The sequence below is a fragment of the Octopus sinensis genome, linkage group LG16, assembly GCF_006345805.1.
Source record: "Octopus sinensis linkage group LG16, ASM634580v1, whole genome shotgun sequence".
In the NCBI taxonomy this organism is placed as follows: Eukaryota; Metazoa; Mollusca; class Cephalopoda; order Octopoda; family Octopodidae; genus Octopus; species Octopus sinensis.
Genome location: NC_043012.1, coordinates 56,587,866 through 56,650,365, shown reverse-complemented (window position 1 = coordinate 56,650,365; position 62,500 = coordinate 56,587,866). Strand labels below are relative to the sequence as shown.

General features: G+C 37.9%; 3 protein-coding genes across 3 annotated transcripts in view; 2 read left to right on the top strand and 1 right to left on the bottom strand.

Moving 5' to 3' along the window:
* Positions 1-19,884, top strand: part of LOC115220528 (store-operated calcium entry regulator STIMATE) — a 107,257-nt gene extending 87,373 nt beyond the window's left edge. Inside the window, exons 5-7 of the mRNA XM_029790671.2 lie at positions 3,328-3,440; positions 10,461-10,544; positions 19,634-19,884. Of these exons, the coding sequence (XP_029646531.1) occupies positions 3,328-3,440; positions 10,461-10,544; positions 19,634-19,879 (443 nt within the window). The 3' untranslated portion in view covers positions 19,880-19,884. The remainder of the gene's footprint in view (positions 1-3,327; positions 3,441-10,460; positions 10,545-19,633) is intronic.
* An 8,626-nt stretch (positions 19,885-28,510) lies between these two features.
* LOC115220429 (KICSTOR complex protein kaptin) lies at positions 28,511-34,185 on the bottom strand. Its single transcript, XM_029790557.2, has 2 exons — positions 33,627-34,185; positions 28,511-29,620 (listed from the first exon to the last, which is right to left on the bottom strand). Exons 1-2 carry the CDS (start codon positions 34,146-34,148, stop codon positions 28,586-28,588), a joined length of 1,557 nt encoding a protein of 518 aa, XP_029646417.1. The 5' UTR covers positions 34,149-34,185; the 3' UTR covers positions 28,511-28,585.
* Positions 34,186-34,225: 40 nt separating this feature from the next.
* Positions 34,226-44,047, top strand: LOC115220431 (60S ribosomal protein L12). The gene is made up of 6 exons (XM_029790558.2): positions 34,226-34,368; positions 38,343-38,416; positions 39,776-39,956; positions 40,729-40,836; positions 42,890-42,981; positions 44,015-44,047. Exons 1-6 carry the CDS (start codon positions 34,332-34,334, stop codon positions 44,018-44,020), a joined length of 498 nt encoding a protein of 165 aa, XP_029646418.1. The 5' UTR covers positions 34,226-34,331; the 3' UTR covers positions 44,021-44,047.
* The last annotated feature ends 18,453 nt before the right edge of the window (positions 44,048-62,500 follow it).

Here is a 62,500-nt window from a genome sequence, read left to right as displayed (position 1 = left end):
ATGTATGTATGTAAGTATGTACATGTGTGTGTGTGTGTGTGTATGTATGTATTTGTGTCTGTGTTTTCCCCCCCAGCCTTTGCTTCACAACTGCCATTGGTGTGTTTACAACTCCCATAACTTAGTGGTTTGGCAAAAGAGACTGATAGTGTTTCAGCATTGTTGTTGCCTCCTCAGTAGTAAACCTCACTTAGTGTCTACTATAGGTCAGGCGTCAAGCAGTACATATACATGTACTTCACAATACACACCTCAATTCATCTAAATACAAGGTATTTCTGACTAAAAGCACTTAAAATGAAATTCAAAATAAAATGGAAGAGAGGAATCTTAGACATATCTTACAAAATATGAATGTATATATTATCCAAGCTCACAAGCATATACACTTTTGTAAGTATATATATATATATTTAAACACATATACACATACATCATTATTCTTTTACTGATCTCCATCATTAGATTACAGCCATGCTGAGGCGCCACATTCAAGAATGAATTTTCATTTACATTACTTCACCTGCCAAAGGATACTCAGTCACAAACAAAAGCATTTGTGTGTGTGTGTGTATGTATTATGTTGGTAGGGTAAAATCTAAGCTGTGGCCTCTTGAAGCACATTTGCTTATTTCCAGTATTACAGTTCAGTAAGTAGTTGTATTAAAGTGTGTGTGTGTGTGTGTGTGTGTATAAGCCTGAAAAAAAAAATCAAAGTGAAACACAAACTGATAATTGCTAATTAACCTAAACTGCAAAGTCACTATCTACGCTTCTCTTGTAAAAATTAATAAACATGTACTCTGCCAAAAAGGCATTGAGTGATCCTTCATTTAATGTTAAACTGTTTTTAAATAAAACCTCGCATAAACATAAACCTTCATACACATATATGTTTGTATGTGTATTCATACATTTTATATATATGTATATATATATATATACTCATACATACACATACATGTATTTTGTATGTACACTCACGCACAGTTGTAACTAGATATTCTTTGTCATAGGAATATCTAAAATATGTAAGTGGTATATATATATATATGTATATAATGAAAGCCACCAACCTCAGTCCTCTTAGCTTTACTGTTTCATTTGACATCTGACCTTTTTGTTTCGAATCTTTAAGTTGGTACAATTAAGTTAAGTGGAACTAATTAGAGCAAGGAAACAGATTTTGTTATGATGAAAGTTTAAATACATATCTTCCCTAAATTCAGTATGTGAATATTTGTTGTTTGAAATTGTCATGAGATGCTTCCTTCTTGTATGTTTGAAATCATCATTTAACCTCTGTCTTCCATGCTGGTATGGGTTGACAGGAGCTGACAAAGCCTGGAGGGCCACACCAGGATTCATTTTCTGTTCTGGCGTGGTTTCTACAGCTGGATATCCTTCCTATCACCAGCCACTTCACAGAGTGTATTGGGTGCTTTTTATGTGGAACCATCACCAGTGATTTTTTATGTGACACCAGCACCAGTATCAATTTTGCTGTGGTGGATAGGCCTTCATGAATTCAGCAAGGTGCCAAATGTTTCAGTCTTTTATCATCTTTTTCATAAGGCTCACTGTCTTGAGATCAGCTTTCACCTCATGTCTTCCTGGGTCTCCCTTTTCCATGAGTACTATCTATTCTAAATAATCAATCAGCACTTCTGTCTACATTCATACACATCACATGACCAAACCAACACAGTTTTCTCTCTTACACACGACATCTAATTCCTTTTAATTCCTCTCAATACAGTAGCACTCCATCACGCATATACAGACATTGCACACCCAGCAGAGCATTCTAGTTTCATTTTTTTCTAGTCTTTGCATATCCTCAGCTTTCAGGGTCCATGTCTCACTACCACGTAGCATTGCTGTTTATATACATGTGTCATACAATCTTACTTTCACTCAGAGAGTGAGAGACCTTTGGTTGCCAACAATGGTAGACTCTCTCTGAATTTCCTCCTCCTATTCTTATTCTAACATTTGCACTTTCCATGCATCCTCCCCCTCTACTAATTAGGTCCTCTAGGTAGTAGAAATTATCCACAACCTCTAAAGAGCCTCCAAGGCATTTGAGAAAACCAGTTTCTCAAGTTTAAAATATTGATGAGAACAATAAGAATGGCAGGGTTGAATGGATATCCTCTCACCCTTGTTGCCATTTAATGTCCACTTTTCAGACAGAATTTACTAGAAGCAAATTTCTAGTGGCCAGATGCCATTCCTGTCACCAATCCTTCACCTGTTTTCAAACAAGGTAATATTTTCTCATGGCCAAACATGTTTTCATAGAAGAGTGGAAACAAATGACAGCACTTGTCATGATACTAATAATAATGGTTTCAAATTTCGGTGCCAGGCCAGCAGTTATAACGGAGGGGGATAGTTGCTTACATTAATGTCAGTACTGAACTGCTACTTATTTTATTGACTCCAAAAGGATAAAAGGCAAAGTCAACCTTCAGGAATTTGAACTCAGAACATAAGGATCCATAAGAAATGCAGCTAAGCACTTTGTCTGACATACTAATAAAAGCAAGGAGAAAGTTGAAAAATGTTATACAAAATATAACTGAAATGCAATTGGATAAATTAAAAATGTACAAACAGTACACAAATATTTACATAGAATAAGTGCAAAAAAAAAGAAATTTAATGAAACAATAATTAAAACAGGGTATACTCTTTTACTTGTTTCAGTCATTTGACTGCGGCCATGCTGGAGCACCGCCTTTAGTCGAGCAAATCGACCCCGGGACTTATTCTTTGTAAGCCCAGGACCTATTCTATCAGTCTCTTTTGCCGAACTGCTAAGTGACGGGGGACGTAAACACACCAGCATCGGTTGTCAAGCAATGCTAGGGGGACAAACACAGACACACAAACATATACACACATACTTATATATATATACATATATACGACAGGCTTCTTTCAGTTTCTGTCTACCAAATCCACTCACAAGGCATTGGTCGGCCCGAGGCTATAGCAGAAGACACTTGCCCAAGATGCCACGCAGTGGGACTGAACCCGGAACCATGTGGTTGGTAAACAAGCTACTTACCACACAGCCACTCCTGCGCCTATATCTATATAAAATTTAAACATCCATTTGTAATTAAGACACTGTTTTTTCCTTTCATAATAAATGTGTTCTTTTGTATATTAACATCAATGTAATGGAAGAAGCTAAGAAATTTTATGTTAACCTGTCGTCTAACCTACCTATCATTTTGTTAATGTACATTTGATAGAAAAACATACTATTTTCCATATCTCTTTTTTCTTATCTCTCTATTTTTCTTTCTCTTGCAGGAAGACCACCGCAATGCAATGCTTGGATAGGTCAGTGTGGTCTCTACATTCTAGTTATGATCATTGAGAAAATACTAATGACATTACTAGTACTATGCCATTTTTGGGTAAAGGTTTGTATTTCAAATTAACTCCATTCAAACATTTTGAAGCTTTTTTGTTTGTTTGTTTGTGTTTCTACTTTAATTCTTTTGTCTCATTATGTTGATATTATGTCTCTGTAATTCAACTGGACCTTGATAGTGTTTAGCTCTTTGTTGTTAGTATAGGTAGATTTGATCATCATCATCATCATTATTTTCTCCTCCTCCTCCTTCCTTCTCTTCTTTCTCTTTTTCCTCCTCCCCTCCTCCTCAGCTTAGTTATCAAAGGTACTTCACTCCTTGGTATCTTATTTTTATTCAAGCATAAGTATAGCCCATGGCTACATTATCCAGTTTGTACTTCCTTTCTATTCTTTTTTTTTTTTTTTAGAGGATCTTAGGGTGTGTATGACCCGAGGAAGATTTGCTTGTTGTTTCTAATACATCAAGTGACTATATAGAGGCTCATTAGTTCTTTAAGAGAATCAATAGTGCTAGTGATTTCCTATTCCAGGAAGACATACATCTCTCTTCCACCTTATGCTAGTAAAAGGGTGTGGCAGTAACCCTCACCAATAACATCAATACCATGTTTGAGACCTTGGTAGTCCTCAAAGAAGTAAGCCATTAATAAGAATTTTTAAAGCCATGCGGTGCAGGCATGGCTGTTTGGTTGAGAAGTTTGCTTCCCAACCACGTGGTGTTGGGTTCAGCCCCACTGCATGGCACCTTGAACAAGTGTTTCCAACTATAGCCCTAGGTTGACCAAGTGACCAAGGCAGTGAGCTGGCAGAAACGTTAGCATACTGGACGAAATGTATAGCAATATTTCGTCTGCCGTTATGTTCTGAGTTCAAATTCTGCCATGGTCGACTTTGCATTTCATCCTTTCAGGGTTGATTAAATAAGTACCAGTTATGCACTGGGTCAATATAATCGACTTAATCCCTTTGTCTGTCCTTGTTTGTCCTCTCTGCATGTAGCCCCTTGTGGGCAGTAAAGAAATAAGAAATAAGTGACCAATGCCTTGTGAGTAGATTTGGTAGGTAAGACGCTAAAAAAGAAAGCTTGATATATGTGTGTGTGTGTGTGTGTATTTGTGCTTGCCCACCCACCACTGCTTAACAGTTGGTATTGGTTTGCTTATGGCCTTGTGACATAGCAGTTCAGCAAAAGAGACTGATTGAATAAGTACCAAGCTTTTACAAATTTAAGTACTGGAGTTGATTCATTCAACTAAAACCCTTCAAGGCAGTGCCCCAGCATGGCCACAGTTTGATGACTGAAACAAATCACATGCATGCACACACACATAGAGTGATGTGTGTGTGTATGTGTTATTGCACTTCTTCATCTTGATATCACATGGTTGTTGTAGATGAGTATCATCATCATACAGGTTGTGTTGTTTCCAGTCTTCCATGAAAACATGTCCTGTCATGAGAAAATGTTACCTTACTTGGAAACAAATGAGGGTTGGCAACAGAAAGAGCATCCAGCTGTAGAAAATCTACCACAACATATTCTGTCTGACCCATGTAAGCATGGAAAAGTCATCATCATCATCGTTGTCGTTTAACATCCACTTTCTTTGCTGGCATGGGTTGGACAGTTTGACTGAGGGCTTGTGAGCCAGAAGGCTGCACCAGGCTCCAATCTGATCTGGCAAAGTTTCTACAGCTGGATGCTCTTCCTAATGCCAACCACTCCGAGAGTGTATTGGGTGCTTTAACGTGCCACCGGAACAAGGGCCAGTCAGGCGGTACTGGCATTGACCACACTGAAATGGTGATTTTTACGTGCCACCTGTACAGGAGCCAATCAGGCAATGCTGGCAATGACCACACTCGAATGGTGCTTTTTACGTGCCACCAACACAGGAGACAGTCAGGCAGCACTGACAATGATCATGCTCAAATGGTGCTTTTAATGTTCCACTGGCACATGTGCCAGTCAAGCAGTACTGTCATTGGCCATGACAATTATTTCACTTGCCTCAACAGGTCTTCACAAGCAGAGATTATTGCCCAATATTTGAAGAGTACTCTGAAATGGGCTGGTCATGAAGCACTGGCATAAGCTACAGTGATGGTCTCACTTGGCTTTCTGGGTCTTCTCAAGTACTGCATATCTCCAAAGGTCTCAGTCACTTGTCATTGCCTCGGAGAGGCGCAATGTTTGAAGGTCATGCTTCATCACCTCGTCCCAGGTTTTCCTGGGTCTACCTCTTCCACAGGTTCCAAAACTGCTAGGGTGTGACACTTTTTCACACAGATGTTCTCATCCATTTGCAACATATGACCATACCTGCACAGTCGTCTCTCTTGCACACCACATCTGATGCTTCTCGTGTCCAACTTTTCTCTCAGGGCACTTACACTCTGTCATGTATACATGCTGACATTACACATCCAGCGGAAAAAGTGAACATTAAAAATAATGATTATGATGATAATGATGTGTTTGTCCAAAAAACCTAGTATTTGTGCATTAGATAAGAGTCCTACTTTTTTTTTCCTTCTCGCTCTCTTTTAATCTAGTACTTAAAACTCTCAGTGTAAGCCTTTGAGACTGAATAAACTCCTTCTGCTGATAAAATTGTTATAATAAAAACTAATATTTGAATGTGTTTGGAATAGATAAGAAGTAAGAGACATGCTGTTGCAGTTGGTATAGATGATATTCAGTGTAGCTATGGGTCAAGGGAAAAGTAAAACTACATTAACTATTAGTTCTGTCTAAGGTTATGAGGATTCAGTGCAAACTGAAATTTAAAGGCAGTGCTCCAGCATGGCCACAGTTCAATTACTGAATCCAGACAAAAAAAGAATAACCTTCATAGCTGTGTGGTAAGAAGCTTGCTTTCCAACCACATGGTTCCATGTTCATTCCCACTATGTGACACCTTGAGCAAGTGTCTTCTATTATAGCTTTGGGCCAACCAAAGCCTTGTGAGTGAAACAAGCCCATTGTGCACACACACACACACACATATATATATATGTGTGTGTGTATGTATGTATTTATGTGTGTGTCTGTTTCTTCCTCCATCCCACCATTGCTTGACAATCAATGCTGATGTGTTTATGTCCCCATAACTTAGTGGTTTGGCAAAAAAGACCAATAGAATAAGTACTAGGCTTACAAAGAATAAGTCCTGGGCTCGATTTCTTCAACTAAAACCCTTTGATGCAGTGCTCCAGCATGGCCACAATCAAATGATTGAAACAAGTAAAAGAATAAAAGAATATGCTATATTTAAAAAAAAAACACACAAAAACAGAAAATAAATTAAAATTACTCGTAAAAGCAATTACTGCTGAATGGAAAGGCTAAAAATTATTATGAATTTGTATCCCATTGCTAAAGTATGCAAAAGTATTTAGAAAATCTGTAAATGATATTTTTAGCAGACACAGTAGCTATGCTTGTTTTGCAAATATTTGACAATCCTCCACTAAACACACATTCATTCTCAAGTTTCAGATCAATGGCATTGCTTATGTTGTTTCTCTATATAGACGCTGAAGATTTTTTTCACTTATTTTCACTTTAGTAGAAATATTAGTTTTGACAAAACTTGTAGTGCACCTGAACACTGTACGGAATAATTTCATTATTATTATCGAGTGAGATATTTCATTATTATTATTGAGCAGCGCATGCCAACAAAGTGACACTGGAGTAAAATATACGAAGCCCAATATAACCATCATAGCTACCCATCTGATAAGAGTACACCAGGCACCATGCATCACAACCACATGTGCGCGACATAGTGATCTCATATCAAGATAAAGAGCGCTTAACCTTGCAGGTGGGGCCCAGTTAGAATTTTCTTCAGGTTGAGTCACCCATCCCACTCAAAAGGTCCCTGAATAAGGCTTGTTTAAGGATGTTGAGTGAAACACACGTCTCCAGAGGTGAATTATTCAAGCCCTAAAGAACTCCTCTCAACACATGGCTATGATGCTCCCCATCTACTTGAGCTTGTGCTCAACTGCTTAAAGTCAAACAACTGACAAGCAAATCTGTGGTACTGAGCAGAATATTTGTTGTAGCCCATCTTGTATACCAAGACAAAACATGTACCTGATAACACTTCCAATCAGTTAAGATCAGAAACCATGTGAGCCAGTGCCTGGTACTGCATCAGGGCATATTATTATTATCATTAATCACATGGTTTACATTCATAGAGTTTAAATCCTGTTAAGAGTTGTTTCTCCTGTTCCACCACTGTGATGGCAGGGTCTTAAAGAAATACATACCAGTAATATACTGGAATTGAATAGCTTGCTCAGACATTTTTGACCCTCACATGCCATCCATCTCGGTCCTGCATTAGTTGAGGGAAGTCTTTGAAGAGGTATCCATTGACTCTGATGAGTTGATCTACATACGTTGTTTTCAGATGTCCTGCTCCAGTATGGCCTTACTTTGGCATCCACAGCAACAGGTCACTTGCAAGTCCTTGTTTAACTTTCCAGGAATGTCCTGAAAACACAAGCACCATTCCCTTATAATGATGAAAACTGGCAGGAAATCTCCATGCTGCTGTTTCTTGGTGGGATGAATTCTCCATTATATGTTTACTTTGATTAATTTTACAAATGATGCAGAATTTAGTGAAGTAACTTTCTCATTATCAACCCTTTCGTTACCAACCCGGCTGAAACCGGCCCTGGTTCTGAGTACAAATGTCTTGTTTTCATAAGTTTTGAATTAAAATTGTCCACCAAACCTTAGTCACAATTTATGTTCCTAACACTAGCTTAATGATAGCTAAGTTATTTTACTAAATTCTTTGGTATATTTAAAGTTATTGAAAGAATCACAGAACATCTCAAAATAAATACAGTAAGGAAAGGGTTAAGCTGGTACTTTGCAACATAAATTAACATTAAATTACAACAGGGAGCTTTTAATTTAAAAATCACTTTAAAACGAAGCATTTATATCACAAGACCAAGAGTAGTCTCAGATAGGTTGGTATTCTTTTACAAATATTTTCCTTGTGACTAATCAAAAGATACGACTATGTATGTATCTTTGTGTGTATGTTTAATGAACTTGTATATTATTGGTATATTTATAAAAAGGTGACTTGGTATATTTATAAAAGTGTGTCTACCTGAAAACTTATGACTGAAGCATACATTTAGATTCCAAATTTAAAAAAAAATTATGAACTTGGTATGAAATATAAGTAATGTTATTTTACATTAAAATTTATTTATATTGTATTTATTCATCTTTTTTTTTTCTGTTTGCTTGTGTAAATTTTAAGAACTGTAGTTAATCTTAATCTTCCTTGATTTAACTTGTCTGGTATAAAAAAAATACTCTGCTATGTTTTTGCAATCTGTTAATAGCTCTTATACTAACATACCATAAATCCCGGAGTATAGTCTGCCCTTGAGTATAATACGCAGGGGATTTTTAGGGGGCTGTATCTCTGAAAAACTTAAACCTTGTGTATAATACGCACCCCTTCTCTAACTTGAGTCAAGGAGCGCTATAAAACATCCTTAGTTTGTAAAAATGTATATGGTAATGGACTTTATTATTATTGTATATATAACATAATGCAAACGTGTAGCTTTTTTGTGCATTTTCTTTGCAGAAAATAAAGAAATAACAGTAATAACATTTACTAAATGTTGCTTATTGCAAGTTATGGATGATTCTTTTATGACTTCATTGCTTTCAGGCTTAGCTTAAGGTAATTTCGCACCCGATATCACAAAATGCGTCTGAATAAACATTGCTGGACAGCAAATAGAGATTCGGACATTGCTTAGAAAATATTTTTCATTTTTAACCTCGTATATAGTACGCACTAGGGATTTTGACTTTTAAATTTTGGGGGGAAAATGCGGATTATACTCGAGGATTTATGGTAGTTAAAATAATGGATGGTCTGATAGTAGGTGTTTCTGTGTAGTCTTAGGATGGGCAGCAACACTATAAAGTTGATCAAATACTACAGTTCAAACCGTTTTGAAACAGCTGAATATATTAGATCCTTGTATCTAGAGGACTTAACTTTGTTGTTTACCATCCAAATATTTGGTTTCACAGCTGTCTCCATAACATAGATATGCTGCTCCAGCAGAGCCAATAATAAATATTCAGTAGAAATAATAACAACAACAGCAGCAGCAGACCCTTTATTCAGGCACAACACAAGGGTAGAATTACTTTCATTCTAGGTCAGTGGTTCTCAACCAGGTTCTACTTGACCCTTGGGTGGGGTCCAGCAGAGCCAATAATAAATATTCAGTAGAAATAATAACAACAGCAACACACCCTTTATTCAGGCACAATACATGGGTAGAATTACTTTCGTTCTAGGTCAGTGGTTCTCAACCAGGTTCTACTTGACCCTTGGGTGGGGTCCTGTCAGGATTTTATTATTAATGTTTACTTGCAATAAATTGCTTATACTCATCATCATCATCATCATCATCATAGTCTGCTTTCCATGCTGGCATGGGTTAGACAGTTTGACTGGAGCTGGTAAGCGTCAGAGCTGCACTGGGTTCCTACGGCTGGATGCCCTTCTGAACATAACCACTCCAAGAGTATAATGGGTACTTTTTACATGCCACTGGCACAGGTGCCATTTACATGACACCAGCAACAGCCATGACCACAATTCCACAGGGGCCATTTACATGACACCAGCAACAGCCACCACTATGATTTTACTTGGCTTAACGAGTTTTAAGAATTTTTTTTACACGATTCTAATAATATTAAATTATAGAAATATAACAGGATTTCTTAAACATTGAATGGCTATAAGGGTCTAACTAAATAAAATAGGAATCAAAAGCGTTCATAAGAAAAAATGGTTAAGAACTACTGGACTGGGTTCTAACAAAGTTTTTCTAGATTGTTACAATGATGTCACAAAACAAAAAAAAGAAAAATCTCTGTTTTTCTTCTTACTTCGTAATTATTTCTAATTTTGGCATGTGTGCATGTGATAAAGATGAATTAACAGAATCATATAAAATGTTCTAACTTGGTTTATATTTTCAGGTGCGAAAATTTATTTTAGCCCCAGTGAAGAATGCTAACTTGGAGATTGTGATAGTAATGTTTATGGTTCCCTTATTTGTGAATGTAAGTTCTTTGGACAAGTTCCATATTTTTATCCCTTTTTGGTTTATGATTTCAGTTCCATTGTACCCCCTCCCATCTATCTTTCTCTCTTTTGTGCAGGTCTGTACTTCAGGATAATTGCTTAGAAGATTTTCTGATTGACTGGCATTTCAGAGACAGTTTATCACCAGTCGTCAGTTTAAATTATGGAAATTATCAACCGGTTAACTCAAAGTGTGCTCAATTATAAACTATTACACTCACCTATAACCCTACTTATATTCTTAAATCATGGCCTTTCTCAGATTTATATATAGAGAGGCACAGGCATGGCTGTGTGGTAAGAATTTTGCTTCTTAACCACATGGTTCCAGATTCAGTCCCACTGCGTAGCACCTTGGGTTGGTGTCTTCTACTATAGCCTTGGGATGACCAAAGCCTTGTGAGTGGATCTGGTAGACAGAAACTGAAAGAAGTACCTTGTGTGTGTGTGTGTGTGTGTTTATGTATGTGTATCTTCTAATTTGTGTTTGCCCCACCACCACCACCACTGCTTGACAACCGGTGTTGGTTTGTTTATGTCTTCATAACTTAGCAGTTCAGCAAGAGAGAAAGATATAAGCACCAGGCTTAAGAAAAATAAATACTGGGGAAGATCGGGGCGGTGGGGGGGTTATTCAACTAAACTCTTCAAGATGGTGCTCCAGCTTGACCACAGTCCATTACTGAAACAAGTAAAAGATAAGGCGGGGAGCTGGCAGAAACGTTAGCACGCAGGGTGAAATGCTTTACGGTATTTCGTCTGCCGTTACGTTCTCAGTTCAAATTCCACCGAGGTCGACTTTGCCTTTCATCCTTTTGGGGTCAATTAAATAAGTACCAGTTATATAATCGACTTAATCTGTTTGTCTGTCCTTGTTTGTCCCCTCTGTGTGTAACCCCTTGTGGGTAGTAAAGAAATATGAAACAAATAGGCGCAGGAGTGGCTGTGTGGTAAGTAGCTTGCTAACCAGCCACATGGTTCTGGGTTCAGTCCCACTGCGTGACATCTTGGGCAAGTGTCTTCTGCTATAGCCCCGGGCCGACCAATGCCTTGTGAGTGGATTTGGTAGACGGAAACTGAAAGAAGCCTGTCATATATATGTATATATAGATAAGTATGTGTGTATATGTTTGTGTGTCTGTGTTTGTCCCCCTAGCATTGCTTGACAACCGATGCTGGTGTGTTTACGTCCCCGTCACTTAGCGGTTCGGCAAAAGAGACCGACAGAATAAGTACTGGGCTTACAAAGAATAAGTCCTGGGGTCGATTTGCTCGACTAAAGGCGGTGCTCCAGCATGGCCGCAGTCAAATGACTGAAACAAGTAAAAGAGTAAAAGAGTAAATAGAAGATAAGATATATATACTTTGTCTACAATTGCTGTAAGAGAGGGGTTAGCTTTGGAACCAAGTTTGAAGCAACTTTTGATATCCAATTGTAATTCTGTTTTCCTGTTTTGCTCCACTTACACATCAAGTACCTTTGCTGAATGCAATAGTTGTCATGAAATATAGAGGGAGCATTTGTGCAGTCACTCAACCTGCTAGAAATAACAGTTAAACCTCATTCATAGCACCCCATCATCTTAAATTGAAAGGGTACACTTGGATAATGTTTTTTTTATCTTTTTGTGTTTTGTCTTCTCTTCCCTACGGGGTGGTGCACAAGGGATGTTGTACCCTCAACACTAGCTGATCCACTTTCACCATTGATTTTCCCATTATCCATAGTAAGACCATCAGATTCATCAAATCTAATACTTTTAGGTGACACACATTGGGTTTTAAAAGAAGATCTTGCTATATCATGTTATAAGAAGCTTATCTAAAAAAAACACGTGCTAACATATGACACTGGAATAATAGGATTATTAACCCTTTTGTTACCATATTTCTGTTGAGATGCTCTGTGTTTCTTTCAATTAATTTTTAGATATAACAAGGAATTTAGTAAAATAACTTATTATTAAGCCAGTGTTAGAAGTGTAAATTGTGACTAAGATTTGGTGGAAGATTTTAATTCAGAACTTTTGAAAACAAGACATTTGTACTATATATAGGACCAGAGGCAGTTTCAGCCGGGTTGGTATTCAAAGGGTTAAAGGAGTTAAAATTTCAACATGTTGGGCAAATGTAAGCGAATTTACATGTACATGCATACACACACACACACACATATATGTGACAGTTTCAATTTCCATTTACCAAATCCACTCATTAGGTTTTGATCAACCTAGGGCTAAAATCAAAGACACTTGCTCAAAGTGCTACTCAGTGGGATTGAACCTGAAACTGCATGGTTGAAAAGTAAACTTCTTAACCACCCAGCCATGCTTTCATCATGTGTGTGGAGGAAGGGATGGATGGATCATTCATAGCAACTGCATCTATAGATTAAGAAAATGACTAAATGGGGGAACTCTTATGCAGTTCCTAGATTTGCTAGAAATAATAGGTGTATTTTCTTCAAATCAACTTGGCTGATAGATTTAATTCACCTCTTGGTTTAACATCACTCCCAAGCCCTTGTGTACCTTTTGTGGGGTCCAGTTTATTGCAAACATTCAGGTGAAGTCTCCAGTTTGTTCTACTGGGTCTTGGAAATCCTGTGAAAAAAGAGGGCATTGAACCTTCCTTCTTTGATTAATTCATAAAAATAATTATAAAATTACATAAAAAATACTGTCTTGAAAGTGGGGAAGGTCTCATTACATAATGTAGTCCTGGATACACTTTATTTTTCATAATGGTTTCAAATTTTGGCACAAGGCCAGCAACTCTGAGGGAGTGGGGAATAAGTTGATTATGTTAACCCGTGTTCAAGTGGTACTTATTTTATCAACTCCTGAGAGGGATGAAAAGCAAAGTTCACCCTGGCAGAATTTGAACTCAGAATGTGCAGACAGATGAAATGCTGCTAAATATTTTGGTCAGCATGCTAACGATTCTGCCAGCTCACTGCCTTCACTGTGTTTTTGATGAAAAAAAAAGGACAGGATGGTTACAAGAGATCGCAAGTCTCATCAGTACTGATTTGTGGCTAAACAACACCACCACCGTCGCCATCATCATTTAATGTACATTTTTCAAAAAAATTTTCTTCACCATTCTACAACCATTTGATCTCAAGCCAGTGCAGGTATTGCTAAATAGTTGCTTTATAAGCTAGAAATAGTAGCTCAATGTACCTGATTGCACACACACTCTACCATGGAGGCGCAATGGCCCAGTGATTAGGGCAGTGGACTCGCAGTCGGAGGATCACCGTTTCGATTCCCAGACAGGGTGTTGTGTGTGTTTATTGAGCGAAAACACCTAAAAGATCCACGAGGCTCCGGCAGAGGGTGGTGGTGACCCCTGTTGGACTCTTTCACCCCAACTTTCTCTCACTCTCTCTTCCTGTTTTTTGAGTAACGCTGCGATGGACCGGCATCCCGGCCAGCTGGGGGGGAAAACACGCCACAGAAACCGGGAAACCGGGGGCCCATGAGCCTGGCTATTCTTGTAAAGGGCATATAAACATAAACTACCATGAAAAAAAAAACATATTAGCTAACACAGACATGGGTTCCCTGCATATAAAGAAAAGACCAAAAGACCATCTAGATAGTCATGGCTGGAATGCCCATTCCTCATAGGTTTATTCATTCAGGGTTGACTTAAGGGTAAACAATATCAACAATGACAACTGCCACCATTTGACCTTTGTGATATAGGTTAGTCCAACAAATTCCTCTCAGTATAATTTGTAATTCTATCTTCTACATAGCAGAACAAAAGCTAGTTCACTTTCAGTCGCTCGTTTTAATCATTCTAATTACTTGCACTGACCTGTTGTAATCATTCGTGCTGGTGAAGGCCAAAGTCAGAGAGCCAGCATCTTTATGTTGTTACTATGCAAATCTTGAACAATAAAACTGATAAAGGAATCTCTGCATCAGGTGTAAAGAAACCCCTTACCTGTAGGTGAAATTTTCACCCACACTCAAAACAGGAATGGCTTATTATATATGAGTGTATAATATATATATATATATATTATATATATATATATATATCATCATCATTTAGCGTCCGCTTTCCATGCTAGCATGGGTTGGACGGTCCAACTGGGGTCTGTGAAGCCAGAAGGCTGCATCAGGCCCAGTCTGATCTGGCAGTGTTTCTACGGCTGGATGCCCTTCCTAACGCCAACCACTCCGTGAGTGTAGTGGGTGCTTTTTACGTACCACCCGCACAGGTGCCAGACGGAGCTGGCAAACGGCCACGGACGGATGGTGCTTTTTACGTGCCACTGGCATGGGGCCCAGGCGAGGCTGGCAACGGCCACAATCGGATGGTGATATGCATGCATATATATATTCTTTTACTTGTTTCAGTAATCTGACTGCAGCCAGGGTTTTTTTTAGTTGAAGAAACCAAGCCCAAGACATATTCTTTGTAAGCCGAGTACTTATTCTATCAGTCTCTTTTGCCAAACTGCTAAGTTACAGGGATGTAAACTCACCAACATCAGTTGTCAATTGATGGTTGGGGTGGGGGGGACAGACACAAAGACGCACACACACATGAATACATACATACATATAATTGTATCAAGGACCTATAATCCTTTAAGGGATGCGAGCATCGTAGTTCTCCAGTTTATACCAGTGTTTAGTGAAAACTAAATATATCGGTTTTGCATTGATATATATTTACAAATTCTACAAATATCCCTACATATCTCACATCTATTTCCTTTCCTCCACCTCACTCTCTATTTTGTATCCTATCTAAATTAATTATTACTTAACCATCCTCTCACACCGTCTCTGATGAAGGGATATAATTAATAAATATCCTGGAAACAGCTGTAAGACCTTCTATCTATAAATGTTCTAATATCTACACAGCCTTGGTTTTTTTATCTCATTACGCAAAAAGTTCTGATATATAAATATCTATATATATATGTATGTATATATATATATATATATATATATATATATATATATATATATATATATATATATATATATATAAATATATGTATGTATGTATATATAAATATATGTATGTATATATAAATATATGTATGTATGTATATATATATATATATATATATATTATATATATATATATATATTAGAAGAAATGAGGTAATCAGAAGATCGGATGGTTTATATTTACAGATATTTATTTATATATTAGATTTTTTACATATATATCATATCATTTAGATCATTAGCGCTTTCTCCCATTCTAGTGGGGTTTTCAAATCAAAATAATTCCTTTGTGGGGAATTTTAATCATTTTATAGAGTTTCGTAGTGGTGGGGAGGAACAAGCGCTAATGATCTAAATGATATGATATATATGTAAAAAATGTAATATATAAATAAATATCTGTAAATATAAACCATCCCATCTTCTGATTACCTCATTTCTTCTAATATATAATACCTGTACATCATCTCCAGACCTTCCAACATATATATATATATATAGGCATTTAAAATATTTATGAATGAGAAAAAGAAGAAAATGGAGAAATTGACATGCGGACATCAGTTTATTTAAAGATAGCCAAATCCATATAATGAAATTCCAGTCCTACAGCCGTTTCATGTCAATTTCTCTATTTTCTTCCTTTTCTCATTCACACACACACACATACTCAGACAATGGCTTTCTTTAAGCTTTTGGCTATCAAATCCACTCACAAGGCTTTGGTCAGCCCAAGGCTATCATAGAAGATACTTGCCCAAGATGTCATCCAGTGGAACTGCAACCAGAAGACTTATGGAGAATATAGAAGCAAATCATCTGATCACACACACACACACGTTGATGTAATCAGATATTTATTACTGTATTCAATGTACTTTGATCACATACAAACACTGATAGTTATTGTCTACTCTAGTGATTGTTAAACCCTTTTTAGTCCAGTGTGTCACAATTTTAATTTCTTTAATAATCCTTTGATCAGTGTATCACTTGCATTTACAAACGTATTTTGGTTTTAGTTAAATGTCGATTAGTTCATCATCATCGTTTAACATCCGCTTTCCATGCTAGCATGGGTTGGATGGTTCAACTGGGGTCTGGGAAGCCAGGAGGCTGCACCAGGCCCAGTCTGATCTGGCAGTGTTTCTACAGCTGGATGCCCTTCCTAATGCCAACCACTCCGTGAGTGTAGTGGGTACTTTTTACATGCCACCGGCACAGGGGCCAGATGAGGCTGGCAACAGCCGCGATCGGATGGTGCTTTTTACGTGCCATCGGCATGGAGGCCAGTCGGGGCGGTGCCTGCAACGGCCACGTTCAGATGGTTCTCTTATGTGCCACCGGCACTGGTATCACAACTACAATTTCCATTGATTTTGATTGATTTCTTTATAATTTGATACTGCAGGGAAATTTTATATTTTTCTTTCAAAGTTTATCACATCACCCAAAACCATGTATGTCACTGCCTATTGACATGATCTTTCATAAGTTCGCTTTCACTGGCCTGCACACTGTCTGTTTCTACACCTTACTAGGAAGTATGCTATAAAGTGAACAACGCAGGAGTGGCTGTGTGGTAAGTAGCTTGCTTACCAACCATATGGTTCCGGGTTCAGTCCCACTGCGTGGTACATTGGGTAAGTGTCTCCTACTATAGCCCCAGGCCAACCAAAGCCTTGTGAGTGGATTTGGTAGACGGAAATTGAAAGAAGCCCATCGTGTATATATATATATATATATATTACTTGTTTCAGTCATTTGACTGTGACCATGATGGGGCACCACCTTGAAGGGTTTTAGTCAAACAAATTGACCCTCAAGACTTAATTTTTCTTTATGCTTAGTACTTATTCAGTCAGTCTCTTTTGCTGAACTGCTAATTTACAGTGACATAAACACACCAACACTGGTTGCCAAGCAGTGGGTGGGAGAGATAGACAAAGACATACACACACACACATTTATCTACGACAAGCTTCTTTGAGTTTTTATCTACCAAATCCACTTGCCCAAGGTGCCACACGGCGGGACTGAACCCGGAACCATTTGGTTAGGAAGCCAGCTCCTTACCACACACCCACGCCTACGATTTTTCTTCTATTTATTATTTCACATGCAACACTTATATCTCAGTGTTTTGTCAGATAAACACGGGTAGGGTCAAGAAAGAACCATTACCGAGCTGTGCTTAAGGCATTATTAGTTTGCCTTAAGCTGACTCTGTCTCTATAACACATATACACACACACACACACACACACACACACACTCTCTCTCTCCTTGCACTCCACATAGAGTCTTCTAATTATTTAATTGTTTCTACTATAATTACCATACTTAGAAAATGGCATCTCAACTTCCTTCAGTTATCATCACTCATTAAATTCTGTTCTAGCACTTAATCTATTTGACCACGTCTTTCCTGTAATTAAGACTCCTAATGTTTTATTCAAGTATTTTTTTTTCTGACATACATGTTTCTACACCACTGATGGTGTTGCTGCTACCGCTGCTGCTGCTGCTGTTGATGATGATGTTGCTTTCATGAGGCGCAGAGAAAGGAATTCAAGATCTACTGACACTTCATCAACCATTTTCTTTTGCATTCCAACCCTGCCCCACACATGATTTTGTGCTTAGATTTTTTTTTTTATTGTGGTTGTTGTTGTTGTTTATGTCAAGATCAACCTTAATTGAGGAAACCTATAATCACAGACATTACAATATGACCATCCTGTCCTTCTCTTGAGCATTATGTATCTGGGACTACGCTGTCCAATGTACCCCTCCCTTTTGAAAAGAGTAAGGTGTAAGCTAAGGGATGTTTAGCTGCTCTCTCTAGCAGGCCATGCCACTGTGAACCAAGCCCCTTTATTCGCCATTGTTATTTGGTGGTTTAAAATTAGTTGACACCTTTCATTCGTGCTGTCTTCTTCACATTCCATGATGACTTATCTGAGGGAAATTAAAGGCCCTCATTGCCAGGAATGTGTCACAATTGAAGGTTAAAGTTCAAGTGTTCTATCATGCCATGAAGGTGGCGGTGGTGGTGGTGGTGATGTTAATGACAATGTAATCATCCAACACTTTGCGTGTTCTGTAATGTAATATAATAGCAATGGTGACAGCAATGACAAAGAAGATACCATAGGCGTAGGAGTGGCTGTGTGGTAAGTAGCTTGCTTACCAACCACATGGTTCCGGGTTCAGTCCCACTATATGGCACCTTGGGCAAGTGTTTTCTTCTATAGCTTCGGCAGACCAAGGCCTTGTGAGTGGATTTGGTAGATGGAAACTGAAAAGAAGCCTGTCGCATATATGTGTGTATATATATATATATATATATATATATATATATATATCAACATCAATGGAAATTGCAGCTGTGATACCAGTGCTGGTGGTACGTAAGAGAACCATCCGAACGTGGCCGTTGCCAGCGCGACCCCAAATGGCCTCGTGCTGGTGGCATGTAAAAAGCACCATCCGATCATGGCCGTTGCCAGCCTCGCCTGGCCCCCGTGCTGGTGGCATGTAAAAAGCACCATCCGATCGTGGCCGTTTGCCAGCCTTGTCTGGCACGTAAAAAGCACCTACTACACTCACGGAGTGGCTGGCGTTAGGAAGGGCATCCAGCTGTAGAAACATTGCCAGATCAGACTGGGCCTGGTGCAGCCTTCTGGCTTCCCAGACCCCAGTTGAACCGTCCAACGCTAAACGACAACCATGATGATGATGATATATATATATATGTATATATATATATATATATATATATATATATATATATATGTGTGTGTGTGTGTGTGTGTTTGTATGTTTATGTGTCTGTGTTTGTCCCCTCAACATCGCTTGACCGATGGTGGTGTGTTTACGTCCCCGTCACGTAGCGGTTCGGCAAAAGAGACCGATAGAATAAGTACTAGGCTTACAAAGAATAAGTCCTGGGGTCAGTTTGCTCGACTAAAGGCAGTGCTCCAGCATGGCCACAGTCAAATGACTGAAACAAGTAAAAGAGTAAATTGTCTATTTCTGATTTTGATTTTAATTCTTTCTTTTTTTTTCTCTTCTTTCAGGCTCTTATATTTTGGGTGGTAGATAATTTTTTAAAACGCCAAATCCGAGAAACGAAAACCCTTTCAATAAACAGCAACGATGTATCAGTGAAGTATTTCCGAAACAACGACCGCTTGAAGTATTACAACCATTTAGAAAAGCCAGAAGACTTTGAAGCTAACATGTTACTAATGGAGGATGAAGAGATCAACACATCAGCTGTTGGGATTGGTAACAACAATACAACTAATCTTTTACTGGACTGACAAAACAGAATCCACAACCCATATCTATCTATATATATATAAATATAAATATAAATATTAACCAGCAAAAGGCTGATTGAAGAACTGTTCATGACTGTTGGATTAAAAAGACACTCTCATTGTGTCACATTTATTTATCATTGTTCTGCATTTGTATTTCTCATTTCTCTTCATTATTGAAAAAAAACCAAATTCCATTTCATCATTCAAATGAAAGTTCATACATTGAAGTATAGAATTTTCAAGAAAATAAAATTAATTTTTTTGAATTTCTATTTGTTTTGTTGCTGTTATTGTTTTATGTCACTTTATGCGTTGTCAAAAGTGTCACAATAAAAATGAATTCAAGGGTGATGTCTGTCGCAAGATCCTTGAAGCTACCCAGTTAGTTTACTGCCTAAAAGGAAGTTCAGTTTAATTTTTTTCTCCCCATATTTAACTACTGATTTTCATATAAATGATGTCACTGATTGATTAAGTTGGTTTTGTTAGCCAGGTATCTCCTTTGTCGTGAGACAGCTATCCCTGTCCCTCTGTCATACTCCAACCTATCACCTGGCACACAGCCACTTGTTTCCTTTCTCTCTCTCTAAGCTGAGAGGTCTTGTAAAATATTTGGCAACCTTGTGGGTACTGGCACCACATAAAAACCACCCAGTACACTCTGTAAAGTCATTGACATTAAGAAAGACATCCAATTGTAGAAATGAAGCCGAAACAGATAATTGAAGCTTGGTGCAGCCCTCCTACTTGCCAGCTCCTGTCTAACCATCCGACTCATGGCAACATAGAAACAGACCTTGATGGTGGTGGTGGTGGTGGTGATGGTGATGAAGACAATGACAACCACCACCACCATGTACATGCTTCAGAGGCATCTCCCACCCTCTCTTTTCTCTTTAGAATAGTTCAATTGTTGCTTTTTTTCCAGTCATAATAATGATTCCAGCAATTTCTTTTTCTGGACTGCTTCATCCAATATGTCCTTCCATTTTTAAAAGAGTAGGATGGGATTTGAAGAATTCATTGTTTATTTCTAGCTGGTTGAATGACATGCATTAGCTCATGAATAGTAATGAAAATGGTTGTATGTACTTTCTGGTTTTCAGAAGAAAAGGCATTAAAACAAAAGAGAGAGAGAGACATAGAGATTAATACTAGTTAACTAGAATGAGAGGAATAAGACAAAGACTCTCTTTTACTCTTTTACATGTTTCAATCATCTGATTGTGGCCATGCTGGAGCACCACCTTTAGTCAAGCAAGTCGACCCCAGGACTTATTCTTTGTAAGCCTCGCTAAGTTATTCGGACGTAAACACACCAGCATCGGTTGTCAAGTGATGTTGGGGGGACAAACACAGACACACACACACACACATATATATATATATATATGGGCAAGTGTCTTCTACTATAGCCTCGGGCTGACCAAAGCCTTGTGAGTGGATTTGGTTGAAAGAAGCTTGTCGTATATATGTATGTATATATATCATCATCATTTAATGTCTGTTTTAAATGATGATATATATATATATACATATATACGACGGGCTTCTTTCAGTTTCCGTCTACCAAATCCACTCACAAGGCTTTGGTCAGCCTGAGGCTATAGTAGAAGACACTTGCCCAAGGTGCCACGCAGTGGGACTGAACCCGGAACCATGTGATTGGTAAGCAAGCTACTTACCACACAGCCACTCTTACGCCTATCATTTGAATTTATTAATCCATTTCTTCTTATGTATCACCTGTAATTGTATATTGTCATTTATCAACTGAAAAAGCATAGATCGCCAGAATCATTAAAGCATCAGGTACCAATGCTTTACAGTATATGTTTCACACTTGTTTCTGCCTTCATTCCTGATCTTTCTCTCTCCAGTCGGGTAACCTTGTACTTTCTCTACAGCAGGAGTTTTCAACAATTTTTCATTTATGGACCCCTTTGATTACTATTTTATTCTGGTGGACTCCCATAGCCATTCAATGTTTAAAAATCTAGTTTTATTGAAACTTCTTACAAAATTCCTATTCTGTTTTACACACATTGACTTGTTTAGCTTGAACTATGTAAAATGTTAGAGAGAAAAAACCTAGCAGTTTCTTGCAATACATACATCTAAAACAAAATTTTTTCAGAGGCCCTTAAAATACTAGTGTGGATCCCCAATTTATTGTTTCATTACATGGACCCACAAAAATCTTATAGGGACCCTGGTTGAAAACCACTGCTCTACAGCAAGACACCTGTATCCATCTCACTGTAACCTTTTTCATCATCATCTCCTCCAATGCCTCCTCCCCTCTGAAAAGTTTTTGTCTTGCAAGTATTTGGTGACCCTGTCAGTGCAGGTGCCACTTACAAGCATCCAGTCCACACTAAAGTGGTTGGTGTTCAGAAGGGCATCCAGCTGTAAAATCCTTGCCAAAACTGATCTTGCCTGTGCTTGTGCCACGTAAAAAGCACTACCCACCTTGCCTGTGCTTGTGCCACATAAAAATCTCTAAGTCCACTCTGCTGTGTGGTTGGTGTTAGGAAGGACGTCCAGCTGTAAAAATCCTGCCAAAACAGTCACAGAAGTCTGTTGCAGGCTTCAGCCTGGCTGGCTCTTGTGGTACCATCCCACCTATGCTAGCATGGAACACTGACATTAAATGATGATATCTTGAGTTCAAATTCCATTGATATTAACATTACTTTTCCACCTTCTGCACATACTTAAATAAATAAGCTCCACTTGAACAGTGGAGTTGAACTAAGTAACTAAACCCACCAACCAAAATTTCTAACCTTTGTGTGTTAGAGTTTATTATTTATATATTGAAAATAATTATTTTTTATGCATGTACTAGTATAATATAAAATGTCAGAAAGTGGAATTGTGTCAGTGACCTGGTAATTACATGAAGGATGACGCTCTAACCCTTTTCGTACTCACCCACCTCAAACCGCCTCTAGTTCTACAATACAAACTTCTTGTTTTAACCCTTTAATATTCTGATTACTGTGTCAAATGCAAAGCTTATTTATTCATATTGTTTTGAATTAATAATGCATAATCTCATAGCTTTAGGATTTCAATGATGTGATTGTTTATTTTTTAGAATGACAATGCAAGGTAGATGTGAGAAGCTGGACATGGCCAGTTTGAACATAAAGCAGGTAGAATGGCAAGTAGGCGCAGGAGTGGCTGTGTGGTAAGTAGCTTGCTAACCAACCACATGGTTCTGGGTTCAGTCCCACTTCGTGGCATCTTGAGCAAGTGTCTTCTGCTATAGCCCCGGGCTGACCAATGCCTTGTGAGTGGATTTGGTAGACGGAAACTGAAAGAAGCCTGTCGTATATATGTGTATGTGATTGTCCCCCTAGCATTGCTTGACAACCGATGCTGGTGTGTTTACGTCCCCGTAAATATTTAGACCTGGATACGGTTATAGTGATCAACATTAAAACCTGCCATCAAAATTTCATAAAAATTTATCTTCCAAACTCCAGCTTAATAAAGATAACGTTATTTTTTAAGTTAATTGAAATAAAAGCTGTGTATTTCAACAGAAATATAGCAACAAAGACGTTTAGATTTTATGGTTTATTTATTAATCTATCTTTGGCCTGGTTAGGAAAACAGGACTCTCCCTACAGCCTGTATATAAATATCATTAACGTTTGTCTTAAGCAGTTGCGAGTCAATAACTGCAGGAAAAAACGTGTAGAGAATGAATCCCTAAGGTCTGAGGTTCTGGAGAAGAGCAACTGGGTACTATTGGTTTGTGCAGTACAATAACTACAGGAAAAAACGTGTAGAGAATGAATCCCTAAGGCCTGAGGTTCTGGAGAAGAGCAACTGGGTACTATTGGTTTGTGCAGTACAATAGGGCTGACGAAAGAAAGAAAAAATGAATGAGTCAGAAGAATCTTATTTCTTTACTGCCCACAAGGGGTTAAACATAGAGGGGACAAACAACGACAGGCAAAGGGATTAAGTTGATTACGTTGACCCCAGTGCATAACTGGTACTTAATTTATCGACCCCAAAAGGATGACAGGCAAAGTCGACCTTGGCGGAATTTGAACTCCGAACGTAACGGCAGATGACATACGGCAGCACATTTCGCCCGGTGTGCTAACGTTTCTGCCAGCTCACCGCCTTTACCTATTTCTTTACTACCCACAAGGGGCTAAACACAGAAGGGACAAACAAACGGATTAAGTCGATTACATCGACCCCAGTGCGTAACTGGTACTTATTTAATCGACCCCGAAAGGATGACAGACAAAGTCGACCACAGCGGAATTTGAACTCAGAACGTAGCGGCAGACGAAATACTGCAAAGCATTTCGCCAGCTCGCCGCAAGACAAGGAAGTTTTGAGAAGCAGCAGCCCCTGCAGTAACATTAGGAAAGACAAAGAAAAAATAGCACATTTGTGGGCTAAAGCTTTGTATTTGATGGTAAGTGCTTTCATGCCTATCAGTTGGAGGTCTTTTTTGTATGTGTAACAACAGTAGCACCAAGCTACGGAAGCAATACAGCATTCCATGTCTTGCTTGAATTTCGTAGAGAATTAATTTTATTTGGAACTGATGAAGAAAGACTGACTCTACAAACGATATGATCCAGTTTTAGTTATGTTGAGGATGTGTTCACAAGAAGAGAACTTCAGTGATGTCCCACAGTTCTGGTAACCAGTACTGTCTTAAAGCATGGACGCACTGGGCAGTTATCCAGGGGCTTCACGGGTCTAGGGCCCCGAGGCCTAGTCCCAGGGACCTACAGTGCTGCCAAGACAGCCTTGGCAGTGATCTGAATATATATCAGTATTCGTATATGTTAAACGTCTATCGTAACTCTTCTGCAATGTTATTGTTTCACTTCCAATATACAGATGAAGTCAAGTCATTTTGCCAAACGTGTTACAACTCTGAAAAGGACGCTAACTAATACTATTACTGTAGCCATAGTGTCGTGCTGTTAACCAAGGTACATAACTCTGCTCACCTCGAGCTAAAAGATCTGCTTTCTGTCAACTTCTTAGAATCAGCTAACAAATCTCAATCCTCTCTCTCTCTCTCACTCAGTCTATTTGTATGTATGTATGTATACACACACACACACATTTCTGTCGGCGAAATGCTTAGCGATATTTCGTCTGTCTTTACGTTCCGAGTTCAAATTCCACCAAGGTCAACTTTGCCCTTCATCATTTCAGGGTCGATAAATTAAGCACCAGTTGCGTACTGGGATCAATCTAATCGACTGGCCCCCTCTCCCAAAATTTCATAGTCTTAGATACACCATATGAATAAAAAAAATTTTTTTTAAGGATAGGATCAAAGATCACAGCAGGACAGCCTTTGATCATAAGTCTGACCTGATGCTGAATAACAACTCCTAAATATTGGGTGGTCGGTTGGCTGAGAGTAGGAAAAGTATCTAGCCATTGTCAACTGTTGTGCCAACATCTCACTGCAATCATCATCATCATCATAATACAGTTCTATATTTTAAAAAATGAGGAATCATGCACATTATTTACATTTGACGGATATTTGTCCTCATCTTGCTTGTTGTTAACATTTCGGCTGATACACCCTCCAGCCTTCATCAGGTTGTCTTGGGGAAAATTTTGAACCTGGGTTCTCATTCCTACGGTATTTTTTGATGTTATTATTATTATTATTATTATTATTCAGGTCACTGCCTGGAATCAAACTCAGAATCTTGGGGTTAGTAGCCCGCTCTCTTAACCACTACGCCATATGCCCATGGGCATATGGCATAAAGGTTAAGACCTGAATAATAATAATAATAATAACATCGAAAAATACCTTAGGAATAAGAACCCAGGTTCAAAATTTCCCCAAGACACCTGATGAAGGCTGGAGAGTATATCAGCCAAAACGTGTTAACTAAAAACAAGATGAGCACAAATATCCATTAAATGTAAATGATAATCATCATCATAATTTTAACATTCACTTTTCTATGCTTGCATGGGTCAGACGGAGTTTATTCAGGCAGATTTCCGATGGCTGGATGCTAACCCTCACCTGTTTCCAAGTAATTTCCCCAAAGCAAGGTTCATATTTGCAGAAAAAGGGAAATGAATGGCACTGCTCATATGTCAGCGACGATCATTTTACAACTACCACGTGATGTGAAGACAAGGAGAAACAAACATACACATCTACACACACACACATAGATATTTATCTATCTACCAATAACAAAAGGTCAGTTGTGGGCTCCAAACTTGGGATAGGATCAAGTGTGCAATATTAACTAAATAATAGAAAATAATTAGCAGAATATCACACCTGGTTTCTGCTTACTTTTTCTATTACATATTTGTGTGTGTGAGCTTCTTTTTATCTACAAAGTCAACTTACAAAAGAATCAACCCCCAATACATTTTTTTTTTAAAGCTTGGTACTTATTCTATCAGTCCCTTTTTTTGAACTGCTAAGTTACGGAGACATAAAACACCAGTTGTCTAGTGGTAGTCAGGGGGACAAACACAGACACACAAATAGATACTATATCTACTCACAAGGCTTTGGTCAGCCCAAGACTATAGTAGAAGACACTTGAAGGTGTCACACAGTAGGACTGATCCCAGAACCATGCAGCTCAGAAGCAAGGTTCTTGCCCTTACCACACAGCCATGTATATTGTTAGCAATCTATAGGGAACTGAGAATGATTGACCATCATATTCAAATTCTGTGAATCTGCATGCAGTGAAGTGGGCCAATGTGAGATTCATAATCTTGGAAATGCCAGCACGTAGTTTTTGTTTAGTGTGAAGTGGGGAATTACATGTCAATTTCTTTACAATATGGACAGTAAAACTACATTGGTTGACCATTAAAGAGTCAAAGTAGATTGGACATTCATCATCGTTTAACTTCCGCTTTCCATGCTAGCATGGGTTGGACGATTTGACCGAAGTCTGGCAAACCAGACTCCAATCTGATCTGGCAGAGTTTCTACAGCTGGATACCCTTCCTAACTCCAACCAGTCTAACAGTGTAGTGGGTGCTTTTATGTGCCACCAACATGAGGGCCAGTCAGGTGGTACTGGCAACAGCCACGCTCAAATGGTGCTTTTTATGTGCCACCTGCACAGGAGCCAGTTCAGCAGCACTGGCAATGACTTCGCTCAAATGTTTTTTCACGTGCCACCAGCACAAGTGCCAGTAAGGTGATGCAGGTAACGATCACACTCGAATGGTGCTTTTTACGTGTCACCAGCATGGAAGCCAGTTTGTTGCTCTGGCAACGATCACGCTCAGATGGTGCTCTTAGCACTCCACTAGTCATCGAATTTGATTTTGATTTCGATTTATGCTCATTATTTGCAGTCATCACCTTTGAAAGTGTGTGAGTCACCTGTACCTGTTCTGCAGGACTTCAAATTTCACCAGAATCTGATTTATGTTGTTAGCAATTGCATTATGTGTACCTGGGAATACATAAGTTAAAATTTTTCCACGCATTAAATATGTACACACACAGAAAACAATATACTTCCACACATATATGTATATAAAACATTATTAACCATCATCATCACTGTCTTCTTAACATCTACTTTTCCATATTCACATGGGCTAGACAGAATTCAAAGAGGCAGATTTCTACAGTGGAATGCACTTTCATGTTACCAACTCTCTAAGCAAAATAATGCTTTCCTGTGGCTAAACATGTTTTTACAGAAGATTGGAAATGAAGGACTCTACTTGTATGATGGTGATACTTGTTTACAACTAAAGTATGATGTAAAGAAACAAAGACAAGCACACACATATACACAACAGCTTGTCATATATATGTGTGTGTGTGCGTATATATATATATATATATATATATATATATATATATATATATATATATATATATAAACGCACCTCATGAAACACATGCAAAAGAGAAATTTGGAACTGATAGAGTAAGTATTAAAATAAAATTCTATGATATGGTGTGATGTATATTAGGATTTGATGAATTGCATGGGGACTGCTATCTCTAAATAACATATTTTCTTATCAAGAATAATTCAATTTATTTGAATCCCTGTGACGCCGGAATTCCCTAATTATTCCCAAATTAATATATATATAAATGTATGTATATATATATATATAATGTGTATATAGGAGGAGACCCTCTTCACTCATGAATGACCATGGGATTGCACCTAGAAAGTTACCTCTGAGGCACAAGTCCAAGCAAGGTTGTTTATGGAAGGCCAGCAATCGCTCATGCATACCAGCTTCCCCGCTCCAAGCAACTGATGTTATCCAAGGGAAAGGCAAAGGCCGATACAGCTTGGCACCTGTGACATCACAACTCATTTCTACAGATGAGTGAACTGGAGCAACGTGAAATAAAGTGTCTTGCTCAAGAACACAACATGCAGCCCGATCCGGGAATCGAACTCACAACCTCACAATCATAAGCTCAATGCTCTAACCACTGAGCCATGTGCTTCACGCATGTATATAATTTCTGTCCACCAAATCCACGCAGAAGGATTTGGTCATCCCAGGACCACAATAGAGGAACACTTACCCAAAATGCTATCAAATATATTTTTCCAATATTACAAAGAGAAAGAAAGAAAAAAGTTTGGTAATTATCGTAATAATTTAATTTTCTTCAATAAAAATTATACACATGATGGAGAGGAAAGATGAAATGTCTTAAGTAGCTTCTCTCTTTTCATTTTCATCGTTTGACATGGAAGAATTCAACAATGCATTTAATTTATTAAAGCATATTTCAGCGACGTTAGTTAAATTTGGCTGTAGTATATGTAGCCCTTTAAGGGTAAGAACAATTAGATCATCCATACCATCACCCATCACATCAGCATGTTCGACAGCAACAACTGGAGAAGCGAAACTACGGTGCCACAACAACTGGTAACCAGCTTGAGGCTGACCTTTGGAGAACGAAGGTCGAGTGTTAAACATATCTGATATGATATCAACCTCAGGTGAATAGCTGTTAATATTCCAGTTATCAGGCATGCTAGAATCATCTTTATAGACTGTCTTTGGAGTCGATGTTAAATCTCCAGTCGTGTATTTGTACATTTTCTTACTGCTGACAGAAAAAGAGTAAGCTTTTCTCCTGGAATTCATTGTTTGAAGTTCGTCAAAATTATCAATCGGGCTTGCAGGTTCTTGAGGTGCTATTGTCTGAAACTTGTAAGCTAAAAGTTCTTGCCCGTATGTACCCAACAGCAGTTCGTTTTGGCCATCAAAGTCAATATCTACTGCACAAGCACACATAACACAGTCAGATTTATTACTATCAGGAAGTAGAAGTTGGTCAGAGAACTCCTTGTTTAGCACATTCTTATAGACAACAGAATGTTCAACTGCACTCACAACAAGCAGGTGATAGTCAGACACATCACACTCGGTATTACTCTCAAGGCCAAGATGCTCAAGACATGCAGGTACCGCTACTTTGCTTTCTGACGTAAACAGTAGAACTCGAGTGATTGGTCCATCATGACAAATTGAAAACTGCTTTAAGATGACTTTAGACAATGGTTCGACTAAAAAGACAATAATTTCACCGTTCTGATGTCCTCTGGCAGTAATTCTTTGCTTATTTTTGTCAACGTAAACAATGTTGATCCACAGAATACAACTGGTTATTGTCTGGAACTCTGGAAAATACTCCACAACAGAAACCTCCATAAATGAATGTTCAAGGCTAACATCCTGAAAAATAAAAATCAATAAATCCATGTTTAAAAATTGTTTTGAAAATGAAAGAATCATCTTAATTCTTTAACAATCAGATTATCTGTCAAATGTAATGCTTGTTTTAAATTAATCATGTATTATCTCACAGTTTCAAGATTTCAATGATGGGATGGCTTATTTTTAGAATGACATGGTGACATTGTGGGGAAAATGTGAGAGGCTGGATTTAGCTGCTTTGAACATAAAACTGGTGGAATATTTGGCCAAAGTACAGCCAACTTAAATGCTAAAGAATTTACTCCTTAGTTCTTAAACTGATAAATACCAGCTCCTACTAAAATAATGGAAACTTTTGGCATCTCTCCTCTTTATAAATAAGACTAATATTTCCTCTTATTTCAGCCAAAGTGTGGGACAAGTTAGAAAAATTTTAAATCATCTTATCTCTTTTGACATCAAATAGCCTGGTTAAGGGTATGCATGTCTATGGAGCACTCAGCCACTTACATGTTAATTTCACGAGCAGGTTTTTATGTTGATTAGATCAACTGGAACCTTCATTATCATAACCAACTGAATGCCAAGGTGCAGGAATGGCTGTGTGGTAAGTAGCTTGCTAACCAACCACATGGTTCCGGGTTCAGTCCCACTGCGTGGCACCTGGGGCAAGTGTCTTCGACTATAGCCTCAGGCCAACCAAAGCCTTGTGAGTGGATTTCGTAGATGGAAACTGAAAGAAGCCCGTCGTATATATATGCTTCATAACTGATGCTGGTGTGTTTACGTCCCAGTAACTTAGCGGTTCGGCAAAAGAGGCCGATTGAATAAATACAAGGCTTACAAAGAATAAGTCCTGGGGTCGATTTGTTTGACTAAAGGTGGTGCTCCAGCATGGCTGCAATCAAACGACTGAAACAAGTAAAAGAATAGTAGCAGACCGAATTGAAACTAGGAAAATTCATTTCCAAATAAGGGGTAGTAACTCTTACCCACGAGGAGACCACTGACACTTGTATGATGATCAGGGACTAAACAGTCTGAAACCTAGTATAGATGTAAATATTAAAAACAATTTCGTCTTTAACCCTTCAGCATTTAGATTACTTTGTCAAGTGTAATGCTTATTTATTCACATTGTTTTGAAATGATAAAGCGCTACCTCATAGCTTAGAGATTTCGATGGTGTGATTGTTTATTTTTAAATTGACATTCTAGGGTAGGTGTGAGAAGCCAGATCTGGTTGATTTGGAGATAAAACAGGTAGAATATGGCTCGTTTAAATGCTAAAGGGGTCAACAGTTTGAAACATTTGTTTCACTAATATTTTTATCATCGTTGGGATCTTTTCGGTTTGAACGGCAGTTTTTTCTAGCGGTGTCATATGAAATTGTCACCCATAATTATGACCCTAGTATCGATCTATTGCATTTCAATCTGTTTTAGGGTTAGGGTTAAGGATGGGGGAAGGGTATCTTTTTTTCTTCACAAATGTAAATAAACCCAATCTGTTTCTTAAACGAGGAACATATTCATACGGCACAGAATGATTTTTTTTTACCTCATAGACGTCATTGATTGGTTGAAATTGCAGAAAAAAAAAACAACAAATATCTTACAAACTATGGAATTTTCTCAATAAAGCCAAGAGAAAAAGATGTTTTATAAACACATTCTACCAGTATACGAAGTTTAAAAGTGTTTAGTTACGTGGAAATTATTTTTAAAAACTGCCGTTCAAACCGAAATTGGTAGAGGCAGATGTTTCTATAGTCGGTGCCCTTCCTGTCACTTACCTATGGTACTGTAGAGAGAGTTAAACCTCAAGATCTCTACATGATTCCTGAACAAACTCTATATCCACACAGCAATGTCTGTGCAACCATATATAAAATGATCTAAGAAAAATAACGTAGAATGGCCAGAAGCATGTACTTGAAAAACAAACAAGAATAAGAAAATCCCAGATGAATAAGCACAGTGAATTCTATGTTTGGCTAGTTAGGCCATAATAAAACGTGTTGAGATTTTAAAAATAAACTGTTGTAATGGAAGCCTACTGATATAACAATAAGAAAATCTAACTTTGATTAATAATTAGAATATAGATGTCTTAACAATGGAACAAAGCCTCACATTTTAATATTAATAACAGAGTAATGTGATCTCTCAACTTCTAGTTAGGCTATACTTTGACAAAATGAAAATGGAATGTTATTGTCAAAGATCACCATAATGCTTGCTACATTAAATATATTAATGCTCACATGGTTTTCCAGTGTGAATAGCGCCACATGGTTTTCCTGTGTGAATGCCTGTACTTAGCAGTAGATCGATAAAAATCAATCTGCTGCTAAGTACAGGCATACCTCAACCTACGTCGTTTCGTGTTACGTCTTTTTCGACTTTATTCTTATGCTGAGGCTTGTGGTGGGTGGGGGATTAAATTTTGAAGTTCCAATTTTTGAAAAAATTTTTTTTCTGAATCCGAATCTCCATAGCCGAAAACGTGAGAAAAATTAATCCTCAATTTCTGTCGATTTATCTGACTTTACATCGATCTCAGCGAACATATTTATAAGCATGAAATTTAAAAAAAAGAATAATGAAGAGGAAAATCAAATAAAATACAGGTACAATATATGTACAAACCATTTATTAAAACAGCTACGAGCTAATAAATTATTTCAGAATGTTTGTGTGTGAGGTGTGCGTGCGTGCATGTGTTACGTGGTTTTTCGTGTTAAGTCGCATGTCTTGGAACACGATGTAACCTGAAGTATATCTGCATTTACAAGAAACCAAAATGAAGTCCAATAATTTAAAACAAATACCCGTGAACGTAAGAATCTAACTAAAAATCAACTTGGTTTTTGTTGAAGAAAACTTATAATTCTTGTAACGGTCTTTAGGTATATCAAGTCTAAAACACATTAACACGTAATTAGCGAACGGAGGAGTATCTGCTTGATCGATCGACATACAAGAAATAACAACCAAATCTCTCTCAAATCACTTCCCTCTGTTGTTTTAAACAAGGCGGGGTACAGGAGAATGTAGCCCTAAAATTCTTAAGAAGTGCCGATCCAGGTCTTGTAATTATTGCAAAGTGTAAAACGGAATACAAGTTACTGATTCTCTTATCAGTAACCTTGTTTCTAATTAGTGACACATCTCAATTAAAGATTCTCGAACTAAACTGAAAGAAAAAATGTGCTAACAACAATCCCCACCCCCACATAATATCGGGTTTAAAACACACTCAAATACCATTTCACTCCTTGCTGTCTGCTACTGAAGCAGAGGTGATAGAATTATTGAAATTGCGAGTTTCTTATTGATCTGTATTTCTGATTATTAATGATCATTTATTTCAATTTTAAAAGAATCGTTAACCAACATTTCATCAACTATTGGTTTATATATTTTATAATTAAAGTATCTTTAATTTCGTTAATAAAAATAATTATATTCTTTTTAATTGTATTTTCGTGCTTTTTCTATCTGCTTACTATCAGACAGCAAGTAGTTGTTTGTTGTAGTTGTTGGAGTGGTGGTGGCAAGTCCTGATCCAACAGACATGTGACAAAACATTCCAGCCTTGACCATCGCGTCTTTCTGAATATACTGGGCATTCTTCACTGAAATTTTCTACATATATTTTTCAAACAGGGTACTAGTATCGTAGCACCTTCAAACAGTGCAGATTACAATTATATCGGAATTAATACGAAAAACAAAAATTTGTGGTTGAACACATCACATATAGGCCTATTTACAAAATGAAACTAGAAATTTTGAAAAATTTGTGATATGTGATGTGCGCACCTTCTAAATTTTTTTCTCAACATTAAATTCCGATATAATCGTAACCTACACCATCTGCAAGGGTTTGTAAAAAAATTTCATCAAGATATAAGCCTACCTACTTTTCTGAAAGTTATGAGGAAACAAAGTCAGCTAGGGGAGGAAGGGCTACAATTGTGATCGTTGTCTTTTTTTTACAATAATAATGATTACAAACCTCTCGATATAAGTGAACCTTTTTATCGTTTCCACTCAATAAGAATACAGTTTCCTTCGAATTTTTGGTAATTAATTGAGTGTGCGTGAGCTGATAGGGTATAAATTCCAACTTCAAATACTGACATATAGGTGTTACTTGATCTGAGTTCGGTTTAATATCCAATTCTTTTTCCCAAGAAGAATAAATATTCAAAAACTGACATGTTTTGTTTTCATTTTCTTCTAATTTCAGGAAAGCAATTCCGATTATAAGTTCGTCATCATGAAATACCTTACGAAAAGCGTCGATAGCTACAAGTTCGGCATCACCAGGGATATATGTAAATTGGATTTCTCTGGAGGACGGCCGTAATTTGTCTGAATGTTTGTGGTACTCCACGCTCATTACTTTGCCATTCATACATCCTGTCAGTAATTTTGTAGTGCCATCAGCTTTAGAGAACGTTGTTAAACCATAGACATTGCTCTGAGAAGGAAGGCAACTAAAATGAGCATCAATCCATTGCCATCTTCCACCCATCGTGTTATTGTTATAACTACTGGGCTGAGTTATCTCCTCTTTACCGGAACTCAATCGTTCTTTCTTTTCCGGTTAGCCATTTACTGTCTTTGGTGCACCAAATTTTTGGTCGTGCTAATCTTAGCTCATCCAACACCATAGTCATTAAATAGGATTTTATAAAACATCTAAAACACATCCAATATGCCACCTAAATTCGATCCGAGTGCCGTTCATATCGGTAAGCCACTATGTTTTTTATTTGAACACTTTTTCCTTTAAATAGCATGTGTTTCGTACACATCTGTGATGGAGTCATACCACATTATAAAAGTTTAAATGTGTGAACTATTACTTTGTTATTGATCTTTTATTTATGCGAATAACTGTTGTGTATATATATTTATTTATATATATATATTCATATTTATGTTTTAAAAATGTAATCTATAATGAGAAAATAATCTATTCCTGTTTTTAACGTATTGAACATAGCGAGCCATAACACCATATTACCACCCAATTTTTATATGTAAACGAATCTCCGTAAGTTTCGCCGGTGAGTATCCTAATTATTCCAACAGCCGAACGGCGTATACGGGATCGAGGATTCCATATAAAAACGTACCCTAAACGTTAATTATCGATGAGAATGGTTCTGAATTGTAGGCGCAAGTCTGTGCCACGAGATCCCTTCTGGTTACTATCCAATTTCGGTAGTTGTTAAATATGCACAAAACGAAAGGAGCTGCATAAAAAAACATCCTAGAATCTCTGAATGTCTACAAAAGTTCCTAAGTACGACATCTTGGTGTTTATAAAATAAATAGAGGTTAATATTAATTAGTTTTTGTCATCATTGGCTCCTTCATTGTTTTTTTACCTGAATGTCTAGGTACTATTTAAGCGTGGTCCCGGTGCGCGCATCCGCGCTAGCTAGTCGACCCTTTCTGTTTTATTTACTTTGCTAGGTAGTCGTGGTAGGATCCACTAGTCACGACTAGCTAGAGTGGATGCGCGAGTGCTCGCACCGGGACCACTCTTCTTAAATTGTACCTAGATATTTGGCCCGAGATGCCACGCAATACAAATGAAGTCTTAGGACATCATGATGGGCAGCGAACTTAATTTCGCCATACTTGGAATCTTCGACACAACTTTAATTATTAAACAATTTTTTTAAACCTTTCCCTTCGTAACACTTGCAAAAGTTGTTCGTGCGGGTTACTCTAACATTATTTTCTTGATACAAAATATCACAGAAAGGAAAATGTTGTTTCCTCGTGGTATAAAATCCAACATGTGTAATATGGTCTGAAGGGAAATGAGACATAATTACAGGTTGGTGCGCCTCCCGATTTCGTTTTCTTCATAACTTTGTGAAAAAGTCTTTGATTTATAACGTAATTTACATTCTAGAAAACAATTCTACAAAATGTCGTTGAATAATTGGCATTTTCAAAAGAGTTATGAAGTAACAAATTCTATAAGTGTAGGACAATCATCCGAAACTGCTTACAAAGGTTTTTTTTTTTTATTCTTATCAACATATGCGCAGGTGTAGCTGTGTAGTAAGAAGTTTGTTTCCCAACCACATTCTAGGTTCAGTCCCACTGCGTTGCACCTTGGATCGGCCAAAGTCGTGAGTGGTTTTAGTAAGCGGAAACTGAAAGAAGCCCGCCGTGTATTATGTGTGTCTGTTTGTCCTCTACTACAGCTGGACAACTATTGATGGTGTGTTTATTTTATGTCCCCCCGTAACGTAGCCGTTCGACAAATGGGAACGATAATAGATAAGTACCAAACTTTAAAAAAGTACTGTGATCGATTTGTTCGTGGCGGTGTACCAGCATGGCCACAATATAAGGCGATCTTTCGTCTCTAGTAGACCTTTCCGTCGATTACACAACATACTGTCTGTCTCCCACACCCCATCAAACACACATGTACATCAATGCTCCCATGCACGGTAACTTCAAAAGAACTTCTCTCGTCATACAATCGCTTTCTCTTAGTCTCTTTCGCTCTCATTACTTCAAAAGTTCCCGCAAGCCCTTATGTAAAAAAAAAATTTTTACGGAAATCGACGGAAAGGTCTACTAGAGACGATGATTGAAATCATCTGTGCAGAATTTCATTAATTTGAACGAAAAAAAAACATGGATTTTTTTTTCTGTAAGTTATGAAGAAAGGAAGTTGTTGATGGGGAATATCAATCTAGTTGTGTCTAAAAATATATATCTTATCAAAATCTGTCGCTGCCGTTTGATTTGCATGTTCGCAATTTAAATTGTAAATAATAAACAAAGTTTGAACGATGGAAGTTTCTTAATATCATTCCGAGTGTCACTCGAAAGATGAAGCATATCCAAGTCTGGAATGTTCGTTTTCGGGAACTTGTTTAGGGGGCTAATGCAGTTTCAGCCCCACTTTTAGTTTGAATCTCCTTGTACCTAACATTGATAAATAGGGGTAACAAAATAATCCTGGATCATTTATTATGGAATTTTATCCTTTTCAGTAAAGTAACTTTTTTTAATACCAATATGAAAACAAAAACACGCAGAAAGTAATGGGGGTGGGGAGAAGAATTCGGAAAATTCACAAGATACGAGTTTTTCCCTCGTCTTTTAGGAAAATGGGGTGGGGTGATGAAACTTTATATAAATACCCGTTTTTTACAATGACCCGTGGTAAAATAATGGAAGATGCCCGATTAAACAAAATTATGGGCAGATGTTATATAACCAGTGCCACGATAAAATAAATCATATGGTAGCATCTTGTCTGTGACAAGAGACTGACTGGATATTTTGGCCCAAGATGCCACGCAGTCAATCGAGTCTTAACACTCATGTTTTCCATAAAGTATATCATGATGACGAACTTAGAATTGCTTTCCTGAAATTAGAAGGAAATAAAAAATAATGGGATATTAAGCAGAATTAAGAGAGCACTTTTAAAAAGGCGCTGTCGAAGGGCCGTAACTCTGAAAGTAGGCGAATATATATCAATAAACTTGGATTAATTGATCGATAGTCGTAAGCGTCCTTCTATATACTAAGTTGGAAAGTGTGGCATCTAATTCAAGACATAAAATTGTAGATATTTTAAAGTTATCTCTTTCAAGGTAATCTATTTTTTAGATTGTTACTTCTAGGACAGCTCTTATCTAAAAGACCTATGACCGAAAGTACTCCAGCAGTCTCAACATACTTTATTTTATATACCTAGGACTACAACAGTCTCCGCGGCTACAAGGGGAGATGCGAAACTGCATCAGCTGCCAGTCTACTTTTTCCAGAATTTCTCCTTTTTTTTTTTTTTGCGAAATACGTACAAAAATATGGAGTTTATGATTCATGTGTGAGTGTGTGTTCTTGATAATCGTTTAGAACAAGTGGTTTTACACCAATTACACTATTTTTTTTCTTAGTTTAAAGGCCGTGGACTGAAGATGTGAAATTTCCGAGGTCTCTCCCCTACTCCCCTTTCGCGTGCGCGCATTTTTTTTTTCATAATCGTTTAGAGGAAGTTATTTTACGCCTATTACACAATTTTTTTTTGACCGGGCTTAACGCTTTGGTTTAACCCTTTTATTCTGGTCCTGGCGCAACCAAACCCTTGAGTGGATTTCATAAATAGGAACTGAAAGAAGTTCATTGTAAATATAAATGTGTATATATGTGCTGGTGTCTCCTTGTCTTGACATCATGTGGTAGTTGTAAAGTAAATATCAATCACACTAAAAGGTGTCATTTCTAATCCTTTAACATTTTTTCCATGTTGGCATGGGTTTGACGGGACATTAGTCAGTAAGAGCTGCCCAGACTCTGTTTTGGCTTGGTCTCTACGGTTGGGTGCCACTCGCTTTACAGGGTACTGACGAAAACATGTTTGGAGAAGGGTGAGGAAGAACATTTGACCATAGAAAATCTACCTCAAACACCATATTACCTATGCTGACTTGGAAAAGTGGATGTTACAACAATGATGGCCTTGAATTTGCTCTGAAAGAAAAGTGTTTAAATAGAATTTAAATATTCTATTATAACATAGTATAATACACAAGCATAGTGTGCATGTTATACTGAAAATCATGAGGCTTTTATTCGGAAAATATGGCTGCATTATGATTATTTTTATATATAGCTTTTATCCTGAAAATATAGCTCCGTTATGATTATTTTTAACTTTTGTTTTTTATATTTTCAGTTTACATCAGAGCTGTTGGTGGTGAGGTGCCTGGTACCTCTTCATTGGCTCCCAAAATAGGTCCTTTGGGTTTGGTAAGTTAATATTTCGCATTTTACTTTTCTAAAGTTCTTTTGGGGTGGGGTTGAGTTTGTGAAAACTTTGATTTGTTTCAGTTATTGGCTATGCTGGGGCACCATTTTGAAGGGGATTCAGTTTTAAAAAATTGACCCTAGTATTTAGTTGGTACTCATTCTATCGGTCCCTTTTGCCAAATTACTAAGTTGCATTCTGGTTGTTAAACGGGCAAAAGCACATGGCAGGCTTCCACGCAGTTTCTGTTCACCAAATTCACTCAAGGTAGTGAATGGTCTGAAGCATTTTCAAAAGAATTATGAGGAAACAAATTCGTTAAGTGTAGGCCAGAATTTTTTTTATTCTATTATATGCGCAGGTGTGGCTGTATGGTAAGAAGTTTGTTTCCAACTACATTCTGGGTTCAGTCCCACTGCATTGCACCTTAAACAAGTGTCTTGGCTTGGACCAGCCAAAGAGTTCTGCGTGGTTTTGGTATACAGAAAGTGAAAGAAGCCCGCTGTGTATTATGCGTGTCTGTTTGTCCTCTACTGCAGCTGGACAACCATTGATGTGTTTATGCCCACCCACCCCGTAACATAGAAGATACTTGCCCAAGGTGCTGCACAGTGGGACCAAATCTAAACCATGTGATTGCAAACTGAGCTTCTTAGCCCCAGTCATGCTGTTAATGTTTGGTTGAGCAAACTTGAAATTGGACTCCCTTGATATGATTTCAGTGTTTGGTCGGAGTGTTGCAGTATTTATTGGTTATAAAACAATCTAAATGTTTTAATACCATTTTAAGTTATAAACTGTAGCCATACTGGAGCACTGCTTTGAGAAATTTTTTGCCAAATGAATCAACCCCACTTATTCTGTATCTTTTGCTGGACTACTAAGTTACAGAGAATAAGCACAGACACACCTATATACATATATATATACACACACACCACAACTGGTTTCTGTCTACCAATTCCACTCAGAGCTTTGATTGACTTAAGGCTATAATAAAAGACACTTGCCTAAGGTGCCACACATTAGGACTTGAACCTGGAACAGTATGGTTGGGAAGCGAGCTTTTTACTACACAATCACGCTTGTGTCTATATATATTTCAAACACGAGAGAAAGAGTGTTTTTTTAACATTAAATTGCCTTTTCCTGATGAAATTTTATTAGAAGTGAAGTATCTATATAAAAGTGCAATATTTTTCAATCATTTTGCAAAAAGTGTTTTATACCCTGGTTAGTCATTTAGTGTTGTAATGGTTGAGAAAAGTCTGATATATTTTGCTATTCAACACAAATTTGTTGTGGTTTATTTATTGGGTTGGTGTTTATATAAAAAAAAATTTTCTCTCTCTCTATTTCAGTCTCCCAAGAAAGTTGGTGATGATATTGCCAAAGGTACAGCTGACTGTAAAGGACTGAAAATTACTGTAAAATTAACAATCCAGAATCGTCAAGCTGCAGTGTCTATTGTACCTAGTGCTGCATCACTTATAATCAAAGCTCTCAAAGAGCCACCAAGGGACCGTAAGAAAGTAAAACATGGTGAGTAGCCTTTTTATTTTTTTCTTCCTCTTTGTGCATATCTTTTGAAATTTGAATCATTCTTCATTATCAAAGTTGTCGACTAACTATATCATAAGTGTGTTTGGCAAAATTCTTTGCACTATTTAGTTGTGGTCTTTTATGTTCTGGGTTCAAATCCAACCAAATTTATTTTTGATTCTTCTTAGGTCAGTGTTATCAACTGCATGTGTTGAGCTGACAGGTTGTTTTGTAATGTGCATGTTTGGAGGCCTATGATCACTGCATCTTTCTGTGTGCAGAACAAGTGCTCTTTGACATCATGGCTACCCGGAGAAAGAAAAGATTGTTGATTTTATCATTTTAATGCCCGCTTTTCCATGGTTTGCATGGTTTAGTAAGACATTATCTAAAAGCAAGTTTTCTATGGTCAAATGCCCTTCCATGCCTGTTTCTTAATGAGCTAATGTTTCCCCATGGCCAGATATGTTTCAGAGAGTATTGGAAATGAATAATATTTATTTGCAACAGTCATGAAATATTGAAGCTAGGAGACATGTTCACACACGCAGGCATGCATGATGGACTACATTTAATTTCCATCTACCAAATCCACTCAAGGCTTTGGTCAACTAAATGCCATAGTAAATACTTGCCACTGTCACAGTTGGTAAAAATAGATTCGGCTGCTATATCTAATAGTTTGAGATGTTGGTGTGTGTGCTGCCTCATTATATATCTTGTATTCTTTTATATAAATGATTCTAAATGTATTTCTGCATTTTTCTTTCAGTTAAACACAACGGAAACCTAACATTTGATGATATTTTGGGTGTTGCTAGAGTAATGAGAGATCGAAGCATGTCTAAAACTCTTGCTGGGACATGTAAAGAAATTTTAGGTTTGTTGAAGATTTCTTAATTTGTATTTTGGTGAATTACTTCTTTAAAAGAAGAAAAAAAAGTGGGAAGTGAAGTTGTTAACTATGTTCCTTTGTTACACAAAGAGTGTGGGCTTTGTGTTTTGGTTGTGGACAGGCATTCTACATTTTTAGCTTTAACTCTTTAGCATTCAAACTGGACATATTCTGCCTGTTTTATGCTTAAACCAGCCAGAGACAACTTCTCACACCGGCCCTACAATGTCCAACAAAAATAAGTAATCACATCATGAAAAATTCTATGAGAAAATTCATGATTAATTCAAAACAAACATTACATTTAGCAGAATAATCTGAATGCTAATAGGTTAATTATATGTAGGGGTCAAGGAAAAATGCATGGTTTCTTGGTGAGGGGTGATATGTGTGCATTCTAAGGCAATGCTTATGATGTTTTAGTAGAATACTTTGATCTATTTGCTTAGTTTCATCTGATATATAGATGTTAATCCTGGAGCTTGTGACCTATTTTTAGTACAATTCACTTCTGTTGTCTACCAGAGAATCTAATTCTGAATGTATGATACATTTATCAAAGGTGTTACATGATAGACATAGATCACCCTGTAAATATCATGAGTGTGAAGGAGAACTTTTTAAAATGTTTAATGTATTGGTATACTGCAGTACTTTTATAATTACAACGCAACAGTTAAATTACTTGCAAAATAACAAATCAGCTACACATTCATGGAGGTTAACAATATGGTATGATAAGGATTTTTTGTTTGTTTTTTTAATTTGATAACTTACATAATAAGGATACTGTAATAAAATATGTGAATTAGTAAGGAATAAGCTGTTAAGATGATTATGAAAATTAATGCTAACATAGAGAAACATATTCTAGAATGTCTGTATAATGACGGGTTAAAGTACAACAGCCAATCTTTTCTATCAAGTAGCTTGCTTCCGTTTCCCCATTGTAGGTTTTCTAGTTATGCACAGACTGGCCACATATGATCCAAACATTCTACCTGATTCATGTTCAAACTGGTCGCAACCTTTCACACCTCTCCTACAATGTCATTCTAAAAATGAACAATCATGTCTTCAAAATAATATGCAAGCATGGTTTTGTGGTAGGTAGTTTGCTTCCCAAACACATGGTTCTGGGTTCAGTCCCACTGCTTGACATCTTGGCCAAGTGTCTTCTATTATATCCTCAGGCCAACCAAAGGCTTGCGAGTGGTTTTGGTAGGTGGATACTGAAAGAAGCTTGTCGTATATATATATATATGTGTGTCTGCTGTGTGGTAAGTAGCTTGCTTACTAACCACATGGTTCCGGGTTCAGTCCCACTCCATGGGACTTTGGGCAAGTGTCTTCAACTGTAGCCTCGAGCTGACCAAAAGCTTGCGGGTGGATTTGCTTGAAGGAAACTGAAAGAAACCTGTCATAAATATATATGTGTTTGTCCTTCCACCATCGCTTGACAACCAATGTGTGTTTATCTCCCTGTAACTTAGTGGTTCAGCAAAAGTACTAGGCTTACAAAGTCCTGGGGTCGATTTGTTTGACTAAATGCAATGCTCCAACATGGCCACAGTCAAATGACAGAAACAAATAAAAGAATGTTTATCATATCTTTGTGTGTTCATGCTTTCTCCCATAACTTAGCAGTTTGGCAAAAAAAGACTGATAGAATAAGTACTGAGCTTTAAAAAAATAAGTCCGAGGGTTGATTTGTTTGGCTAAAACCCTTCATGGTGGTACCCAAGCATGGCCAGTGTCAAATGACAAACAAACAAAAAGATAAATAATAACCATTACATTCGACAGCATAATCTGCTGGAGGGTTGAGACTATAAGCACCCTAAGTCTTTCCTGCCTCTCCTCAGCTCACTGTTTCCCAGGGACTGAACCCTTGCAGGTTGTATATTCCTTCCACTTTGGTTATAACAAGATATCACTATGTTTACATCTGTAAAATGTTATTTGTTGATGCTACATATTTTGTAAAGATACCTTGATAAAATATTGCAAAAAAAAATTTTTTTTTTTTTTTTTATAGGAACTGCTCAATCAGTTGGTTGCACAGTTGACGGAAGCCATCCACATGACGTCATTGAAATGATTAACAATGGAGAATACGATGTGCCAGCTGTAAGTTTTAAATTACAAAATTTGTTTCTAGAGTTATAAGAATGGCAGAACTAGGTTCCTTTGAGAATTCTAGTTGAATGGCTCCGGGCTGAGTTTGGCAATATAATGGAACCCTGTCAAATTACCACACAGCTGCTATTATATTAGCAAAGGCACGTGGCCAAGCAGTTATGGTGTTTCACTTGAGATCATAAAATTATGATTTCTATTCCCAGACTAGGTGGTGCGTTTGTGTTTTTTGAGCAAACCACATTTCATCTTGTGCCAGTCCTCTCAGCTTTAAACAAGTTTCAGTAATAATGGAAAGCTAATTGGCAATGAACCAGTATTCATTCAGGGTAGCAGGGAGTGTTGTACTGTCAGTCATATGCCATGGTAACTGAGTTAGGCTCTATCCTTATGCGTCTCAGGGTTTGTTCCTAATCTAATAACTGTGGTGGATAGTCTAGTATTTTGGCTTAGCAGTCCCTGAATCATCTGTGAACAGTGTGCTGTATTAGCTAATGAGCCAGAATTCTATAATGAACATTTAGTGTTTGAAGAAAATATAAAAAAAAAGAAGGAACGTTTTCAAGCTTATGTTGATTCTTTCTGTGACTATATTTCTGATGTAATATCATGCATCTATATTTGAAATGAGTTCAAGACAAATGGCTACTTAGAGGGCATTTTAGTTAGATAAATTATACTCTGCAACCCCATTGTAGTTTGGTGAGTTTAACTGTCTGGCAATAATTAGGTTTAATGAGGTGAGACTGCTTTCTACTAATCTAGATGACAAGTGCTAATTACTATAGTTTCTTTAACTTCTGTGAGCAAATCCTGTATCCTTAATCACTCACTGATTGATTCATCTTATTTGAAAGAGATAGCAAATCTTGATGGAGGGCGGGGTGCTTTTAATCTATTTTACAGGTTCTGTTCTTAAAGCACATATTGAAATATTTAAATTTTTCTATATATTGGAATGTCTTAATTTAATATCCTTTCCTAAAATGATACTAATTCAATTTTCTCTTTTTTTTTATTGCAGGAATAAACAAAATAAAAATTATTCTCAAATATATTTCCATTTGTCTTGTTTTAATTTTCAAGAGATTACATACAAATAAATATTCTAGTTTTGTATGAAGTAAAAACAAACAGGTTTGCGGAGTGAAAAAAAGTATTTTGCAGTGAGGAAGAGGAGTCTAACATCTTGAGCGGGCTTTTATTTCTCTCTTTACAAAAGACCGTATCCAAAACTTATCTTCCTGGTTACAAAATAAGTTATTCCAATGTACACATTTTATATTTAGCTATTTGTTGGTGCAAGTCAGTTACTTCTGCTCTTTGACGAATGAAGCTTCGTTCCTTTTGGCACTTGGCAATATTCTTTGTTTCTTGTTTCCGTCATTGGACCACGACCATGGTGGGGCACTATCTTGAGCTGTTTGGTCAAAGATAGCCTCTTTCCACCCCCTCCTCTCTTTCAATCTGGTACTTATTTTAATGCCTTCTCTTGCCAAACTACCAAGTAACGGGAATGTAAACAAACCACATTGGTTGCCAAGCTGTGGTGAGGGAGAAAATACACTTGTACACAAATATACTAAAGGTTTCTCCACAATTTCTGTGTACCAAATTCACTCACAATGCTTCTAGTCAGCTCCTGGGCTATAGAAGGCAATTGCCCAAGGTACCATGCAGGGGTGCTCAACCGGAAAACCACACAGTTACAAACAACCCCCCCCCCCCCCAACATGTAAGGGTGAAAGTGGATTCTGGTGCTATGTTTCTAAGCAGGCTTTATTTCCAGCATACCATTTGAATATCTGTTAACTAAGAGCAGATTTGCAGTAGTTGTGTCTCTTTGAACACCAAGCAGCTAACTTCTTGATCATTTCATATAAAAATTATATCTAGTTTTCACCTCACTGTTCATATTGATGGTGTCCTTGGCTTGCAGTCCACTGCAAAGACATCTCTGGGCTTGATGCGTGAAACCTGTGTGGGCAGAAAGCTCATTCAAATAATGTTATTTGTTTCCAGTTCTCCACATAACTGAGTTGTCAGATTGGAAGATAATTGACATGCTTGGAAACAGGTCTGGGTTGGTGTCAAAGCATTCAGCCATAACAATTCTGCTTCCATGGGAAGTAGATGTTGAAGTGATGGTATGTGTGGGTAGTAACTGGATGAGGAGCAGAGTTTCGTCTTGGTTAAAATTTTGTTTGTCATTTACATTGGTAAAGTTGTGCTATGCAGATGGAAACTATTAGGAATCAGTTGTCATACTGGTAGGTCATGTGGGGGCATACACCATTGCAGCATGTTACTGCACTAACCATTTATCAGTATATTCTTGGCAGAGTAAATAGTCAGTCCCCATTTCCAGGAGATACCTCTTCATAATGCTGTGATAAAATTGAATATTTCATCTCAACATCAAGGTGGTTACAAAAATTTTCGAAAATAAAGAAAAACTGGATCTTAACCTTTTCACTGACATTAAAAAAAATTTTTGTAACTAAACACTTTCAAACTTCAGATACTGGTAGAATATGTCATATAAAACATCTTTTGCTCTTGGCATTGTTGAGAAAATTCTGTCTTTTGGAAGTTATTTCTTGTTAAAGTTGTCGTATTTTAGTAATTTCAACCAATCAATAACGTGTATTCAGCTGAATAAAATTACTGCTGTTTGTCACAGTTATTTATGGCATATTTCATCTCAGTTATGTTTGTGTGAATGTATCTGAAGCATGTTTACTTCATGGTACCACCATAATTGTTTGTGCTTCGTTTTTCATTTTTTTCTGTAACTCTAACCCTAAAATCATAACACCTTAGAGCTAAAACCAGTATAAACGCACAAACGATGTCATAAATAACAGTGACAAACAACGGCAGTAATTTTATTCTGCTGAATACATGTCATTGATTGGCTGAAATATGACAAGAAATAACCTCCATAATACAGAATTTTCTCCACAACGATAAGAGTAAAAGATGTTTTATGTGACACATTCTACAAGTATATGAAGTTTGAAAGTGTTTAATTACAAAATATTATTTTTTAAATCTGTTGGTCAAAGATCCGAAAAACTGTCTTGAGTAATATATCTTTTTTGTTGTGGCTGGTGTTTGGTATATAAAATAATTTGATGGAAGGTTTTAATTTAAAACAAATATAGATTGTGTCACAGAATAAGCAACTATCCTAAACTGAGTTGGGACGTTATTTACAGAAAGAGTGACTAGAAATTTATCAAAACTAAATAGAATTTACTGAAATTTTTCTTTTTCCTTAAGTCATTTTAAGCTAGTATGTTAATCTTTTTGTTGCCAACCCAAATGCCTTGCTTAGAGTTTACTGTTTCAACATTATTCAAATTAAAGCTAACAACAAATTTTAGTAACTTTTTGCATTATTTTCAAAACTAATTGAAGCGATGAATTTCAACAAATACAATAAGGTATATTTTGAAATACAGGTAAGGGTTAATGGGAAAGACATCAGTTGTAAAATATTACCTCAATAACTCTTGTAAAACCCATGATCATCTTCAAAGAAGCAAGTATAAAGCTAATGATGGTTGCAAATTGCACCCTAGAATATGACTAGAATCACATATAGGATGATTGTAAACTCTACAATTTCTCACTTCACACATCCATTGATTGAATTTTTAACCCTTTCGTTGCCGTATTTATTTTGAGCTACTCTGTGTTTCTTTCAGTTAATTTAAATATAACAAAGAATTTAGTAAAATAACTTAGTTGTCATTAAACTAGTGTTAGGAACATAAATTGTGACTAAGGTTTGGTGAAAGACATTAATTCAGAACTTTTGAAAACAAGACATTTCTACTACAGAGGCAGTTTCAGCAGGGTTGGTATCAAAAGGGTTAAACTAAGAATACCATGATATGCAAATGTTTGTTTGGATTTTCCATCTGATTTGAAACCTTTGCTCTTAGATATAACTAGGGCTGTCTTCCCTGGTGAAGTTTTCCTGTTAGTTCAAGCAGGTTTGCTCACCACATTTGCTCTTCATTTGGCAAAAGCATCAGATGAAATATTTTGCCGTATAAGTTCAATTTTACCTTTGATAAAGTGCCAGTCTAGGGCTGTAAACTGGCAGATTCTTCAGTTCCACCCTTGTCTACTTGAATACTAGGTTAAATCTGCCCCTTTGGGTACCTTCAGAGAAGTTCACTTTTCTGCAAGCAGAAACATCAAATCATCAGTTTCAGGATACTTTTCTTCCTGCCAATCTCTAAACACTATAAAGAATTGGGCACTGATAGACTTAATACACAAACTGATCCTTGGGTGTTTTTATCAGAATCCATTCTGTTATAAGGAATTGGGACCAGTTTTCCAGTTAGGATACATCCCTACCTATCATGCTATTCTTATTTTCCTTACATTCCTCCAAACTGATATTTACCATTGTCAGCACCTCCATTTTCATTCACTTCTGTCATCTCTACCAGCTGTCGTGTTTCCTAGCCATCTTTATTCTCTCCTAGTCCATCTTGTACCGTGAGAGAATACCTAGATAGTGCATTTCCACCATTATATTTCATTCTCTCAACACCTAGCACATTGTCGTCATCTTTTAACCCTTTCGTTACTGTATTTATTTTGAGATGCTCTGTGTTTCTTTCAATTATTTTAAATATAACAAAGAATTTAGTAAAATAACTTAGTTATCATTAAGCTAGTGATAGGAACATAAATTGTGACTAAAAGGTTTGGTGGAAGATTTTAATTCAAAACATGAAAACAAGACATTTGTACTCAGAGCTAGAGCCGGGTTAGTAATGAAAGGGTTAAGGTGTGCTCTACATGTTGACAGGGTCAGTGAGAGCTGCATTTGTCTGTTTTGGCATGATTTCTTTGGTGGTTGCCCTTCCTAATGCCAACCACCCTAAAGAATGTACCAGGTGCTTTTACATGGCACTAGCACCCGTGAACCTGCAAGACTAGGATCCGTCAGCTGTGAGGCATGGACAGTCACAATTTTACTTAGCTTGACATGTCTCCCTAAGCACAGTAAACCACCAGAAGTCTCAGTCTCTCCTCTGTGAGGCCCAACGTCTGTAAATCCTTTCTCACCACTTCAGCCCATGTCTTCCAAGTTCTACTTGGTAATTCTGCATTACCACTCTGTTAGGCGGGTTCGTGTCGTGTGAGCCCCCTTAGCAGAGACTGCCATAAAAAATTCACAAGAATTCCGTTGCCAGCCTCGCCTGGCCCTCATGCCGGTGGCACATAAAAAGCACCATCCGTTCGTGGCCGTTTGCCAGCTCTGTCTGGCACCTGTGCAGGTGGCACGTAAAAAGCACCCACTACACTCATGGAGTGGTTGGCGTTAGGAAGGGCATTCAGCCGTAGAAACACTGCCAGATTTGACTGGGCCTGATGAAGCCTTCTGGCTTCACAGACCCCAGTAGAACCGTCCAACCCATGCTAGCATGGAAAGCGGACGCTAAATGATGATGAAATTGATGGCTGTGGTTAAGAAGTTTGTTTTGTCATCACATGGTTTCAGGTCCAGTCCTACTCAGTGGTACCTTGGGCAAGTGTCTTCTCTACCCCTTGCTGACCAAGGCCTTGTGAGTGGATATGGGAGACAGAAACTGAAAGAAATTCATTGTATATATGTGAATTTGACTCTCCTTGTCTTGCTATAGTGCACTACTTGTAAACATACAAGTGATGTCGATCATTTGTAATCTTCAGTGATATATCTGGTCATTGTATTGCCTGTGTTTAAAATAAGAAAGGGAAATGGCCTTCCTTAGAAACAGGTGTGTGTTGGTATGTGTGTGTGTGTATTGGTCTCTTTGCCTTAACATCACCTGAGTGTTGTAAACGAATGTCTCCACCATACAAGCAGTGTCCTTTGCTGCGAATCTTCTATGAAAACATGTCTGGTCAGGGGAAAGATTAACCTTGCTGAGGAATAGTTGAGGTTTGGTGACAGGAAGAGTAGCTGACCATAGAAAATCTGCATTGACAAATTCCATCCAACTCACGCAAGCATGGAAAAGTGGCCGTTAAAACAATAAGGATGATGGTGTGTGTAATATTTGTTTCAAGTTTTGGTACAAGGCCAGTAATTATGGGGAGGGGTAAGTTGATAACATTGACCCCCAGTGCTCGGCTGGTACTGATTTTATTGACCCTGAAAGGATGAAAGGCAAAATTAGCCTCAGCGGAATGTGAACTCAGAACATAGAGGTAGACGAAATGCTGCTAGGCATTTTGCCCGGCATGCAAGTGATTGCGCCAGCTCACTACTTTATGGTGTGTGTAATATTAACAATCAGGCGTGGCACCTTGAGCAAGTGTTTTCTACTCTAGTCTCGAGCTGACCAAAGCCTTGAGAGGATTTTGTAGACGGAAACTGAAAGAAGCTTGTTTGTATATATATATATTTATGTCTGTGTTTGTCCCCCCACCATAGCTTGGTAACCAATATTGGTGTGGTTATATCCTCAAAACTTAGCGGTTCGGCAAAAGAGACCAATAGAATATGTCCAGCCTGTCGTGTATATATATATGTATATATTTATGTCTGTATTTGTCCCCTACCATAGCTTAGCAACCAATGTTGGTATGTTTATATCCTCGAAATCTAGCGGTTTGGCAAAAGAGACCAATAGAATAAGTCCTGGCATCGATTTGTTCGACTTCAGGCAGTGCTTCAGCATGACCGCGGTCAAATGACTGAAACGTGTAAAAGAGAATTTGAAATGATTTTATTCAGAATTATGGTGATTTGAACCATGTAACCAGTTTATGAAGAGAATTTTTCTTCAAAATGTGTCTTTAAACTTAACACCCTCAGAAAAATACTATCTTATGCTGTAATTTTAAAATTATTGTGGCTATAGAAGACACTTAGCCAAGGTACCACACAGTGGGACTGAACCTGAAACCATGTGGTATAAGGAGCACGCTGTTCCGGGAATCAGATGGGATGAAACCCTCGTGAGAGCCAGTTTTAAAATATTTATACATATTGTTACGAACCTGCCGTCGCTCAAACTCTTCGGGGAAATCCGGGACCCTACCAGGTCGAGCAACGACGATCGAACAGGGAATTCGGCGGGGAAGAATGGCAACAGCGAAACCGGCGACCGGAGATACCAAACAACAACAACAGTAGGAAGAGACGGCGGAAGGCAATTGGCTACATTTAACAACGGTTTATAACAATTATTACAACAAATCAAATAAATTAAGATTACATCAGGTATACAACAGATCAAAGCATTTAAACATGCGGATACAATATACAATGTTCATAGACAAATAAGTTCAGATCAAATAATGTTCACGATACGTTACAGTTCAATACATTATACAATGTTCAAATCACAACAATTCACGTTACAGTTCAAAGTCTTTATAATCTCTTTAGCACTGTTCTTTATAACACATCAACAAGTCTTTTACTTAATTCACATATCAATTCTTTTACATTTCAACACAACTCAACAACACATACCGTTTCAATTCCTACTATAATAGCCGTGCCTTCTATCCGCCGAAATCCCTCCTTCGCTCTCAGCCCTCTGTGTATGTCTTTCTCAACCTCTCATCCTCTCACTGTCTGCCTGTCGTTCTCAACACTGTCACTGTCACTCTCTCTCCTAGTTCTGTAATACCATCTGTCTGTCTTCCCGTAATCCCATCTGCCTTGTTACCAACTCAATTTCTCCGGCCGGACTGTCTAACAGACTCACAGCTTCTGCTTTTTTATAGGGTAGTTTCCTTGACCCTTCCCTGACCGGGAAAAGGGTAGGGGTCTTTCCAAAAGCCATCACTCTTTCGTGAATCTGACAGAACAAAGGACAATAACTTTAGATTGTAGACTTCCAGACTACACTCCAACAAAGTAGGTCAAAGCAGCTGTTCACGGATTGACCTACTCATATCAATATATATGTGTGTGTGTCTTGGTTTGTTTGCTTCAACATAAACTAGTGGTTCAACAAAAAAGGCCGATAGAATAAGTACTGCGATTTAATGAGTGAGACAAGTAAAAGATATCGGTGCATAGGATATTTAATATGTCCTGCATTATCTAAGACAATGGGATCTTTTCGGTTTGAACGGCAGTTTTTAACATAATTTCTAGGTAACTAAAAAATTTTAAACTTCGTATACTGGTAGAATGGGTTTATAAAGCATCTTTTTCTCTTGGCTTTATTGAGAAAATTCCATAGTTTGTAAGATATTTGTTGTTTTTTTTCTGCAATTTCAACCAATCAGTGACGTCCATTGAGGCAAAGAAAGAAAAAAACATTCTGTGCCGTATGAATATGTCCCTTGTTTAAGAAACAGATTGGGTTTATTTACATTTGTGAAGAAAAAAAGGTACCCTTCCCCCCACCCCTAACCCTAAAACTGATTGATATGCAATAGATCGATACTACGGTCATAATTATGGGTGACAATTTCATATGACACCGCTAGAAAAAACTGCCGTTCAAACCGAAAAAATCCCAATCGTGTATAGCTTGAAGGCAATTTGGCTGTTATTTCTAGCAATCCAATTACTTATATAGAGCACTCCTCAGCCAGTGAACGGAGAGCTGATGACAATGTTTTGATATATTCTGTGGATCTTAATGAGAAGTAACAGGAATATATCCAGTTGTCTCCCTTACAATTTGAGTTTGTTCCTGAGTTTCGAGTTATCTCCCGACATTCCTACCCGTATGAGATCACTTTTGGCACCGCATCAACATATGTTGGTTGATAACTGAAAGACGAGCACTGCGGGCTATCTGGCTCCAGAAGCTGTAAACACATATAAAAATAATGTTTTACGAGTTACTCTTCACGTTGATCATTTTTCGGGATTCTCTATTTAACTCACCGTATGTGTTAAACAGTACAAATGCAATATCGTTTTCTGGGACATTTCCATTCACGGCGCATTCTTGGTTCTGTTTTGTTGTTCCTGTAATAAAGATATTGTGAATTATCAACGATATGGTGCTTAAAGATTAGACAATACTGACTTTAAGGGAAACGGGAATGAGAGGTGTAGTTGTATTTACATCTAACAAATGCTCCTTCTTTAATTACCCACTCCATCATTATATGTATGTGTGCGTGTGTATATATACACACACACACATTTAACGGAGTTGGTACCGTTCATGGATAAAGCTATTTAAGTTCCAATATACGAGTGTATGTAGATAAAAGAAGGAACAGAAAACCAATAGGATTAAATGCGACGAACACAGCGGAGCTGTTTAGTTATATCTTGAAACATACTCTTTTCTACACTAAACACAAGGCCCGAAATTTCTGGTGGGTGGGGGCAGTCGATTAGATCGACTCCAGTATGCAACTGGAAAGGATGAAAGGCAAAGTCGACCTCGGCGAAATTTGAACTTAGAAGGTAAAGACAGACGAAATACCTATTTCTTTATTACCCACAAGGGGACAGACATAGGTATTAAGTCGATTACATCGACCCCAGTGCGTAACTGGTACTTAATTTATCGACCCCGAAAGGATGAAAGGCAAAGTCGACCTCGGCGGAATTTGAACTTAGAAAGTAAAGACAGACGAAATACCGCTAAGCATTATGCTCGGCGTGTTAAGGTTTCTTATTTCTTTACTGCCCACAAGGGGCTACACACAGAGGGGACAGACAAACGGATTAAGTCGATTATATCAACTCGGAAAGGATGAAAGGCAAAGTCGACCTCGGCGGAATTTGAACTCAGAACGTAGCGGCAGACGAAATACCGCTAAGCATTTCTGCCAGCTTGCCGCCTTCGTCTTGAAATATACTGTCAGCTTTTACCTACGGATCACGTAGCCCCTATATAGTAGATTATATGCTTTTAACATATTGGGCTTCTAGACGTTTGTTCTAGGCCATGTTTTCTTCCCTTTTCTTTCTTCTCTTTGTTATGTTGAATGGTCTTTTTTTTTTTACTCTGATGAAGCTCTGTGCCTTAATTCGAATGTCCTATGAAGATGAAGAACTTTATTCTCGCATTTATTTACAGACAGCATTTTGGCAAGGGACCGGAAACAGCCATAAGATATGTTACGTCACCTATTTCTTATGTCATGTTTTGTATTAAAAAGTAAGATATAAATGTGGTCCAGTCGATGTGTTTGTTAATCAGGATTTCTCCATTTTCTGATTATATATATATATATATATATATTATATATATATATAAGGTGAACTCTAGTGAACTTCCTCTCTCTATTATATATACATACATGCAAACGTAGCAGGTAACAGCTAACATTTGGCGCTGTTTTGGACCCCGTTGTGTCTACCACTCTGATTGGTTGGTATTGGCGCAAACTGTCTCTTACTCTATCGCGTGCCAATATGCAACCCAACCAATTGCAGCCTCCAAATAAATCATGTGAGACAGTCTGTTCTAAACTACACTTGAGCCTACCGTCAACTATAAAAACTCACCTCCTCCTAGTTTCGAGGTCTGTTGGTTCTAGACCTTCTGAGGTCTAACCACTGACCACATTACAGCGACCTCCATCTTGTCTCTCACCAACATCGTCAACAACATCACAGCACCGACAACAGAGCACAGATTCTAACGTACCGCTGTACGTGATTGTCCTAACCAGTTAACATCGAACATATAACACACGCAGATGCATCTAGATATATGAATAAATGTCCATCAACCACTTCCATTTATCATTCAGCTTGTGTATATATACGTGTGGCTGGCATTAAAAACATTTAAAGTTGCCACCTTGTTTTATGCATTCTTTATTACAGCCTTCTGAATAGAGTTGCAATAGATGGAATGGTCAATCACGTAGTAATTTCCCTTTGTTTAACAGTTCATTTCCTTTTGTTGTCTTGCCATATATATATATATATATATATATATATATGTATGTATGTATGTATATATATATATGTATGTATATATATATATATGTATATATATGTATGTATGTATATGTATGTATGTATATATATGTATGTATGTGTATATATATATATGTATATATATGTATGTATATATATATATGTATGTATATATATATGTATATATATATGTATATATATATATGAATAAAAACTTACTTGGAGAAGAGAAATAACACGTGCGTTCGGTCATATAATAATATAATAAATAAATAAAATATATGCATATATACATACATATATGCACATACTTACATCTACATGTATATATACATGCATATATATATATATATATGAGTACAGGACACCACAAATAAACGTAGAACACAACGAGAGACGAATACATAAAATCAAACAGCTGTCCCTGGTTCAACTCAATGCATGTTTCGAGTATATATATGTTTGTATATATATATATATGTATATATATATATATATATATATATATATATATATATATATATATATATATATATATATATATATATATATATATATATATATGTGTATATACATATATGTATATATACGTGTGTATATATATATATATATATATATGTGTGTGTGTATATATATATATGTATGTATATATATATATGTATTTATATATATGTATGTATATATATGTATATATATATATATATATACACACACACACATATGTATATATATATATATATAAAATGCAAATAAGAAAATGGAAGAACAGATTCCTTTCAATCATCGACTTACAGATATTACCAATTCATATTATTTATTAACTACTTAAATAGGAACATCCAAATCCAACAGAATAAAACAATATACATCAATAAGTAAGATAATACCATAAAAATAATACACATAAAATGGATCTTACAGCTGTTTCAGCCAGTAGATAAAGGTATTTCATTGTGCCTATATTAGTCAGATGTATGGAGGTAATATGCAGTTAAAAATGAGTTACTTATATATATATATCTCAAGGCCTCATCAGAGATTATAATGTACAATTATAAAAATATACAAATGCAAATATAAATATGAAACAAAATACACATACACAAGAGTATATATATATATAAGTGTATATACATATATATATATATATACATATATATGTATATATATAATAATAAACATACACATAAAGTTACAGATAATCAAATATATATACTGGAGTATACATATACATCCACACCAATGGGTACATATACAAAGTCCAAAGTTCATTACATTACATTTCCAAAACTGTTAATATTATTATTATAAATAATACAAATATTGGAATATGTGCATTCTGCTATTCACAATACATAGTAGATGGAAAATACCACATAAAATATAGTATAATATAATATAGTGTAATATAATATATTGTATATCACATATATAATATAGTATAACATAATATATAGACAGATGCCTATGAAAGATGCAAGCACATTAATTCAACAAATAATGTCATTATATTCATATTCTGTATCTGACCATATATTATCTTCTAGTGTATGTTTATTATTGTGGATATTTTAGAGATTGATATACAATTTTAATGTTACTCAATTATGCAACTATTCATATTTGAATTCTGCATTAATACCTATCTATTCATTTATACATCCATTTACTGATATAAGATAATTAATCAATATTAATCTAAGGTTATCCAATATCATATCCATGTACCCCTATATATAATAGGCAATTTATTATTGATCAAAGGTTATACAAGTATATCCTCATAATTAAATAAATGTTTGATCAAAACCATTAATATCGAGATGGACCACATAAGTAGTTAAAACTAAACACACAAATATTCAGTCCACCCGTTTCCTATAGACCTTTATAAATACAACACACCTTAATCGAATATAGGTTGAAGTACATAAGTAAATATATATTTGTTTTTATGGAGGAAAAGATCATTTACATTTTTACAGAACAGATCTATGGAGAGGTCCTTTAAATTAAACAATTCCATCCAGTCAGTACCGAACAAGTTTGTTGCCTTATTTGATACAAAAACCTTTACTTTCAAGGTTTTACCCCGAAATGTAATTTTTTTCCTGAGACATCTTTCACAATTTTTAAAGTTTCCATTAATGTAGGCTTTCCTTTTCTTTTTTCCATGTATCAGGGTTAGTAATTGTAATATCACTGCCTGTATCTAGCTGTAACTTCACGTTCACATTATTAATTTTTATGCACACAAACTTCTTTTGTGAGCCTCGCCTCGACTTTCTGCTGAGAAAACCTTTCCAGAATTTTTTTCCGTTCGACCTTTTTTTTTTTCTGTTTTGCAATGTGAGCTTTTATGTCTGATTTTTTGACAGTTAAAATATTTAAAATTTTTAAACGGACAGTTATTTTTAAAATATAGACCTTCACACCCATAACAGGGATTGGGTCTTGATCTTCGTTTTCTTTTTCCTTATCCGTTACAAGTCAACATGTATGTATGTGAGAATAATCCTTTTCATCGATTTCATTTGTGCCATGTCATGGATTAATAATTCTCTGACATTCTTCTGCCATTACCTGCAGAGTCAAATTCTGGTCCTGTTCTGATTTTGTCAATATTCGGCACATAGCCCCGCATCTTTGCTTGCAGTTAACCCTTGAGCAAAAATTAAATATTTGAACATGTCCGGGATTAATTCTTTTAGTTTGAATTTTTGGCATTCTCGATTGAGATGTCCGCCATGGGTGATGAAATCTTCACCATCTTTTTTTACTAAATTAAAACACTCCCAGCAAATATTGAACAGGGAACTTCTCTCGTTGAAAATTTTTGATAACAATTTAATTGTTTCATCGAAACAAATTTAACACACGGAGGCAGCGGGGGGCAGAATGTGGTTACAGTATTTTTTGTGTTCGGCAGGAGATAATTTTTTTAAAAGTAGACATATCTTTTCATTGTCTGTCCAATTTTTGCATTCCTCTTTGAATATTTCTTCATATCTTCAGAAATATGCAGAAAAAGTAATACTTTCTTCTGGGTTATAACTAAGTTCTGCATATATGGGTACAGTATGTCACCAACTGTGTAAACAGCATGAAGTACGAAAACAAGCAAGTTAAATACGCAAACAACAAGAGGAAAAAATGGAAAACAGGGCAAGAAACATAAAGAACGACCTTTCATCAGTTGTTGGTTCTCTATCTACTTCTCACTTCGAGCATTTAACGACAATATGCGTCTTTGAAGAAAGTTGCTCCCATAAATTCCAAAATAAAATTTTGTGTTTATGGAGGGTCAAAGTTGGAAACAAAAACAGGACATTGGAGACATACAAGGAAACCAAACGAAAACAAACATGGAGGGTTGTAGTCCAGAACAAGAGGAAAATAATGAATGCTGGGAGAAATATTTTCTTTGAAAAGAGAAAAAAGACATCCAGTCCTTAGAGCATCATGCAGGAAAAGAAAGTTGGAAGATGGTTACATGTGAGCAACAAGAGAAAGAGGGTGAGAGAGAGACAGACAGAAAAAGGGAATTAGAGAAGGACGAGGGAGAAAACGATATAGAGTAAAGTCACGTCAAAAAGGTTAAGATAAATTTACTTGGAAATGGACGCATGACATTCCATTAAATAATGACATAAATAATATATATATATATGGATACAGGACGTCACCAACTGTGTAAACAACATGAAGTACAAAAACAAACGAGTTAAATACACAAACAACATCATCATCATCATCATCATCATTTAGCGTCCGTTTTCCATGCTAGCATGGGTTGGACGGGGAGCCCGAAGGCTGCACCAGGCCAGTCAGATCTGGCAGTGTTTCTACAGCTGGATGCCCTTCCTAACGCCAACCACTCCGAGAGTGTAGTGGGTGATTTTATGTGCCACCGACACAGGTGCCAGACGAGGCTGGCGAATGGCCACGCTCGGATGGTGGTGTTTTTATGTGCCACCGACACAGGTGCCAGACGAGGCTGGCAGACGGCCACGCTCGGATGGTGTTTTTATGTGCCACCGACACAGGTGCCAGATGAGGCTGGCGACGGCCACGATCGGATGGTGTGTTTGTTACGTCCCCAAAGCACGGAGGCCAGTCTATGCGGTACTGGCTACGGCCACGTTCGGATGATTTTCTTGTGTGCCACCGGCCACTGGTACCACAAAGATACAAATTCCATTGATGTTCATCTATTTTGATTTGTTTTGATTTTGATTTGATTTTCACTTGCCTCAACAGGTCTTCACAAGTGTCACAAGAAGGAAGGTATGCACAGTGGACTGACTACGTCCAGGTAGGGGCCACGGGTATGGCCTGACTAGTCTCTTGCCGGGTCTTCGGATGGTGTTTTTATGTGCCACCGACACGGGCCAGATGAGGCTGGCGAACGGCCACGATCGATGTGTTTGTTGCGTGCCCACAGCACGGAGGCCAGTCGATGCGGTACTGGCTACGGCCACGTTCGGATGGTTTTCTTGTGTGCCACCGGCACTGGTACCACAAAGATACAAATTCCATTGATGTTCATCTATTTTGATCTGATTTGATTTGATTTTCACTTGCCTCAACAGGTCTTCACAGGTCTTCACAAGTGTCACAAGAAGGAAGGAAGGTATGCACAGGTGGACTGACTACGTCCCAAGTAGGGGCCACGGGTTATGGCCTGACTAGTCTTGCCGGGTCTTCGGTTGGTGTTTTTATGTGCCACCGACACGGTGCCAGATGAGGCTGGCGGACGGCCACGATCGGATGGTGTTTGTTATGTGCCCACATCACAGAGGCCAGTCGATGCGGTACTGGCTACGGCCACGTTCGGATGGTTTTCTTGTGTGCCACCGGTACTGGTACCACAAAGATACAAATTCCATTGATGTTCATCTATTTTGATTTGGTTTGATTTGATTTGATTTGATTTTGATTTTGATTTTCACTTGCCTCAACAGGTCTACACAAGTGTTACACACTTGCCTCAACAGGTCTTCACAAGTGTCATAAGTAGGAAGGTATGCACAGGTGGACTGACTACGTCGCCGGGTCTTCGGATGGTGTTTTTATGTGCCACCGACACAGTGCCAGATGAGGCTGGCGAACGGCCACGATCGGATGGTTTTCTTGTGTGCCACTGGTACTGGAACCACAAAGATACAAATTCCATTGATGTTCATCTATTTTGATTTGGTTTGATTTTCACTTGCCTCAACAGGTCTTCACAAGTGTCACACGTGTCACACACTTGCCTCAACAGGTCTCCACAAGTGTCACACACTTGCCTCTGCTCAACAGGTCTTCACAAGTGTCACACACTTGCCTCTGCCTCAACAGGTCTTCACAAGTGTCACACACTTGCCTCAACAGGTCTTCACAAGTGTCATAAGAGGGAAGGTATGCACAGGTGGACTGACTACGTCGCCGGGTCTTCGGATGGTGTTTTTATGTGCCACCGACACAGGTGCCAGATGAGGCTGGCGAACGGCCACGATCAGATGGTGTTTGTTGTGCCCACAGCACGGAGGCCAGTCGCGATCAGATGGTGTTTGTTGTGCCCACAGCACGGAGGCCAGTCGATGCGGTACTGGCTACGGCCACGTTCGGATGGTTTTCTTGTGTGCCACCGGTACTGGAACCACAAAGATACAAATTCCATTGATGTTCATCTATTTTGATTTGTTTTGATTTGATTTTCACTTGCCTCAACAGGTCTTCATAAGTGTCACAAGAAGGAAGGTATGCACAGGAGGACTGACTACGTCCCAGGTAGGGGCCACGGGTTATGGCCTGACTAGTCTTGCCGGGTCTTCTCACGCACAGCATACTTCCATAGGTCTCGGTCTCTAGACATTTCCTTAGTGAGACCTAAGTTCGAAGGTCGTGCTTCACCACCTCGTCCCAGGTTTTCCTGGGTCTACCTCTTCCACAGGTTCCCTCAACTGCTAGGGGTAGCACTTTTGCACACAACTATCTTCAGCCTTTCTCGTCACATGACCATACCAGCGCAGCCGTCTCTCTGCACGCCACAACAGACGCTTCTTAGGTTCAACTTTTCTCTCAAGGAACTTACACTCTGACGATTATGAACACTGACATTACACATCCATCGGAGCATACTGGCTTCATTTCTTGCGAGCTTACGCATATCCTCAGCAGTCACGGCCCATGTTTCACTACCATGTAGCATGGCTGTACGTACACAGGCATCATACAGTCTGCCTTTTACTCTGAGCGAGAGGCCTTTTGTCACCAGCAGGGGTAAGAGCTCTCTAAACTTTGCCCAGGCTATTCTTACTCTAGCAGTTACACTTTCAGCACACCCACCCCCGCTACTGACTTGGTCTCCTAGGTAGCGGAAGCTATCAACTACTTCTAGTTTGTCTCCCTGGAACGTGGCAGAAGTTGGTCTCTGCACATTTCCAGTGTTTATTGCTCCTGAGCATTTGCCACAGACAAAAACTATTTTCCTAGTTAGCCTTCCTTTGACATTGCTGCACCTCTTATGTGTCCATAGCTTACACTTGGTGCATCTTATAGAGTTTCTACCTACACCTTTTTTACAGATCGAGCAGGGCCATCTACCTGAAGGCGTTTGTGATTGATCTACCTTCCTACTTATTAGGACTTTGGTTTTGGCTAGGTTGATTCTAAGGCCCTTCGATTCTAATCCTTGTTTCCACACCTGAAACTTCTCCTCCAGTTCTGATAGTGACTCAGCAATTAGAGCAAGGTCATCAGCATAGAGGAGCTCCAGGGGCAACCTGTCTTGAATTCCTCCGTTATTGCCTGGAGGACTATGATAAATAGGAGGGGACTGAGGACTGAACCTTGGTGGACCCCAACCTCTACCCGGAATTCTTCACTGTACTCGTTGCCAACCCTCACCTTACTAGCAGCGTCTCTGTACATGGCTTGCACAGCTCTCACCAACCATTCTTCTATCCCTAGTTTCCTCATTGACCACCAGATAAGGGATCGGGGGACCCTGTCAAAGGCTTTCTCCAAGTCAACAAAAGCCAGGTACAAGGGCTTATCTTTGGCTAGGTATTTCTCCTGCAGCTGTCTTACCAGGATATAGCATCAGTAGTACTTTTCCCTGGCACGAACCCAAACTGCATATCATCTAAGCTAACTCTCTCTCTAATTAGTTGGGCTATAACCCTCTCCGTAACCTTCATTACCTGATCCAGCAGCTTGATGCCCCTGTAGTTATTTGTCTCTAGGGCGTCGCTTTACCTTTGTAGCAGTTGACTATTATGCTGCTACACCAGTCATTGGGTATGACCCCCTCGTGTATCACCTGGTTAACTATACGGGTGACTAAGCTATAGCCGACACCACCAGATATTTTGAGCATCTCTGCAGTAATTCCTGATGGGCCTGGGGCTTTCCCTGTTTTCATGCTTCTAATTGCCTTATCTACTAAGGAACTGTTAAACGGATTGCTGGTCCCTCTGTTGGGTCGACATTCGGCAGACTCTCTTTATCCCATTCATTTTCTTCATTCAGCAACCTATCATAGTGGCGTCTCCAAGCCTCTCTCTTGCATCCTCATTAAGCGCAAGTGAACCGTCATCCTTGCGAACACATTTCTCTCCTACCACGTCACGATTCTCTCTCACACACTGTCTTGCAACACGAAATACCTCAAGTCTTTCATCCTCACGACGCAGGACATTGGCAAATTTTTCCTTATCTGCCTCCCCTCTGGCTAGATAGACCTGTCTCCTGGCTTCCCTTCTGGCAGACTGATACACTTCCCTGTTACCACCGTTCTTCCAGGCCTTCCAAGCCTGTTTCTTTTGTCTAATAGCCCTGTCAACAATATTGTTCCACCACCACGTTATTTTGGGTCTTAAGGGGACTTTGCACCAGCCACAGATCTGGTCAGCGGCTTTCAGCAGGTTGTCCCTCAGAAGCGTCCAGTTGTCTTCTACCCCATGCGTAGCTATACTCCCTTCCATTTCGTCTAAGGCTTCAAATAACATATCTCTAAATCTCTGTCCATTCGCAGGGTCTTTAAGCTTCCAGACCCTTCTCTCCATGTGGTCGTCTTCTAGTCGCCCTCTTAGTCCTGATCCTAAAGTCACTAACTACCAGTCTATTGGTGGGGTGCATTTTCACCTGGGAAGGTTTGGCATTTATAAGCAGCCATCTTTCCTTTTTCTGGCAAGGATGTAGTCGATTTGGCTAGTATGCCGGCCCGATCGGTAGGTGACCAAGTGGCTTGTCGGTTTCCTGAAGTTAGTGTTGCAAATCATAAGACTATTCGCATCACAGAACTCCAGCAGCCTGGTTCCCTCTTCGTTGCGGGAACCATAACCGTAGCCTCCATGCACGCCATGGAAGCCCCCAGCACATCGTCCAACATGCCCATTGAAGTCACCAGCCACAAAGAGAAGGTCCCTGTCGTTCGTCAATGATGTGGTCTGCAGTAGGGTGTCATAGAAACAGTCTTTCTGTCCATCAGGTAGCCCTGGCTGAGGGGCATAGGCCAATATAATAGTTGCTAAACTATGATGGAGCACTAATCTAATCTTAATTATTCTGTCACTTACTCTGACTACCTCGATTACCTTATCTACCCATTTTTCGGCGATAAGCATGCCCACACCCCCGACT

Coding starts and splice junctions, on each gene's coding strand:
- LOC115220429 (XM_029790557.2), bottom strand. CDS start 34,148: ATGGGTGGAAGATGGCAATGGATTGATGCTCATTTTAGTTGCCTTCCT. Junction 29,621..33,626: donor AGGTTCACTTATATCGAGAG/GTTTGTAATCAT, acceptor TTTATTTTTCAG/GATGTTAGCCTTGAACATTC.
- LOC115220431 (XM_029790558.2), top strand. CDS start 34,332: ATGCCACCTAAATTCGATCCGAGTGCCGTTCATATCG. Junction 38,417..39,775: donor AAATAGGTCCTTTGGGTTTG/GTAAGTTAATAT, acceptor TCTCTATTTCAG/TCTCCCAAGAAAGTTGGTGA. Junction 40,837..42,889: donor GACATGTAAAGAAATTTTAG/GTTTGTTGAAGA, acceptor TTTTTTTTATAG/GAACTGCTCAATCAGTTGGT.